Genomic DNA, 72,089 nt, shown 5'->3' with positions numbered 1-72,089 from the left:
TAGTCAACAGGAAACCCTTGACCCGGGTTTCGTGCTACTTGGCACTCGTCAGCAAGGTGTACCTGTAATCTTGAGGGAACTGGTGCTCCCTGACGGATTCGATCTCGTGTCACCCAGCTTCACAGTCAGAGACGTTACCACTGAGCTATCCGAGCCGTGACTAACCTCCTGTAGGACTGAGATGTAATCACAATTGATTGATCACTGGGTGGTGATCAATCTCATGCTTGTCTAGTCCCTATTAGTGCAGATCGAATGCTATCGATCATGTTGCAATGTGGCCACCAGTCTAGGTGACTCGACACTGCGGGCACTATGTATTGAGATTAGATGGTGGTTGGAGGTAGTCAACAGGAAACCCTGGACCCGGGTTTCGTGCTACTTGGCACTCGTCAGCAAGGTGTACCTGTAATCTTGAGGGAACTGGTGCTCCCTGACGGATTCGATCTCGTGTCACCCAGCTTCACAGTCAGAGACGTTACCACTGAGCTATCCGAGCCGTGACTAACCTCCTGTAGGACTGAGATGTAATCACAATTGATTGATCACTGGGTGGTGATCAATCTCATGCTTGTCTAGTCCCTATTAGTGCAGATCGAATGCTATCGATCATGTTGCAATGTGGCCACCAGTCTAGGTGACTCGACACTGCGGGCACTATGTATTGAGATTAGATGGTGGTTGGAGGTAGTCAACAGGAAACCCTGGACCCGGGTTTCGTGCTACTTGGCACTCGTCAGCAAGGTGTACCTGTAATCTTGAGGGAACTGGTGCTCCCTGACGGATTCGATCTCGTGTCACCCAGCTTCACAGTCAGAGACGTTACCACTGAGCTATCCGAGCCGTGACTAACCTCCTGTAGGACTGAGATGTAATCACAATTGATTGATCACTGGGTGGTGATCAATCTCATGCTTGTCTAGTCCCTATTAGTGCAGATCGAATGCTATCGATCATGTTGCAATGTGGCCACCAGTCTAGGTGACTCGACACTGCGGGCACTATGTATTGAGATTAGATGGTGGTTGGAGGTAGTCAACAGGAAACCCTGGACCCGGGTTTCGTGCTACTTGGCACTCGTCAGCAAGGTGTACCTGTAATCTTGAGGGAACTGGTGCTCCCTGACGGATTCGATCTCGTGTCACCCAGCTTCACAGTCAGAGACGTTACCACTGAGCTATCCGAGCCGTGACTAACCTCCTGTAGGACTGAGATGTAATCACAATTGATTGATCACTGGGTGGTGATCAATCTCATGCTTGTCTAGTCCCTATTAGTGCAGATCGAATGCTATCGATCATGTTGCAATGTGGCCACCAGTCTAGGTGACTCGACACTGCGGGCACTATGTATTGAGATTAGATGGTGGTTGGAGGTAGTCAACAGGAAACCCTGGACCCGGGTTTCGTGCTACTTGGCACTCGTCAGCAAGGTGTACCTGTAATCTTGAGGGAACTGGTGCTCCCTGACGGATTCGATCTCGTGTCACCCAGCTTCACAGTCAGAGACGTTACCACTGAGCTATCCGAGCCGTGACTAACCTCCTGTAGGACTGAGATGTAATCACAATTGATTGATCACTGGGTGGTGATCAATCTCATGCTTGTCTAGTCCCTATTAGTGCAGATCGAATGCTATCGATCATGTTGCAATGTGGCCACCAGTCTAGGTGACTCGACACTGCGGGCACTATGTATTGAGATTAGATGGTGGTTGGAGGTAGTCAACAGGAAACCCTGGACCCGGGTTTCGTGCTACTTGGCACTCGTCAGCAAGGTGTACCTGTAATCTTGAGGGAACTGGTGCTCCCTGACGGATTCGATCTCGTGTCACCCAGCTTCACAGTCAGAGACGTTACCACTGAGCTATCCGAGCCGTGACTAACCTCCTGTAGGACTGAGATGTAATCACAATTGATTGATCACTGGGTGGTGATCAATCTCATGCTTGTCTAGTCCCTATTAGTGCAGATCGAATGCTATCGATCATGTTGCAATGTGGCCACCAGTCTAGGTGACTCGACACTGCGGGCACTATGTATTGAGATTAGATGGTGGTTGGAGGTAGTCAACAGGAAACCCTGGACCCGGGTTTCGTGCTACTTGGCACTCGTCAGCAAGGTGTACCTGTAATCTTGAGGGAACTGGTGCTCCCTGACGGATTCGATCTCGTGTCACCCAGCTTCACAGTCAGAGACGTTACCACTGAGCTATCCGAGCCGTGACTAACCTCCTGTAGGACTGAGATGTAATCACAATTGATTGATCACTGGGTGGTGATCAATCTCATGCTTGTCTAGTCCCTATTAGTGCAGATCGAATGCTATCGATCATGTTGCAATGTGGCCACCAGTCTAGGTGACTCGACACTGCGGGCACTATGTATTGAGATTAGATGGTGGTTGGAGGTAGTCAACAGGAAACCCTGGACCCGGGTTTCTTGCTACTTGGCACTCGTCAGCAAGGTGTACCTGTAATCTTGAGGGAACTGGTGCTCCCTGGCGGATTCGATCTCGTGTCACCCAGCTTCACAGTCAGAGACGTTACCACTGAGCTATCCGAGCCGTGACTAACCTCCTGTAGGACTGAGATGTAATCACAATTGATTGATCACTGGGTGGTGATCAATCTCATGCTTGTCTAGTCCCTATTAGTGCAGATCGAATGCTATCGATCATGTTGCAATGTGGCCACCAGTCTAGGTGACTCGACACTGCGGGCACTATGTATTGAGATTAGATGGTGGTTGGAGGTAGTCAACAGGAAACCCTGGACCCGGGTTTCGTGCTACTTGGCACTCGTCAGCAAGGTGTACCTGTAATCTTGAGGGAACTGGTGCTCCCTGACGGATTCGATCTCGTGTCACCCAGCTTCACAGTCAGAGACGTTACCACTGAGCTATCCGAGCCGTGACTAACCTCCTGTAGGACTGAGATGTAATCACAATTGATTGATCACTGGGTGGTGATCAATCTCATGCTTGTCTAGTCCCTATTAGTGCAGATCGAATGCTATCGATCATGTTGCAATGTGGCCACCAGTCTAGGTGACTCGACACTGCGGGCACTATGTATTGAGATTAGATGGTGGTTGGAGGTAGTCAACAGGAAACCCTGGACCCGGGTTTCGTGCTACTTGGCACTCGTCAGCAAGGTGTACCTGTAATCTTGAGGGAACTGGTGCTCCTGACGGATTCGATCTCGTGTCACCCAGCTTCACAGTCAGAGACGTTACCACTGAGCTATCCGAGCCGTGACTAACCTCCTGTAGGACTGAGATGTAATCACAATTGATTGATCACTGGGTGGTGATCAATCTCATGCTTGTCTAGTCCCTATTAGTGCAGATCGAATGCTATCGATCATGTTGCAATGTGGCCACCAGTCTAGGTGACTCGACACTGCGGGCACTATGTATTGAGATTAGATGGTGGTTGGAGGTAGTCAACAGGAAACCCTGGACCCGGCTTTCGTGCTACTTGGCACTCGTCAGCAAGGTGTACCTGTAATCTTGAGGGAACTGGTGCTCCCTGGCGGATTCGATCTCGTGTCACCCAGCTTCACAGTCAGAGACGTTACCACTGAGCTATCCGAGCCGTGACTAACCTCCTGTAGGACTGAGATGTAATCACAATTGATTGATCACTGGGTGGTGATCAATCTCATGCTTGTCTAGTCCCTATTAGTGCAGATCGAATGCTATCGATCATGTTGCAATGTGGCCACCAGTCTAGGTGACTCGACACTGCGGGCACTATGTATTGAGATTAGATGGTGGTTGGAGGTAGTCAACAGGAAACCCTGGACCCGGGTTTCGTGCTACTTGGCACTCGTCAGCAAGGTGTACCTGTAATCTTGAGGGAACTGGTGCTCCCTGGCGGATTCGATCTCGTGTCACCCAGCTTCACAGTCAGAGACGTTACCACTGAGCTATCCGAGCCGTGACTAACCTCCTGTAGGACTGAGATGTAATCACAATTGATTGATCACTGGGTGGTGATCAATCTCATGCTTGTCTAGTCCCTATTAGTGCAGATCGAATGCTATCGATCATGTTGCAATGTGGCCACTTGTCTAGTCCTTATTAGTGCAGATCGAATGCTATCGATCATGTTGCAATGTGGCCACCAGTCTAGGTGACTCGACACTGCGGGCACTATGTATTGAGATTAGATGGTGGTTGGAGGTAGTCAACAGGAAACCCTGGACCCGGGTTTCGTGCTACTTGGCACTCGTCAGCAAGGTGTACCTGTAATCTTGAGGGAACTGGTGCTCCCTGGCGGATTCGATCTCGTGTCACCCAGCTTCACAGTCAGAGACGTTACCACTGAGCTATCCGAGCCGTGACTAACCTCCTGTAGGACTGAGATGTAATCACAATTGATTGATCACTGGGTGGTGATCAATCTCATGCTTGTCTAGTCCTTATTAGTGCAGATCGAATGCTATCGATCATGTTGCAATGTGGCCACCAGTCTAGGTGACTCGACACTGCGGGCACTATGTATTGAGATTAGATGGTGGTTGGAGGTAGTCAACAGGAAACCCTGGACCCGGGTTTCGTGCTACTTGGCACTCGTCAGCAAGGTGTACCTGTAATCTTGAGGGAACTGGTGCTCCCTGGCGGATTCGATCTCGTGTCACCCAGCTTCACAGTCAGAGACGTTACCACTGAGCTATCCGAGCCGTGACTAACCTCCTGTAGGACTGAGATGTAATCACAATTGATTGATCACTGGGTGGTGATCAATCTCATGCTTGTCTAGTCCTTATTAGTGCAGATCGAATGCTATCGATCATGTTGCAATGTGGCCACCAGTCTAGGTGACTCGACACTGCGGGCACTATGTATTGAGATTAGATGGTGGTTGGAGGTAGTCAACAGGAAACCCTGGACCCGGGTTTCGTGCTACTTGGCACTCGTCAGCAAGGTGTACCTGTAATCTTGAGGGAACTGGTGCTCCCTGGCGGATTCGATCTCGTGTCACCCAGCTTCACAGTCAGAGACGTTACCACTGAGCTATCCGAGCCGTGACTAACCTCCTGTAGGACTGAGATGTAATCACAATTGATTGATCACTGGGTGGTGATCAATCTCATGCTTGTCTAGTCCTTATTAGTGCAGATCGAATGCTATCGATCATGTTGCAATGTGGCCACCAGTCTAGGTGACTCGACACTGCGGGCACTATGTATTGAGATTAGATGGTGGTTGGAGGTAGTCAACAGGAAACCCTGGACCCGGGTTTCGTGCTACTTGGCACTCGTCAGCAAGGTGTACCTGTAATCTTGAGGGAACTGGTGCTCCCTGGCGGATTCGATCTCGTGTCACCCAGCTTCACAGTCAGAGACGTTACCACTGAGCTATCCGAGCCGTGACTAACCTCCTGTAGGACTGAGATGTAATCACAATTGATTGATCACTGGGTGGTGATCAATCTCATGCTTGTCTAGTCCTTATTAGTGCAGATCGAATGCTATCGATCATGTTGCAATGTGGCCACCAGTCTAGGTGACTCGACACTGCGGGCACTATGTATTGAGATTAGATGGTGGTTGGAGGTAGTCAACAGGAAACCCTGGACCCGGGTTTCGTGCTACTTGGCACTCGTCAGCAAGGTGTACCTGTAATCTTGAGGGAACTGGTGCTCCCTGGCGGATTCGATCTCGTGTCACCCAGCTTCACAGTCAGAGACGTTACCACTGAGCTATCCGAGCCGTGACTAACCTCCTGTAGGACTGAGATGTAATCACAATTGATTGATCACTGGGTGGTGATCAATCTCATGCTTGTCTAGTCCTTATTAGTGCAGATCGAATGCTATCGATCATGTTGCAATGTGGCCACCAGTCTAGGTGACTCGACACTGCGGGCACTATGTATTGAGATTAGATGGTGGTTGGAGGTAGTCAACAGGAAACCCTGGACCCGGGTTTCGTGCTACTTGGCACTCGTCAGCAAGGTGTACCTGTAATCTTGAGGGAACTGGTGCTCCCTGGCGGATTCGATCTCGTGTCACCCAGCTTCACAGTCAGAGACGTTACCACTGAGCTATCCGAGCCGTGACTAACCTCCTGTAGGACTGAGATGTAATCACAATTGATTGATCACTGGGTGGTGATCAATCTCATGCTTGTCTAGTCCTTATTAGTGCAGATCGAATGCTATCGATCATGTTGCAATGTGGCCACCAGTCTAGGTGACTCGACACTGCGGGCACTATGTATTGAGATTAGATGGTGGTTGGAGGTAGTCAACAGGAAACCCTGGACCCGGGTTTCGTGCTACTTGGCACTCGTCAGCAAGGTGTACCTGTAATCTTGAGGGAACTGGTGCTCCCTGGCGGATTCGATCTCGTGTCACCCAGCTTCACAGTCAGAGACGTTACCACTGAGCTATCCGAGCCGTGACTAACCTCCTGTAGGACTGAGATGTAATCACAATTGATTGATCACTGGGTGGTGATCAATCTCATGCTTGTCTAGTCCTTATTAGTGCAGATCGAATGCTATCGATCATGTTGCAATGTGGCCACCTTGGAGATTGGAAGCAGACATCAAAAGAAAGAAAATAACTTGTAAACAACTGGAAAGGGGAACGGAAAACAGAGTTTGTTAAAGAATCCTGGTGGTCTGTCTGTGCAACTTTATGAGGGATAACAGTAAATAAAGAGATAAGTAACTGATCAGTTCATTGAATACAAATTGAACTATTGATCATATAATTAAATGATCATTATTTCCCTTTACATTTTGATATTGCTTTGATCAGTGATGGGATCAGTGTTTGGTGCATAAATAAACATTTACTCACATCTTTGTATTCATCATTGTATCGATCTAAATCGGTCTTGTCCTATTGAACATGTAGCATCTAGAGGATTTTTCACTTTGTCAAGTCAAGTAATTTTTAACTAAAGAACCAATAAGAACCAGGATTTTATTAGACAACTATGTTATCGTCAACTGAAGTAAATAGGACATATTTGACTTACATTAAATGATCACCTTATTTACCAATGCATTACTCTGTGGTTAATATAAGTTCAAATTAGATAAAAGCTTCACAGGTCGTATTGATAAAGTATGAAACCAACCAATGAAATTATTAACTGTTCAATTGATCTACTGTCAGTAAGTCGAGTCTTCTATCTTTGCGTTTGTGGAAAATGATCGTCATGACTTGATAAACAATCAACATTTTAGCTTTGTTCAAATTTTATCTTTCCTATCTCATGAATTAATATTAATATGCTTTATTCGTCTTTTTTCACAACTATTATAAACACTGTCTAGTCTACCTCCTAGCACTTATATTTCTATTTTTCTGTTATAAATGATTTATTAGATTGACGGCCTGCTTGGACATCTGGGCTACTTGTTCCTGCCCTCTAGATATTTCAACAAATTATATGTTTTTGCTTGTTTTAACACATCATTATATCTATTGATCGCACAACCTATTCAGCTACAAAAATGCAATCGGAGACATTGTGGCGGCTGGAAATATGCAGCTAAAAGAATGTACATCATTCAGATGTCGTTTCCTGGACTGCCAACTTCTAACTGGCGACGACTCAATATTAGTCGTCAAGATCGATCAAGAAGTGAGAAACGGAAACTTGTTGGAATACTTGGTGCTGAGAATTCTATATTGAATCAAAAATATAATATTGAATAATGTTCATAATAATAAATAAATAAGTGGAAACTAGACAGTTTATAAGGAATTATCCAGACGCCAAGCTGATCTCTTTGTATTGAACGAATCGCTCATCAAGACAGTCGTGTGTGGACAAATTCCCATCTTATGCCACCTATTGCATCTATCAGCTTAAATATATGTGCCCAAGCACACATCGTAAGAACAGGAAGGATAGATAGTGTCCGCATCACTGAGCACGTTCTACAGAAACTTAGACTAAGAGGACAGTATGTTTTTAGCATTGTGATCTCACTCCATCTGCTTGACAGTAGCCATGGTGCTAGTATCTCAAACTCTTTCAAGATAATCAATAAACAAAACGTGAAATTTACTATAGATTGCCTAAGCAACTGTCATAAAAAGACTCAAACAAAAATGATGTATTCATAAAGATTCAGTTATCAATCTTGCTTTGCCACAGTGATCTCATTCATTGTTTGTTGCCCAATTCTTTTCGTGAAACTGATTCTTAATTCTCAATTCTTGTCTGGTCTGTACTCAATTAGTTAATTTTTTAAGAGTTGTGTAACTACAGCATTAATATATTATTTCTAAATAATTCTGTTTCTATGTTCTTTGTTGTTTATTCTAGAATATTCTTGTGTTCAACCAATAAATATTCACACTATTTGGCATATAATCATCTTTTATTGTTCTTCCATACTTATTTCTCTTTTTAATAGTCTTCATTAAAAAGAATTTTCTTTCAGTGTTATGATATAAAGTATTTAAGCCAATTTTTAATGATTAATACTATTATGTTTAGCTGTTAATCAGCTGATGAGAAATCGTGAAATATAGTAAATTCATATCATTCCGCTATAATAATAATAATTCTTGCTTTAGCCAAATTTATTCGAAGTGCAAAGTACTTCTACAAGACTGGCAGGATTCCAATCCTGTACTCACCCTGGATGGTGAGCAGATAGAAATAGTCGAGAAGTTCGTGTATCTGGGTAGCTGCATAAGTGCTGGTGGGGGTGTGAGTGATGAGATCAATGCATGTATAGTGAAAGCCAGAGCGGCTTATGCCAATCTGGGCCACCTTTGGCGCCTTCGTGATGTTAGTCTGGCTGTAAAAGGTGGGATCTACAACGCGTCGGTGAGAGCAGTTTTACTCTATGCTTGTGAAACCTGGTCTCTCCGAGTTGAGGACGTTAGACGACTCTCTGTGTTCGATCATCGCTGTCTCCGAAGGATTGCTGACATTCAGTGGAAACACCATGTTAGTAATGCAGAGGCTCGGCATCGTGTGTTCGGGCACAGAGATGATAATTCAATTGGTGTTACCATCTTGAAACACTGACTTCGGTGGCTTGGACATGTTCTACGAATGTCGTCCTAGAGAATTCCACGTCGTGCATTATTTGCCGACTCTGGGACTGGTTGGAAGAAGCGGAGAGGTGGTCAGTGCATGACATGGTGTCGTGGCATGAAAGAAAGCTGCAAAGGACTGGCTTGTGTTGGTCCTTCACGACTCCCTGGTTGGGGTCTGAGAGATGGTGCAACACAGTGGCTAGAGACGTTATCAGATATGGCTCAGAATAGAAGCCAGTGGCGATCCTGCTGTAACCTTCTTTTACTTTCTTCATAAAAAGTGGTTGTGTCTCCCTTACCTGAAAGATTTCTTTTGATTGTACCTTTGCGTTCCCTGATTACTAGCACATTACCTTACACCAATCTCTTCGTTATTGTTCTCCTTTTTTTGTTGCGCTCCTTAGCTTTTTTTTTCTTCCTTTGTATTCCTCTCGAATTTTCATTGTTTTGTGTGGCGCATATATATTGGCGCTCTCTTGTACCAATATTCATGTGTATAAATAAATAAATAAATAAATACCTCTGAATTAACTACTTTTATGAACCCGGTGTCCATCTTGTTGTGTTATTGGGGTATGGCAACCGGTTCATATATGTGCCTGGTCCTACGTTGTAGCTGACTGACTGACTGAGGGATCATGAAATAGATATTATATTGTAATTTCTAACATTATTGTTGTTTAAATTGATCATCTTTGGTGGGACTAAGAATCTGTTACTTCTAGATTTAAGCGTAATGATGAAACCTCTAGATCATTATAAATAAAAACCTGGTATATTTGTAATACCCTAATGAGTAGAAAAATTAGATATTCTAGGGTTTCGTGACTCAATGCAAGCCACTTCTTTAGAGAATAAATAATCAAATACAGGAAAATCCAAGTTTAAATAGTACAAAGAATAAAGTAAGAATATTAGGTAAGATCAAAAACAGGTCAATGCTACGTCATTCTGGCCAAGGTGATTTATAAGCGACATGTATGTGAATTTGTGTGTGTGCATGTGTGCACGGTTAGAGGTGAAAAAGATATGAGATAGCGGAGAAGATTTGTAGCTCACGTAGAAGTTGGTGCTGATGATGTCATTCTGAAGAACGACGAAAGCTCCACAACCAAACTATCCAGCTCAGAGAAGAAAACTCCATCAAAATGAAAAAAATATGACCTTTGTTGTGAGAAAGGATGAACTTTAATTTGTATGTACGAAAACAGTGTAAAGTGTGAATAATATCAGACATCGAAGTTTGAATATATAGTCCAAGTCGGATGGATAGTTAGGCCTTCTTTTCTGTTGAGAGTAGTAGGGTTAGGTCTTATGTGAAAAGCTCCAGCTACTTTCCTTTCTTTTTGTAATAGTTTGATGTTTTTTTATATCTATTTGATGATTGTTCAAAATAGCGTGAACTGCTATTGCCAATTTAATTTGAAATCTATCCAATTCTAAGGGAGTATGGGGTTGTTTTCTTTTTACACCTAAGATCTTCTTTGACTAGAGTCAAGATTTCGCGAGATGACTCTCTGATATAGAACGTATCACAATTGACAAATCCTAATTTGTAGACACAGTTCTGTGTTAACATAAAAGTAATTTTTTCTTTTGTAGCAAACTAAAGTAATTTGAAAGGTATTTGTTGTTTTGTAATACACATTGATTCTGTGTTGGTTTAAAATTCTTTGTAGTTTTTCTGTTGTGCCATGGCGGTAGGGTGAAATTGCAGTACCAATCCATGGTTTTGATGGAGTTTCGTTCTCTGAGCTGGATGGTTCAGTCGTGGAGCTTTCATCGTTCTTCTGAACGACATCTCTACCATACTAATCCATAGTATTTCAGTCGAGTTACTATTAAGCAACGAAACGTTTTGTTTTAATGAACTGATAATCTTCATAAGGAAATTATTATATTTTAAGACGTTAATTACATGCCTTCGTACATTTTGTTTGTCCTCTTCAGATGTGATAATCTTGTTAGCATTTCTAAAAATGATTTAGGGCCACAGAGATTTTTAGTTATAACATTCTACCTAATGCCCACTTTATTCGAAGTTTTCCAGTCAAACATTGATAATGATACCTACTTTAGATCATTAGCTCAGTATCCAGTTATCCAGATTGTTATCTTGGGTTAATTTATAGTATGACAAGGCGATTATTTAGTGTCGCTCTTGATGACTATCTCTTTCCTCACATGACTATACTATGCTGATTTAGTGGAATTAATGGGAACACTAAAGACATTTTTAGGGAGAAAAACTCTTTCTTTCAGTGGTATAATTTATCAAAGCTATAAGAATAGCAATTATAGTATCTATTTATTATTATCTTTATTCAACGTTGTATTTTTGGGAATAATATAGAACTCTTACCACAAAGTATTTCAGCGAGTTCCCGTTTCTTAATTTTTGGTTGATCCGTATGATAAATATTGAGTAATCTCCAGTTAGATGTTAACAATTCAGAAATCGACATTTGAATAATATTCATTTTTTAAAATGCATAATGTCATCCATCATGATGTCTCTGATTGCGAATCTTTATAGCTTTTACAATGAAAGGTCGGAACCTTTTCACAAATGCATCTGAATAGGTTATACAATTAATCCACACAATGATCTATAAAAATAAACAATAAAACAGGAAACTTGTTGAAATATTGGTGAGACGATAATTTATGGACAACCTTTGAGAGACGCTAGACTGACCTTGAGAGTGTTTACCTAATAACTAGGACCAAATGAGGGTTATAAACCAGTCTGAGGAATTAGAATTATGATTTACAGTTGATGATTAAAGTTAAGAATTAGATCTAGAGTTTTCATCACGAACTGATATCAGCTATAATGCCAAGACTCTATCTATTCAAATGGATGAGTGAACTTCACACCAAAATCCATGACCTGTTGTCTTGTATCGGATTGATTTGTCCATAAATTATAGTCTCGCCGAAATATCTAGATACCATTCACAGGTGGCAACCCCGCCTGGAGTCCCCCTGGAGCTACTGCCTGTCCCAAGCCCGGATAAAGGTGCAGGGTTGAGCATGAAGTTAGCGACCTCATCCCGTAGAAAAACTAACTCGCTAAACAAACGCTAACCAGAAAAAATTATTCACAGGTCCTTTCAGGTATCAGTAGATAGAATAGTAAAAAAAACATTGTTGGATGCCAGCTCAGTGGTCTAGTTGGTTAAGCGCCTGGCACAAGACTGATAGGTCCTGCGTTCGAATCTCCCGGAGTGCGGGATCGTGGATGCGCGCTGCTGATGAGTCCCATACTAAGACGAAACGGCCGTACAGTGCTTGCAGGTTTTCCATGTTGGTCTGGCTTCAATTGACTCGTGATTTCAATCCGTGAAATTTCTTAAATCCCCACTAAACCTCTTCTGAGAATAAGATTACTTCATGATGTATTCTATTTTAATAAGTAATTACAACAACCATAATAAATGATTCATGACACATTGAATAAACCAATATAATAACATTTTTTTGCAACCAATTGTGTGAATTATGTGAATAACATTATAAATTTCTTATCAATAACAATCTATGATGATTGAGATACATTTAAATATCAAAAACAAATTTGTTTTATGTTTTTCTTCTTTGTTTTTTTTCTTTTCCATAAAACAGCATAGTAACAATCAATGAATGTGGAGGAACTAAAGGATACAAATTTTTTTTTCTTTTTTCTTTGGAATATTTAATTGGATAAAATTATTCTCTTTTTATTTGTTTCTCTTTTTTTTTAATGATAAAAATAATCATCATAATATACTGAATAAATAATCAATATAGTTACTAAGTGAAATATACATTGCAAAAAATATTATTACCTAATTAAAAATGAATGAACAACGTATTCATAATAATGAAACGTATAGAGTAAGTTAATTATTCGATATGTAATTGTTTTATTTTATATAAAATGTAATAATGATTTTATATGTCACGTTACTGGTTGCTATGATAATATTTTCAAATTGTAATCTTCTACATATTGACAGATTTCAACCATATTGTTTCATATATTCCCTTGATGAAAGAAACCCTTTTTTAAATGTTGTGAAATAAAGTGTCAATTTGTCTAATCACTTTGTTTACTTTAAATGTTACACATAGATGTATTAATTTATATGATATCAAATGTTTAATAGTTATGATTTTGTGTGGAGCGTACACTATGTAGATACTGTTTACTAATAGAGTAAATCTATAATTATTTTCCATAATGATCTAAGTATAGACCACAACTGCAAGAGAAAGTATGGGAGAGATATCATTGTGTAATTTATTACATGGAACATATGTAAATTATTATTAATAAGGTAAACAGAACAGTCAAAATGGTTACTTACTTACTTACTTACTTACTTACTAACTTACTTACTTGCTTACTTACTTACTTACTTTACTTACTTATGTCTGTTACCACTCGTGAAGGAGCATAGGCCGCTCCCCGGCACTCTCCATTCAACTCTATCATGGGCAATCCTTTCCACTTCTTTCCAGTTGCTATTCATTCTTTTCATATCTGCTTCCAATTTTCAACGTATTATGTTCTTTGGCCTTCTTCTTTTCTGTTTCCCTTCAGGATTCAAAGTTAGTGCTTGGCTCGTGATGTAGTATGATGATTTCCATAATGTATGTTCTATCCACTTCCAACATCTTTTCCTGATTTCCTCCTCATTTGGAAGATGGTTTATTCTCACATACAGTAGGCTGTTGCTGATGGTATCCGGCCAACGGTACTAGATATGTAAAACTTGACTAAACCGTTGTTTAATTGAAATTCTAAATCAATATGAATAAGACAACCACTGAAAACTTGGAAACATGTAACAGCTGTTTCAATACATATTATTGATTAAGAAGAACGTTTGTAAATGTTACTAGTCGATAAAAGATTTCGAAAAATTTATCAATGAGCAATATTTCCATGGTGGTTTAGCTTCAATCGACTCATGATCTCAACTATTGAAATTAATAAAATCTCCACAAAACCCCTTCTGATACTAATCAACATATGCTCACTAGTGACTGGCTTCAAGATGTATGTCCTGGAGTTCTAGAGAGAATCAGTGACCAGTGGAGTTCAACCGGGTCATTTGTGAGACAGTAACTCATTGAAGACAATGATGGATGTGTCACTTGATCGCGTGGATTAGTCGAAGTTAGATGTTATCACTGTTGATTGCAAGCTCAGTGGTCTAGTGGTCAAGTGCTCGCGCATGAGACTAGTAGTTCCGGGCTTCGAATCCCGCGAGGCTGGGTCATGGATGCGTACTACTGAGGAGTCCCACAATAGGATGAAACGTCTGTCTATTGCCTCCAGGTTTTCCATAGTGGTCTAGCTCATGATCTCAACCATTGAAATATTAAAATAACCACTAAAAAATATCTGGTAAACTAAAATCACTTCATGCTTACATAATTTCATGCCAAAGATAGTAGTTCTTACATTTGATGTTAAAATCACTTATCCGAAATTTCATTAAAGCAGAAATACTTTCAAAATTCTAGTATCAAATGATTAGCTTTCAAAGGACCTTCAAATATTCAATAAAAAAATATTTATTTGTATATACAGATATAGACTTTCTTGAAATGATAGAATTACTTCTTTATCCAGTTAATAATTAATTACAATGCATCTTGCTAACTTATTCTAATGTAAGCAAGTGATAGTGTGAAAATTTAGTATATAAATTTAAATTTTTGGGATTTGTGAAGATCTTAGTATTTTAAGTTTTATTCACTAGTCCATCATTAAAAATCTAGAAGCACTGGACAGCCTTTTTGTCCTACTATGTAACTTCTTAGTAATGCGCATCCACGACCCTACATGTGGGACTTGAACCCTGTTTGATCACCTGAGTGAACGCTTAACATCTAGACCATTGTGCCAGCATACAACAGTGTTAATGTTTAACTTCAATCGACCGATAATTTTGTGATCCATGATCACAGGCGAGATCAAATGTCTTGGGTTCGAGTCCCGCGTACAGAAGGAGTTAAATACTTGGACAAAAAAGGGCGTACAATATTCTCAGGTTTTCAATGGTGGTCTAGCTTAGACTAACTCATGAATTCAATTTTGATAGGTATTAAAGTTAAAATAAACATATACTTTTCATTTGGAATGAATAGCAGATTTTTCTATCGCGTAAGCACCTACCTAATAAATTCGACATTTATTACAAATCATAGAGAAAAATATCAGTTGTTTAATGATTTGTCATTTGAAAACACTTAATAATAACTTTTACAACAGAGACTCATGTTCGTTAGATGTTTTCAAAATTACAATATTTAAAATCATAATCACTGTGGGTGTGCTATGAGTAATAAATGTATTCTTATCATGTTGTAACCGAATTGAATCTACTCTCTGTGAATAAATATAGAAACAGTGAGGGGTTTTGTGGATATTATAGTAATTTTTAACAGTTTAATTCATGAGTCAATTGAAGCTAGACTACTATGGAAAACATGAAAGCAATGGACGGTCGTTTCGTCCTATTTTGGGAGTCCTCAGCAATGCGCATCCACAGAGACATCTGTCAAAAGTTATTGGATATAACTTAATGGTTTGTTAATAAATTATAAATAGGGTAATTGTGAATTCTGAGTAACAATCATGATTAAGCTGAAGGGGCTTTATGGAGATTTATTTAATTTGTAAGTTGCATACCTCATAGATGGATCTTAGTTGGGTGGCTACTGAAAGTCAAAGAGCAGTCGTTGTTTTTATTTGTATGAGAACCGTTGGTTGAAATCAGAACTGTACCAATCTTGATCAACTCAGTGGACCTGACGGTTCATGTTCCACCAAATTAATTAAATGTCCTGGAGTTAGTCCTTCGTTGAGTGATATGTGCTCACTGCCAACCCACTCCAAATTAAGGTCAAAAAGCTACCTAGTACCCTCCAGTTTTCAGTGATATCTCACCTTAGTTCAATATGTGACACATGCAGCTTTCAACTAACTATGCTTATAAAGTCAGTTTGATTTAACTGCTACATACCTGTAAAGAGAGTACATTTTAGAAGAAAAATCATAAGTGATTTTCGACCAAGATATTTTTTAGTTATGTATGGATATATATGGATAAGACATTATATTTCTCTAATAATAAAATATAATTATCAGTGTAGGGTTGTGTAATTATTAAGTTTTTAATTGAGATCATGAACTGACTGATGTTAGACCACCATTGAAAATCTGGAAGCACTGGAAACTAGCTCACTAGTGACTAACTTCGTGAAGGAATTCTCGGAATTATAATGAGAAGCCGTAACCAGTGGAGCTAATCCGTGTCGAGTACAGACATGTATATACCTCAGTACAATTGGAGGTGGTCGCATAATTTCGTTGATTGGTTGAGGTTTGACATTAACACCATTGTGTGCCAGCTCAGTTATCTAGAGGCTAAGCGTTCGCGCGCGAGACCGAAGGTCCTGGGTTCGGATCTTGCGAGGTGGGATCGTAGATGCGCACTGCTAAGGAGTCCCACAATAGAACGAAACAACCGTCCATTGCTTCCAGGTTTTCTATGATGGTCTAACTTCAATTGACTCATGATCTTAACTATTGAAAATATAATTGTCAATGATTATTATTTTATTGTATATTAGGTGGTTATGGATAATTTCTTTTGTCAATAAATGAGCAGTAAATAAACAATAAACAATAATAATAAATAGAATAAATTAGTTCGTAAATAAACTGAATGTCAATTTTCTTTTATTTATGAATCATGTGGATAGGTGTTAACATTAACGTTTGATTTACATGTGATCACCCCAAGCTTACATTCGATACGAATGAATCTATCTACATGTTCGAATATATATATACTCAGCATGTTTCATATGAAAACAGTATACATTAGTGTAAATAGTTTCTAAGAAACGAATAGTAAAAAGGAGGATTTTCAATGAGTTTCCTTTGCATAGTCGTTTGTTACTCTTAAATTTTAAGTTGTCATTTATTATTATTACTACCCAGTTGGTTTGATTTTAGGTAATAACTAATAAAAATTAATATTGTTTAAGTGATTACTGCAATTAGAAGTTATCAAGTTTATGATAATGTAGTTAAGAAATAAGTTGACTTTCTAATCAGACTCACATGGAACACTAACTGATCTTTAGTTCATTGATAAATTAGTGAATCTTGGTCGATTAAAGTGGTTGGGACAAACTCAGTTACAATTCAATCACTCAATAAATAATGATTACTGATGTGATAGTAGGTTGAAAGGAAATTAGAGATAACTAAATCAAGACTCAATATTAGTTCATAAAATCATTGATTGGTTTATTGGGACATTGAAGTGAAGGAATGCTAACTGATTGTCATTTGCTAGATTATTGTGATCAGCGGTTTTAGATGTTGTGGCTTATAGTCGGTCACTGTGAAGAAGATGAATTCACTCTTCTCTGTTATAGACCAATACTTCTCGTTTCATGAACTTATCCTTTCTTTTTCAAATCATATTATCAATACCCATTCTTTTCCACTTCTACAGATTCAGATCATTTTTTACCTTCTTTTCTTGTTTTGCTTTCTGTTTTGTAAAACAAACATGTTGAAATGTATCGTGCTGAGAATCTTATAGTGTACCGAAATATAACATTGAATAAAGCCATTAATAATAATATTGATGATAATGATATATTTACAACTTCTACTGTTCTGGTATTGGTCTTCATAATTTTATTTCTGTGAACTTATGTGATATGATGACTTGGATTGAAGCACAAATGTGCCAGGTTCTAGGTTCCTTATGACATACTGCCTGAGGCATCCAAATATATATATATATATATATATATATATATATATATATATATATATATATACGTTTACTATGAGATAATATATTTGGAAGAAAACATGTCATCAATCAAGGAAAGGTAAACTTACTTCTTATCAAAAAATCACACGAATGAACATGACGTATACTGAATATAAGAAATACAATAAATTTTAAGATACTAACATGAAACACTCATTCATAAAACTACAGTTTATAGGTTCCAACGCAAGAACCGAACTCGGGAACTTCATTTGAAGTTGTGGATGATTAAAGCTGAAGAGTGTCATGCTGGGATGAAAAAACTGTCTAGTGGTTCTTGGTTTTCAACGTCCACCTAAATAAGCTGTTTGTAATGTGAATTAAAGATCTTCACATACTCCATAAATAGATAAATCATAACTTACTTAAGCAACCATGATTGTTAAGAATGCCACTTTAGAAATGAAATGAAAAAATGTTATAAATGGCTTCTAATTATTGAGTTGTGACTCGAAGTTATTGTAACTGTCATTAATGTTGACTCCAAATGACCATTTCTCATTTGAAATTGAATTTCATGTATGAAACCCTCTTGTATACAAATGTAGACTGAATTGATAAAGAAAATACTTTACGTTCAACATGCTTCAAACTGTGAAGCTTGTCATCTATCGATAATGGATAAAATTCAGTTCTTATTGAATACCTAAAGCATTCATTAGGGCTTTTCTTAGTTTGTAAATCAGAGGACAATGATTGTGTCTTTAAAAAAAGATTTAGGCTAACTCATTTGTGTGATAATTTTGAGGATTAAGTTAAGTAGATTGAGTATTATTTCAAATATTGCTTTCGAGGGTTTTAATATAGTCATATGTCGCCTTGAAACGAGGTCAAATTATCTCGTTTTCGCATGCTTTTATGGATATTGTTAAATGATATTATAGGCCACATTTGATTATGGAGACACCAGTGTGTTCATATTTAATATAAACAAGTGTTAAGTTATATTTCATATACGAACGGAATGTTATAATAAGCTTATCAAAAGATGACGTAAATTCCAGTAACTAAAAGTCAGTTAGTCATTCAGCTATAACGTAAGATCAGGCACATAAATGCACCGGTTGAAGTTGCCAGACCTCATTAGCATAACAACATGAACACTAAATTCATAAAAGTAGTTATTTCAATGGTAGTAATATATAAAAGATTGTGTATAAGGATATAATACAGGAAGAAAGAAAGGTATAAAGTAATTATAATCTCACGGTTTAATGAGAAGACAAAGAGTGTATACACTTGCTCCATTGTGATTAATTCTGATCTATCCCACCCATAGTTAGTAACTGGAAACAGAAAAGAAATATTTTAAAAGTCTTACCATGAATCACAACAATCTTTTCTCAATTTAATACACTGGAATATAATTTTAAGCTTAATATTTATGACAGCCAAATTGACTATTCAATTGTTCATTGTATTTCCAAGTAAATTTTGCATAAACTAATTATAAAGTTACTCTCCTGATCACTGCATTTAATTTCATGGACTTTTTAATCAAACAAATAGATCATTGAGTAAGTTATTTTCAGACGTCAAAATGGTACTGTTGTAATCTCGTTGACTTACGAATATGTTCAACAGAAAAGTTACAGCGATGTCATATGACCCAAGTTAAGAATACAAAAGCTGGTATCATCAAATGAAGGTTTTCATTCATGACTTCTTTAACCGAAATACATTCGTTTATTTATTCATTTCATCCATACTTCGTGACTGACTAATAGCTGTCACACATATGGGAAATACACAATACTTCAACTCTTCACATGGCATACCATACTAAACAAAGTCCACAATAAAATTAATCCAGAGAATATTATCCTGAATAAATGTCACGGCGAAATAAGATCAGTATAATAATGAATATACTATCACATGGATAAACAGAACAAATACTACACTTAACAGTCATTACACTGTGGTATCACCGTTTTACTTCATTCTAACAGATATCATATAGATGAAAAATCCTTCAAGAAATTTCTTGATGTATCGGTACTTTTAGTATTATCATTTGTTCACAAACATACTAGCGTAGCGGACAAGAACACCAGGGGGGTCAATCGAATGTACTTAACACAGAATTACAGGACTGGTTAATAAAATCTAACAATCATAAAGTAAATGCTTAATTTGCAAACTGTCCACCAATTGCCTCAAAATGACTAAGACTTCATTGTTCTTGCATTTTCATACAAATTGCATTCTGTTCCCATTCTTTACCGTTCGACCCTCTTGTCTCACTGCTGCTAGACCTTCTGTTCACGACTAACACTATATACTACTTATGTCAATATAAGTAGCACACACCACATTAGTACTATTCAAATTACTTCTGCTCAATGAAATGCTAAAACGGAATGGATTATTACAAATGAATGAATAATTATTGCTGGGTATTTTTTTAAAACATAATCTTTTGTAAATAAGGCTATAAGATACAATTTTTATTGACCTATCTTCTGTATAGTGTTAATAACAGAACGATCAAGACTGATTAGATGAATTATTAATCCATTACATTATTAAGTAGTAGTATGTCCATCTAGGTTTTTAGTTGATGGAATATCATGTTACTCAGACTGGTGTTTAAATTACAGAAGTGATCAGCACTAAGATCTAGATAAACGTAACCTTGTTTAAATAATCTAATAAAGTTAATCTTTCAATTCTATAGGAAATCTATATCTTCCAATGTGATATTGGGTGATAGAGTAGTAGTCTGTAGTAAAATCCTGGCGGGAAGTTAGTTTATTCATTTGATTCAAAAATGTTTACTTTTCAATGCTGAGTTATTATTCAAGGGTTTTAAAGTAAAATGAGTTGTTAGTGATTACTTGCTATCGATAGGCCGACGATCAGCATTCTCCAACCCACACTGTCCTGGGCCTTCTTTTTTAATTTCATCCAATTCTTGTTCATTTTTCTCATGTTTATCTCCATTTCCCGGCGTAATGTGTTCTTTGGTTTTCCTCTTTTCCTTTCACCTTCAGGATTAAATCATCATCTTTATCTAAATGAGTCTAAATACAATTTTGTTGAGACACATTATCTATCTTTCTATCATTTAATGTTTAAAGCCAATGGAATAAAGTAATTTTAATGTGTTTCTAAGCTGAGTATTAAGGATTCTGTAATATCCATACTTCAAATGACCGCCTTTTCTGTATGTAATTAACATAAATACAGAATGAGCTACAAAATATAGGTTAATAAGGCAATATACCACATGGAAAAACTAAACTGTAATGACAAGTAACCAGTATTATAGTAGATGAATATAAATGTTTAAATACAACTAATTGCTTGAACTGATACGGATTAGTTGTTTGCTTATTATGATATATACGACGCGAAATCCTGGTGAAAGGTTATCGATAGATGGAAAAAATAGCCAATTAATATTGTCTCATACAAAAGTAGAATAAACTTGTGTATTGAATAAATGACACGAAATTCAGCATGAAAATATGACACTTAATACTCAAACGGATGTTAGATATTAATTTAATAGGTCACATAAGCTTAAGAAATAAAAAATAATAAAGGGAGGACAATAAAATTTAGATAATAAGATGAAATGAGTTGATAGATGGTTGGATTTAATTTACAGGGAATAATGAAAGTAGTTTTCGTGCTGTTTGTTACTTATCAGCAAGGCGCACCAGTTATCTTGACTGAAATGATACTTCCTGGAGGATTCGATCCTGTTTTACCCAGCTTTCCAGTCTGGGATGTTACCATTTAGATATTTATAATTAATTGATCAGTCTGTAATGAACAATCTCATGTTTGTCCAGGTTTTTTCTGTTAACTAATAATACATGTTAAAAATGAGGTTATATATAGAATTGGTTGATGTCATAAGTAGTAACTAAGAGATAAATTGAAAAACAATTTTCTAACAAATTGGTGATTATATAGATATACTTCGTGACTAAACATAAGTCAATTAAATCTGTATTCACATTACAATAAAACACAATATTAAATTATAAATACTGGTAATCAGGAAAATGGAATAAAAAGTATTTTCAGTATGACTTACGTCTATTGTTCCTCAAGGAGAGGTAAAGGCCGCCCATCACCACTCTCCATCCAAATATGTCCTTCACTTTCCTTTCCAGTATTTCCCAGTCGCTATTCATTCTTTTCATGTATAATTCCAATTCCCGATGTAGTATGTGCTTCGGTCTTCTTCCTTCCCTTTACCCATCAGAATTACATGTTAGTGTTTGCTTCATGATGCAGTTTGATGATTTCCTCAATATGTGTCCTATCCACTTCCAACATATTTTCCTAATATTCTCTTCATACAGAAGTTGGTTTGTTCTCTCCCACAGTCGGCTGATTGTGATGGGATTAGGCCAACGGATATTGAGTATGTTGTGTAGACAATTGTTTATAAATACTTGTACTGTTTTGATGATGCATGTGTTAATTCTTGAAGTTTCAACTGTATACATTAGAACTGTGTTGACGTTCGTATTGAAGATTGAGAATTTGATATTGGCGTGCAGACAGTTGTTTTGAGTTCCATATGTTCTTTAATTGCAGGAATGCTGTTGTTGCTTTTTCCGTTGTCGTAGGTCTTCCACGTATTTCTGCTTGTCAGCTCTAATGCTCTTCTTCACTTGTTTGTTTGCTTCAATGTACTCAGTTCGCACCTTGAATTTCTCTGTGCTTGTTCTACTGTTTTTGATTGTTATCTTCTTGTCCTTCTTTTCTTGAATCTTGTCCAGGGTCTCAATAGAGATCCACTCCTTATTATGACACATCTTGCGCCCCAGCACCTCCTGACACGAAGTTAATGCTTCTTTGAGTAGATCCTGTAAGGCTTGGAGCCTGTTCGGAGTTATCTTGAAATGGTTTTGTTAGTATCTTGTAGAAAGGCTGTATTAAACGATTGTACTGATGTGTTCCCAGCTGTCCAGTGTCTCGTTAGCTTCAGTTTCACCTTTGCCACAACGAGGTGATGGTCTGAAGTTATGTCATCTCTTCTCTTTTTTCTCACGTCTTCCATTGTCCTTCGGATTTTTTTACTGATGCAAATATGATCGATCTGGTTCTCTGTGGTGTGATCCGATGAGACCCATGTAGCTTTGTTTATGCGTTTGTATGAGGATATTGTGTCTTCTACAGCCAAGTTGTTGAATGCACATATATTTGCAAATCTCTCCACATTTTCGTTTCTCTCTCCCAGTCCATGTTGTTCCATTTTATCTTCATATCCGGTGTTGTCCATTCCGACTTTGATATTTAGATCTCCAATCAGAATTGTCAGGTCCTTTCCTGAGCACTTTGCCGTGATCGATTGCAGTCTCTCATAAAATTAATCTTTATCGTCGTCATTTCTATCATTGGTGGGTGCACAACACTGGATGACATTCACTGTGATTCCCTCTTTCTTTCTTTTGAAGGATGATTTGATGATTATGAATACATGAGATTCCCATCTCATCAGTGTTTTTCGTGCTTCTATAGATAGCATCAGTGCAACTCGTTGTGTGTGTGGAACATTTTCTTTTTTGTGACCAGAGCACTATACCATCTCTCCCGAATCCAATGTCTTCTGTCCATCTTGCGTTCAATGGGTTTCGTGAATTTCGAGAACCACCAAGTTGTATCTCCTCATTTTCGCTGCTATTTGGCTGGTCTTTCCGTTCTCCCACGTTGTCTGAAAATTCCATATACTTATATCAATTGTTGTTGTGGTTGGTAGAAGTGGCATCGGCCATATGACTTCTGAATAATCTCGGCTTTTATCATGAGGTGTCATAATTCTTCCTTCAACTCCCAGGGCAAAGTTGAAATGGTTTAATTTATTTATTCTGGTTAGTGTCTTTGTAGAAAAGTTCTTTTCTGAGGGGTGGGGTTGTCGACTCTATGCTCAACCCTCCTCCTTTACCCGGGATTGGGGCCGTCAGTAACTCTAGAAGAGCTAAGTATGCGAGTAAGCATGTTTAAAATCGTTTGAGATTGTTAACACAGATACCCGAAACACATGTCTGTCGTCTCAAATGTCTAATAAATTATCCACCAAACTAGTGAGTCCAGATATGCACTAATTTTTTCAATCGGTAGGTGAGTATTAGTGAGATCTTTCAACTTGATATTCAGGTCTTCTATGTCGTATACTGTTAAATTATCGGAGTTACAGACATACTAACAAGAGTATTTATAAGAATTATGAATATTGTTATGTACATATTATATTTTCCCAGCAGTATATGTATTTTCTGATTGAGATCATGAATCGACAAATGTTAAACCACCACTAAAAACCTGAAAGCACTTGATGGCCGTTTCGTCCTAGTATGGGACTCCTCGGCAGTGTGCAACAACGGTCTCACACATTTGATTCTAACCCAGGACCTCCGGTCTCGCGCACGAACGCTTATGCATAAGAATAATGCACAAGTCATTTGACTGTTAATTTTTATTACTGGAACAAGAATTCAATGTGGAAATATACTTTCAAGTGGGATTTTATTGATTTAAAAGTTTACATGTTATAAGCAGTTGTCAGAAATGGACAGATATTGATTTCAATACTATTAAAAATAAATGGACACAAACCTCTGAACTAAACATTCTACTTTTGCTATATTCCGATGAGAATAATGAATGGTAACTTTTGGGATCCATTTATAAACCAATATTATACATATATTTTTATCATATAATCGTTAAGTAACTAAACTATGCATATTCGTGTCCCTCTTATTATGAGATATATTTTGACCTACGATCTATTATTATACCATTTACCATTCTTGAGTTACTCCCAGTTTATCAATTACTATCTCCCACACTCACAGCCACTTTTGGCTAAATCCTGTACAAATGTTATTTTCCATTTTATTGGTACTATGTGGTCTGTTTGGTTGGTATATAAACCCAGTACGTTTGAAATAAATGATTCATATCACAGAAGCTGAGAATAGTATTCTGGATTTAGCAGGCAGGGCTAGGCAGGAAGCAGGATTCCTAAGGCCTCTAGACTGCTCGTACTTGTTTTATGCGTCATTGGTTCAGTCGATAATTCACTGCTCTCTAATTGTTGGTATGATTACGTGATACATTAAGAGGACACAGGGTACACGAGTTTATAACAACTTTGTAACACAATGTTTCATATAATACTTTTATGATAGAATGTCATTTCATAGAATTTCATTTATAAATAATGTGAATTCATATACTACTGAATAATAGAAATCTATTACTGAATATAAATCAAAATTGATGTTAACCTTTTCTTCTTTCCTTTTCTTTTCTTTCTTAAATATCTTTTAACAGATACTTATTTATACAGACTTAGCTCAAGGTACTGAAGTAACACAAATTTATACAATAAATTCTAAAGATACTGTGAAAGATGTTATTAAACAAATATTGGCTAGAAATCATTTAAGCTTAAAAGATCCAAATTTATTTTATCTAACCTATAGACGTCAAACAAATAACGATCATCATAATAATAATAAACATATCAAATCTAAGCAACAAGGATTTCATAGTAATTTATATGAAGCAATGGAAGTTAATACATTCAATACATCAGGTATTTGGTCATTAAATCAAAATTCAAAAGGTAAGTAATATATTGATTATTATCATTGTTACTTACTTACTTACGCCTGTTACTCCTAATGGATCATAGGCCGACGACCAACATTCTCCAACACACTCTGTCCTGGGCTTTCTTTTCTAGTTCCATCCAATTCTTGTTCATTCTTCTCATGTTTGTCTCCATTTCTCAGAGTATTGTGTTCTTTGGTCTTCCTCTCCTCCTTCACCTCCTTACACCTTGAAGATTCCATGTGAGGGCTTGCCTTGTAATGCAGTCGGGTGCTTTCCTCAATGCGTGTTCTATCCACTTCCAGTGCTTCTTCCTAATTTCTTCCTCCGTTGGGATCTGGTTTGTTCTTTCCCACAGTATGTTGTTGCTGATAATGCCTGGCCAACGGATCCGAAGTATTTTGCGTAGACAACTGTTAATAAACACTTGTATCTTGTGGATGATGGCTTTCGTAGTTCTCCAGGTTTCCGCTTCATACAGTAGAACTGTTTTGACATTTGTATTGGAAATTCTGACTTTGGTGTTAGCAGTTGACAATTATTTTGAGTTCCAGATGTTCTTCAGTTGTAATTATATTGCTCTTGCCTTGTCGATCCGTGCCTTCACATCTGCATCAGATCCATTGTGCTCATGAATGACGCTGCTGAGATATGTAAATGATTTTACATCTTGCAAATCTACTCCGTCAATTGTGATTGGATTGGTGCATGCTGTGTTGTATCGGAGAATCCTGCTTTTCCCTTTGTGTGTATTGAGACCTACTGCTGCTGAGGCTGCTGCTACACTTGTCGTCTTCTCCTGCATTCGTTGTTGCGATCGCGATAGATCATCTGCGAAGTCTAGACCGTCCAACTGCATCCTAGATGTCCACTGTATCCCGTGCTTTCCTTCAGATGTTGACGTCTTCATGATGCAGTCGATCACCAGTAGAAAGAGGAAGGGTAGGAGTAAGCAACCTTGACTGACACCGGTCTTCACTTCGAACGACTTTGTCAACTGTCCTCCATGCACGATTTTGCAGTGTAATCCATCATAAGAATTCTGTATGATATTGACTATCTTCTGAGGCACGCCGTAGTGTCGAAGAAGTTTCCATAGCGTTGCTCTGTCCACGCTATCAAATGCTTTTTCGTAGTCAATGAAGTTGATGTAGATTGTTGAATTTCATTCAAACTCTAACATTGTTACCTACATTATTATTATTCTTGTTACTATGTAACATTACTTAGGGAGATTTTTTGTTTCATTAGTAATTCTATAGACTTAATTTTTTATAAGTAGAATGTAAAAGTTTGTCAATATTGTAATAATGAATTTTTTATAAGAACTTTCGACAAGATTATAATTTATGGACGAAACAATCAGGTATAAGTTAACAGGTCTCGGATTTTGGTGCGAAGTCCATTCACCCATCCATTTGGCTAAATAGAGTTTTGGCATTATAGCTGATATCAGTTCGTGATGAAAACTCTAAATGTAATTTCTAACCCTAACCATCAATTGTAAATCGTAATTCTAATTCCTCAGACTGGTTTATAACCCTCATTTGATCCTAATTATTAGGTGAGGACTCTCAAGGTCTGTTTGGCGTCGCTCAGAGTTCGTTCATAAAGTATAGTTTCATCGAACTTCCATCTAAATTTGTTTGAATAGTTTCACAGTATTTAGGCGCCAATTTGATATGAGATATTAAAGCACAAGGATCAGATTATTGAGGTGAAACGTTGGGTTTACTTCAACTTCATTCAATGAGATTTTACAAATACATTCTTCATCTTTAATGAATTTTTTACTTTTAGATCAGAAAACAGAATCTTTTCAATATTATTTGATAACTTAATTGTTCATAACTTAAGTGTAGATTAGAAAGAAGAGTAGAAAAAAAACTTTTTTATGCATTCAAATTTACATGGGTAATACACTTAGATCCCAGTGGATATTATACGTCAACCACTGTCATCTAAAAAAGTTATAGTCTATACAGTGACATCTGTAAGGCAACATGTAAATAGTTCACCTATGATTCTGTTTACAGAAATAATTGAATTTAATAATATCACATATGTATAAATGTTATGTTGATCATAGATGGAAATATCTGTTCATAGGTTAGAGTAGTTAAAAAATTTATAATCTGGTTCATTACTATACAAAAATCAACAGGATATAAAACAGTTTAATAGCAATATCTATTCATGAATGAAGTTCATAAATTAATAGTTGAGTTCATGAGTCAATTGAAGCTAGACTACTATGGAAAACCTGAAAACACTGGACGGCCGATTCGTCCTATTGTGGGACAACTCAGCAGTGCGCATTCAGGATCACATTTAGTCTCTCGCGCAAGCTCTTAACGACTGAGCCGGCATCCAAGAATGTTAATGTCTAACTTCAACCAATTCACGGAACTGCGTCACCGTCCACCATTGTATTCAGTGAGTTACCATATCATAACAGACACGGTTAAACTCCACTAGTCAGGGCTTCTCACTAGGACTGTAGGAAATACCACTTGAAGCCAGTCACTAGTGAGCACACGATGGTTATTATCGGAACGGGTTTTCCATAGTAGTCTAGCTTTAATTAACTCATCAACCCAACTATTAAATTGCTGTAATCTCTGCAAAAAACCCTTCTGATAGGATCATAATTGTTGGATAATTTAAAGCAACTAAATAAGAAATTATAGAGCTAACTTTCATGTCAATTAGTACTCGTCAATTGAAAAAAGGCTAATGCTAAGTCTTATCAATTTGATTCCAGATTACATACATTCATGTCTGATGCTGCTGACTTCCTTTGGAGATCTTATGTTTAACAGAGAGTACTATCATGTTAGTCGTTTGAAAATGTAATCAAAAGAGATCAACCTCAAATAAAGACAGTTTATTCTAGCTTCCGGACAAGACAGTTTATCCCTTGTTCTCAAGCTACATTTTGATCTTGTTAATTATTTGCTTATCAACCTTGACTATTTTTATATGAGCGTATGTGTGTACAATTCTTATCTCATTCATCATATGTCTGTAACTTATTTTTGTCTGACTATAAATATCGATTAACGCTTGATTAAATAGAGTTGACTCACATGACTTCTCCACCGCGCGTCGTTTCGCTTCGTTCCTCTGATTGTCTGTTCAGACCAATGATTGTACAAAATATACGTATTCTAGAATCCATTGTCGTATTTAACATATTAAATAGTGTTATACACTAACACGAGTTAAGTCGATAATTATATACGAGGATAGGCAACATGTATACTTCAATAACATTCATACAATATAAATGGATTTAGATTTCGGGCCACTAAAGTTTAAAGTAGTATAACCATTTACTATCTAACAAAAAAACAGCTTTAATATAGTGGTTGGAGGTAATCAATAGGAAACTCTGTATCAAAGTTTAGTGCTATTTGCCACTCGTCACCACTGTGTACCTGTAATCTTAAAGGAACTGATGCTCTCTGATGGATTCGATCTCGTATCACCCAGCTTCACAGTCAGCAACGTTACCACTGAGATATCACGGCCGCGACTGATCTCCTGTAAGACAGAGATATTATTCACAACTGATTGATCACTGGGTTATGGGTGAGCAATGTCATCTGTGTCAACTCCTTCCTAATGATCGATAGCAATCGATTTACACTTAGAAAGATCGGACACACATAATATTGCTCACCCACCACCCCGTGATCAATCCACTGTAAAAAAAACCCAATTTTTTTTGTTCCAAAAAGTGCAGTGATTAGATTTATTCTTGAAATAAGAATTTCTCTGATCAATAAATAGTTAAAATTAAAAAAATTGTTTTCTAAAGAAACACCAATAAATCACACAAATACTTTCAGTGTTTAATTTAGATTTACTCAAGTTTGTGTTTGCTTCAACCGTTTGTCTGTTTGTTTGGTTGGTTTTCTAAATTCCTCACAAATAGTTTATTATAAAAATGGTATTTGATAAATGAATTACAAGTAGAGAATGCCTATCAATACATAAATTTAAAAAAATGATAATCAACCTTATTATGACATAACAAAAGTGTTATGTTTAAGTTTGTTTGACAGAAGAATCAATTCTTTTGGCAAAAAAAGAGAAAACAAAAAGAAAGAAGATTCAAGAAGAAAAAGGCATTTTACTATTCACCCAATGTAACAGTGTGAATTATTTATTTGAATAGGTATGCTAATAATAATAATAATAATAATAATAATAGTGGTAATAATAATAGCACACAAGTTACTTTAATAGATAGATAAACACACAGACCAGTCAGTAGATAGATAGACAGACAGTCAGATAGGTGCTCAATTCGAATAAGGTGACAATGTTGATGAACTGATTTTTATGAATTTTCTTTCTAAAAACAAACTTTATAATGAAAATCTTTAAGAAAATAATTGAGTACTGAGAATTTTATTAAAATAAACTATGAGTGGAATGTTTTATTGATGAATATAAAACTGAGAATAAATCCATGTAAAAATTCTTTCCTGAAGTAATACATAGCAATTACTTAAGTCAGTTACCTCACATGGGAGAGTATAGACCGCTCATCACCACTCTCCATCCAAATATGTCCTTCACTTTCCTTTCCAGTATTTCCCAGTCGCTATTCATTCTTTTCATGTATAATTCCAATTCCCGATGTAGTATGTGCTTCGGTCTTCTTCCTTCCCTTTACCCATCAGAATTACATGTTAGTGTTTGCTTCATGATGCAGTTTGATGATTTCCTCAATATGTGTCCTATCCACTTCCAACATATTTTCCTAATATTCTCTTCATACAGAAGTTGGTTTGTTCTCTCCCACAGTCGGCTGATTGTGATGGGATTAGGCCAACGGATATTGAGTATGTTGTGTAGACAATTGTTTATAAATACTTGTACTGTTTTGATGATGCATGTGTTAATTCTTGAAGTTTCAACTGTATACATTAGAACTGTGTTGACGTTCGTATTGAAGATTGAGAATTTGATATTGGCGTGCAGACAGTTGTTTTGAGTTCCATATGTTCTTTAATTGTAGGAATACCGTCCTTGTTTTTTCAATCTTTGATTTCACATCGGACCCCGATTTTCCGTTTTCCTCGATGATACTGTCCATGGACTCAAATGTTTCCACCTCTTCCATAGCTTTTTCATGGAGTGTGATTGGGTTGGTGCTTTATGTGTTGTATTTCAGGAATTGATTTTCGTTTATGTATGCTAAGGTCTACTGCTGTAGAGACTGCTGTTGTGTGTATGCTACTTTTATTGACAGATATAAATTGTATGTAGCAGCAGTAGGACTGAAATGCCTGCCAGATGAAGATTGAAATGTAGAGAACAGGAACAAAATCAGAGACGAATGGAAATAACAACAGAATTAGAAGAATCATGGAGTAAATAATAACGCAATGAAGCTTTGCAAGTGATGTATTTAATGTATTATTTTCATATTTTGTTAAGCAATTGTAACTGTGAAGTGGATGCCTTCATGATCGAGTCGACTACCGAAACGAAAATCAAAAGCTGAAGTAAACAGCCTTGTCCGACACTGGCCTTTACTAGGAATGCACCTGTCAGCTGTTCTTCAAGCAGGACTTTGCAGTGTAGTCCATTATTTGAATTCCGTATGATGTTGACAATCTTCTCAGGTACACCATAGTATCGAAAGGCACACAAACAGAGAGAGTCAATAAATAAGATAATTATCTGAAGTAAATTATGCAAAGGAAAGTGTTTTAACTGTTGACAACTAGAAAGATCTAAGAAGGAGCTTTTTCCAAGATTACGAAATCTTAAATAATACTACTGGTCGGTCAAACATGATTGACAAGTGATCTAGTACAAACGAGCTTTTTAAACCTAGCAGTTATGTCACACTAGTGCAGTGAAGTGAAATTATCAAAATATTTATCAAATAAATCCGGATCATAATAACGCTATCATAGTAGATAATAATAGTCAACATAATAGTTCATCAAAGACAGTGTGATTACGAAAGAACAAGTGAAAAGAAATCAGTTGTGAATGAATATTGAAAGAGTATATGCATCTCTACCACTAATTCCGGTTCCAGTGTTAGTTAAGCATACATAACGTATCTCCAAGCTATCGCAAATAATGAAGATTCTTAACTGACATTCTATCTTCACGTAATGATGTAAGTTTAAACTTAAGATTTTACACTCGCTTATTCAATAGTACACATGAATCATGACATCGATCACTATTTAGTTGTTAATTGATTGTAAACTTTTATTACTGAAATCGCAAGTGATATCAATAAAGCTATTATCACTTTAACCTATATATAGAACTTAAATTTAATGGTTGAATTCATGAGTCAATTGAAGCTAGACCATCATGGAAAACCTGGAAGCACTGGAAGGCCGTTTCATCCTATTGTGTGACTCTTCAGCAGTGGGTATCCATGATCCCGCCCCGAAAGTTTCGAATTCAGGACCCATCAGTTTCGCGCGCGAGCGCTTAACCTCTAGACCACTGAACCAACTGGCATCCAACAGTGTTAATGTCTTACTCCAACCAATCCACAAATTCAGAGTTACACATCTTTATAAATGATACCACTGATTTGTTTTCTACAAATAGATTGTAACTCATAAGAAATTGCTTGATTACATGATTTTACTCATTAACTAATAAGTTAAACAAACTATAGTTCAAAGAAATATGAAAATATCATAGACTAACTATATTAAATTATGCATTTGTTTTATTTATATTGCCGCCTATTTTCATTTTAGATATCGATGTCACATTATACAGTGATGCAATTTTATCCAGAACATTAGATTTAACCAAAGATAACAGGTAAATATTAATATAGAAAAAGAAAACTACAAATTTTTCTTCAATTATAAACACAGTTTTTGTGTGTGTGTGTGTGTGTATTTTTCACAATTTTATTTAAAAAAGAAAACTGGTTAGCTGGTCCTACCCCCCTCTGTCATGTTATCATTATTATTATTTTCATCAGTAAATAAATCTCCACATAACCCCTTCTGATCATAACCATCTGCTCACAAGTGACTGACTTCAAGAGATACTGCTAGAGTTCTAGTGAGAAGCCGTTACGAGTGGAGTTCAACCAGGTCTATTGTGAGATATCAGCTCAATGAAGACAATGGTGTACGGTGGCGCAACTTCGTGGATTGGTTGAAGTTAGACATTAACACCGTTGGATGCCGGCCGGCTCAATGGCTTGGTTCGTTAGGCGCCTGGAGCGAGACTGATATGTCCTGGGTTTGAATCCCGTGGCTGGGATCGTGTATGCGCACTTCTGAGTAGTCCCATACTAGGACGAAACGGCCATCCAGTGCCTCCAGTTTTTCCATGGTGGTCTAGCTTCAATTGACTCATGATTTCAAACAGTGAAATAGATCTTTAACAAGATTAAATTAGTTGATAACATAAAATTAACTATTGTCATATTTTCTATTTTCAATCATCAAACTGTATTGTAGCATCTAATCTAAATGGTTTAACTTTGTTTAACACTGATTAGCTAGTTCATTTAGCATTTGAGTTCTATAAAACTTCATGTATTTCAGTATAATCGTTTAAAGATTCCCATCATATTAAGAGACTAATATGGTGAACGAAGAATATTGTTTTCGATAAATTCACTTCAGGCTCTACAATTCATATATCTAAATGAATAATCCGAAAAATGAACAGGTTAAGGGCAAAGTACATCTTTTAAAGCATGTGAATTTAAGATCTATTTGGTTAAGCGCCTGACGCGAGACTGATGGGTCCTGGGTTCGAATCTCGCGAGGCGGGGTCGTGGATCCGCACTGCTGGGGAGTCCCGTAATAGGACGAAACAGCCGTCCAGTGATTCCAGGTTTTCCATGGTGGTCTAGCTTCAATTGACTCATGATCTCAACTGTTGAAATTACTACAATCTTCACAAAACCCCTTCTGATATGAATTTAGGATTGTCAAACAAAACAGAATAAAATTGTTCATGTTGATATGACTCACATAGAATGTTAACTTGAATTATATGTTAAGTGAAAATTTAAGATCTATGATCAGAATAAATATGGGTCAGATAGGGTGAGGGAAACAATAGTGCAATAACAATTCGATCAAATGTTTAGTGGAAGATTAAATTGTGTAAAAAACTATTAGCAAGACATAATAAGGTGGTATGAATGAGAAGTAAATGAATCATGTATTGGGAAGATTAATAATGATGTTTAACCAGTAGTAATAATAACAATAATAATACAAAGATTTGTAAATAAAGATAACAGAGAAAATTACAATTGACTACGAAAGTTCGTAAGCACAGTAGTCAAATGAGGTCATTCAATAGCCAAGATTATTATTGATTAATTGGCCTTGAGGTTGGCCAAGGGATAAGGAGCAGTTGAAGATATTTCTTTTGCAAGTAGAGCTACGGTTTCTTCATCCGGATGACTAGTGCTTCAGCCGTTTGAAGGACTTTAAGTTTGACAAGCTTTGACAGAAAATTACTGACCTTATATATATTTCAAAAGGATTGATTTATACTGGCACTATAACGAGTTTGTAATAAATGGGCCAATATCAGTCTATTCACTTTCTTCAGCAAACCTTTGCTTAGCCACACTGATTGTAATATTCATGGATTCGAATTGAAATCTCTATGAGGATATTCATTGTCTTAAAGTCAAAAAAATATAACTTGCTTAGCTTAAAACCTACTTTTAATATTTTGTATCAGCATTAACATTTAAATATTGTGCTTGAACGAATAGACAACATCAAATCAAATCTTACTCCTAAATCGATTCATCTTTTACCTCATTAATATTAATGATCACTGCCTAATGTTCATCTGTTTGTTTGAATATTATTGTATCCTGTTTAACTTAATCATTCTCAGCTTCATTATGATTCATTAAATATTTCATTTAAAGTCATTATCATCAATCTATTTGGAATGTAGATTAATCTAAGTAACATGTAAATTGTTGTCATAATGAACAATGGAACAATTGAAATGTAGATTGTTTACTAAATAATTAAATGATGATATGAAATATAAACGCGGTAAACATTAGTAATTAAAAGTGTTTGTATCTATGCATATGATTATGCAATATATAATATGTCTACCAATATGATGATAAATGAAAACCGGTGAAATAAGTGAATTCTTAGCATTTTTAACATTATATAATTACACAATAAAACAAAATGTTATTTTAATAGTTTGTTATCATGAGTCATTTGAATCTAGACTACTATGAGAAACGTGGAAACACTAGACAGACGTTTCGTCCTAATGTGAGACTCCTTAGAAGTGTGCATCTACGATCCTGCTTTGCGAGATTCGAACCGAGGACCTGTCGGTCTCGCTTACGAGCACTTAACCTCTAGATCATTGAGCTGGCATCCAACCCTTTCTGATATAAAACAAAATTTATTTATTGAATGAAATACATTTTACATTGTGACAATTGATAATAATGTAAATTAAACGAAATTTACTTCATATATGCAAATCTATCGAATGAATGTTGTTGATAATAAGCATCAACTAGTAGAAGACATACAAGAAATTGATTTATGGTGAATGATCATGGTTTGACTTTGATAATTAAAACTTTAAGTTGTTAATTACTGAATGTAAATCATAATTCTGTGTTTTTCTTTATTAGAAAGACGTTGGTAATTTTTTTTGCCTACTAGGAATATATTACATTTGATTAGCTGGGTTTCTGTTTATAACTTAAGAGTGATGTGACCGAATAATTAGTTAATTGTTTATATATGCATTTAAATATTTAAGTTTAGGCTAGGGATATTCCAATCGAGATGTTTGGTTTAGGTATTTTTGACCTACCGTAGAATTGAACGAGTACTGGCACTCGCTCAATTTTAAGGTAAGTCGAAAATATGTTAGTAACAGTTTACAATAAAAAGACTATGTAAATATGTTTGTAAACAGTCAAGTGGAAAAAATTATTCGCGATACGTAACACAATGTAACAATCATTTCTGATTTGAAAGTGTTTCTCCTTAAAACTTTGAAGCAAAATTATGATATACAAAATATCAGATGATAATAGAGCTAAGGTGCTACTTGGGGCGGTCTGGTGAGGGGAGATGATGTCGAGTGGAGTGCTCTGGAGTGGTGGCGTTGGTTACAACGGGTGCTGCCGACGGTGAGGAGCGGTGGGAAGTGCGGCTGCTGGACGGGCATTGGATGTAGATGGCTCAGCAGGTCGCTAGAACGCAGATGTTGAACACGCTGTGTGCCGTGTGGCCGCAGACTCGTAGCACAGACTGCAGAAACAAAGAAAGTGGCACAGTGAGCAAAATCACTGCAAGAACGACTGGTTTAAAGGGAGGACGAGTGTGGTGTGTGCTATTTATATCGACATATATAGTATATAACTCCAATAAGGAATAGAATTTCCGGGAGCAGAAAATTGAGGAGGAAAGAGCGAGAACAGAAAACAATTGGTATGGAAATGCAAGAACAATGAAGTCTGGGACGATTGACTGACATTTTGCAAATGAAGTATTTACTGTACGGTTCTTACATTTTACTAAGACATTCTGTACTTTGTGTTTAAATACATTCAACCATCCCCACTTGTGTTCTCGTTCAATACATTAGTAGTGGGCTGTTAAACTATTTACTGCAAATTATATTTTAGATACCTGAAAATTAACTTTTCTATGACTGTATTTTTCATAGTGTAGCCAACCTCATTTAAACACAATTGACTGGTGGCCACATTGCAACATGATCGATAGCATTCGATCTGCACTAATAAGGACTAGACAAGCATGACATTGATCACCACCCAGTGATCAATCAATTGTGATTACATCGCAGTCCTACAGGAGGTTAGTCACGGCTCGGATAGCTCAGTGGTAACGTCTCTGACTGTGAAGCTGGGTGATACGAGATCGAATCCGTCAGGGAGCACCAGTTCCCTCAAGATTACAGATACACCTTGCTGACGAGTGCCAAGTAGCACGAAACCCGGGTCCAGGGTTTCCTGTTGACTACCTCCAACCACCATCTAAACCTCATTTAAAGTTAGAACATGTTTAATGTTCATTTTCGCTGACATAATAACACCATATTTTCAAACAAATTTTGTTACTTGATTCCAGGATTTCGACGTGTTATTGTTTCATTGAATTGAAATCCTAAAATTTATTCAGTTCACACGATATTTCCCTGTCAACTGTATACTAAGTATCCTAAACTTCGATTTGAGTAAAATCGATTGACTTAATTGCTTAGTGATTCAGATGTAACAATCTTCGTGTTGTTCTTGGTAATATCGTAAAATGTAATACATATTTTTATATCCCGACGAGAATTATGAATGGTATCTCTTGAGAACTATTTATGGATCAATACGATACATATATTTTTTTGTGTGGTTATTAAGTAGCTAAACTATTCATATTCGTGTTCCTCTTATTATAAGCTTTATTTCAACCTATGAACTATTATTATACTATTTAATGTTCTTGAATTATGCCCAGTCTATTAATTACAGTCTCCCACATTCACAGCCACTTTTGGCTAAATCCTGTATAAATGTTATTTTCATTTTATGGTACTATGTGGTTTGTTTGGTTGATTTATAAACCCCTGTATACTGAGTTTGGTGTTCTGAACTTAACAGGCAGGGCTAGGCAGGAAGATAGGACTAATATAAACTCTTGACTGCTCATACAGGTTTTACGCGTCATTGGTCCAGTTGATAAATCACTGTTCTCTTAATTAGCGGTATCATTACATTATATAATAATAGGGCACAAGGCCACAAGTTATAACACATATTATTGATGATTTTATGTTTTCTAGGCTGAAAGCGCTTTTTATTTATGAAGCTTTCACTGTTATTATGAATTCAATCATTAGTGTCTAGATTAAGTGTATTTCTGAGACAATGTATTTAACCAATTTTGGATTGATTCATTTTGTTCATCTTATTTGTGATTTGTTATTGAAGTGAGTCTTGTTTACTACATTCACTTTCGCATCGTTATTAATTGTTTTATTCAGTTGACCTTTGACAGTATGGTACATTAATGTTTGTCATAGACTTTATCTACAACAATGTCTGTATAACAGACTTTTAAAGTTGTAGTGACCCACTTTTATCAAGAGAACGCGATTGATTTAGTGGAAACAATCACTATTATAACCAATTTTGCCAGTGATTATTTTACTGTGTTCGTTTGTTTAACTGTGCTAAAGACAGCCATATTACTCCTCCATGACTTTTCCACGGATTGTGACCTCGTACGTTCGTACTCTTGCCCGCTGATTCCACTTGTCCTCCCGTTGGCACGATCTCGGTATTCGTTCGATACCACGAGATCGCCAACGAAATAAACTTGGTTACGCCCTATCTTCGCCTTCTGATTTGTTTGGTACGCGTTTCCCTGTAGTGGTGCCCATAGTCAACCTCGACTCGACACCACGCTACAAAGTCTTGCTAGTAACTATTTTATTATTAGTACATTTGTAAATTTAAACATTAACATCACAACTTCTATAGTTGGTTTAGATAGAGGATATCTAATTATATCTGTATGTGCTTTCAAATATGTTGTTTCTAAAGATCTTTGAAATTTGTAAAATGTAATGGATGGTTTGTGTTTTAAGAAATGTAATTCGTTGCTGGTTATTTGTAATATACTATCTTTATTACGCCTTCTTTCTATAAAGGCTTGAAATCACGGTCAAAAACTATTTCGTTATTGTTCAGTAGTAGACTTATGGTGTTATCAAGATACTGTACTACAGAATCTATAGCGAGTTGAAATTCATCTATATATTGTAGATTCTGACGATTCAACTTCAGTCATGAAACGACTTCATTAATTATCATTTGGCAGATCTTTGGTTTTCTTAATCCAATACTCGATGTATATAGCTGTTGATGTGAACATTTATCGTTTTACCATTTATTACCCATTACTTTTAAGAGTTTCTACTCTTGAATGCTCTGTTTAGAGTGACTTTATTTCGGTATGGTAGGAAATGCAGCAAAGTGACAATGTTCTTGCTGACCACTTCTATTTAAAAAAATTAAACAAGCAAATCAAGAGAACTATCAGTAAAATGGTTAAAGACGAAAATGTTATATAATAAGATAAGCGTTAAATATTATCCTGTGAACTTGTTCTTCATCAATTCTAAGCCAAACCAGATTTGAACAGACCAAACAATCCATTAAGACTAATATGCCTATTGTGTGCTACTTCAATCTGTCTTGTTTAATAAACTATGTATAATACTATTCGGCTAAATAGAATATGTGATCACTCCCCAAGTCGTTCAAAACATTTCTGATACAGGATAATAATGAAAATAAAGTTTCCGAAATTGTCTTTATACACTTATCTAATATAATATATGCTAATATGGATATCCTGCTTCTCATGTTTTACAAAGAAGATGATGGTGATCCTAAGACACGCTTTCAATAAAGCATACATGATGACTTTTACACTTGTAATTATCATTACTAACGTTTGACTTGATAGTTTCAAATAAACTGTTTATTGGATAGATTGTAAATCATCAAAATAATAATCTATTTGTGATATCCTATCGAGTAGAAAATTAAACTTCTGACATTTCGTCCCATATTGTCAATCACTTCTTCAGCCGAACTGAATTAATACAAGTTTTATTCTTGAAGAAACAACTTTCACGAAAACTTTAAGTATCAGAATTTTAATTAACTCATGATCTCAACTGTTGAAATTACTACAATCTCCACAAAACCCCTTCTGATATTAATTTCCTATTCATTGGGATATTACAAACTTATTTATATTTTTAACGATTACATTTAGTTACAAAATATACAAGTAAAAATATAAGTAAACAACACCAAGTGAAAATATTTTCACCCCATTGCACAAGTAAGTGGCTATCAGGACTCAGTAACTAAGTGAAGAACGTGATGGGGTTTGAAGCGAACGGTATTGAGTTCGAGTCTCAGATTGAACATGAACTCTGAGATGCAGGTACATCCAGCTGACGAGTCCCGAATAAGACAAAACGCTCGTCCTGTATTCCACTGCTAGCCACCATCCATCTTTGTTTATAAACCTTATGATTTAAGGCAATAGCGAGGTAGGCCGCGAAGGATTCACATATACTAACAAGAGACTGATCAATCGCAGTCCTCAAAATCAATGGGAAGTTACAAGTAAAGAACACCAAGATTTGTGTAGTAAGAATTATTTATAAATAAATATTTTGCAATCTAATCATTTATCACTACAAATATTTATACTATGATATTATTATATTTTATGAAGGTTAACTCTTCATATGCAAACTGGTGGAGTTCTGAAAATCTATGATAGCTGTTTCTCAAATCCCGTAAGTTCTTAGATGATACAGCAAACAGTGACACATTTGTACATTGTTTATTGCTGGAAAGTTGGAATAAATTTGAATTTCTTTTTCTTTTATGTATTAATACCTAATCTTGTTTCGAAAAAGCTAGTTAAAGTATGGCTACTACTTTAAATGGCTTGACATCTTAGTGTAATTAGGCCAGACCAGTAGAATGTTTTAGATAACTGAGTGAAAACATCACTAACCATAACATTGTGTAACATGTGTGTAACAACCAAAAGTTGGAACTTAGAAAATGTTCCAAACCAAATAAACTGAGTTTTTTTCTGTATAGAGTATGAAGCTAATTTGTATTCCTCATAGTTAACGATTATGGTACAATACAATTTTGTGCGTGAATGTTTGTGATACTGCTCAGTATATATCAGATTGTATCAAAAGTGCAAAATATTTCATTCATGTCACTTTGTCGCTATGCAATTCAAAGGTTTCTGTGGTGTAAAATGATGTATTATGCAGAGAAATATCATTATAGAAAACAACTATTTGTGAATCAACAAGTATATTTCCAACAAAACTAGGTCGGCGTTTCTTCTGCAAGAATCGAATCGGGCAACGATATGTTCAGCGAACAGCTTAATAGAAATAAACAGTTGCTTCATAATGCAAATTTAAGTTTAGTCAAACAAACCTTATTGTCAACAATTCAGCTATAGAAAAATGGAATATTAAACTGTGATAATTAGAAGTATTTGAATTATAGTAGAAACTAAGAATTCCAGAAATAACGCAATTGGATCAAGAAGTACAAGATAAGCACGAACGAATGTACTGTATTTGGAATTCTAAATCAAGCATTCAGCAAGTACAAAGGAATCATTAGTTCATTCAAACACCACATAAACGCAAATCTTAGCGAAAGTCAAGCAGTAAAGGTTTATGAATGAAAAAGATTGTGAAATATATAATCCAGCTAGGCAATTCCTCAAGAAAGCTTAACGTATACAGAAAGAGAGAAAAACTCATGGAAAAATAGCAATACTATCAAAAAGGACACATTAGAGGTATTTTCAAAGCACTTATTCTGTCGTAATAACTTACTTACTTACGCCTGTTACTCCTCGTGAAGGAGCATAGGCCGCTCACCAGCATTCTCCATCCAACCCTGTCCTGGGCAATCCTTTCTAGCTTCGTCCAGTTGTAATTCATCGTTTTCATATCTGCTTCTATTATCCGACGTAATGTGTTCTTTGGCCTTCCTCTTTTTCGCTTCCCTTCAGGGTTCCAAGTGAGGGCTTGTCTCGTGATGCAGTTTGATGATTTGCGTAATGTATGTCCTATCCATTTCCATCGTCTTTTCCTAATTTCCTCTTCAGCTGGAAGTTGGTTTGTTCTCTCCCACAGAAGGCTATTGCTGATGGTATCCGGCCAATGGATGTTGAGTATCTTGCGTAGACAGTTATTTATAAATACTTGTACTTTCTTGATTGTGGTTGTTGTAGTTCTCCAAGTTTCAGCTCCATACAGTAGAACTGCCTTGACGTTCGTATTGAAGATTCTTACTTTGATATTGGTTGAAAGTTGTTTTGAGTTCCATATGTTCTTCAATTGTAGGAATGCGACCCTTGCTTTGCCGATCCTCGCTTTTACGTCTGCATCTGAACCTCCTTGTTCATCGATGATGCTTCCCAGGTATGTGAAGGACTCTACATCTTCCAGAGTTTCGCCATCAAGAGTGATTGGATTGCTGTTCTCCGCCTTGAATTTGAGGACCTTGGTTTTCCCTTTGTGTATGCTGACGCCTACTGATGCAGAGACTGCTGCTACACTGGCTGTCTTCATCTGCATCTGTTCGTGTGTACGTGATAGGAGGGCTAGGTCATATGCGAAGTCCAAATCGTCTAATTGATTCTGAGCTGTCCATTGTATTCCGTGTTTTCCTTCAGATGTTGAGGTCTTCATAATCCAGTCGACCACCAGAAGAAAGAGGAAGGGAGAGAGCAAACAGCGTTGTCTGACTCCAGTCCTTACTTGGAATGCATCTGTCAGCTGTCCTCCATGCACTACTTTGCACTGTAGTCCGTCGTATGAGTTCCGGATAATATTGACAATCTTCTCAGGAACTCCGTAGTGTCGAAGAAGTTTCCATAATGTCCTCCTATCTACACTGTCGAATGCCTTTTCATAATCAATGAAGTTGATGTATAGTGATGAGTTCCACTCAACTGATTGTTCGACGATGATCCGTAGTGTTGCAATTTGGTCTGTGCACGACCGATCCTTACGGAATCCAGCTTGTTGATCTCGAAGTTGGGCGTCTACTGCATCCTTCATCCGGTTCAGCAACACCCTGTTGAAGACTTTCCCTGGTATTGACAGTAGTGTAATGCCTCTGTAGTTTTCACATTTGCTCAGATCTCCTTTCTTTGGAATCTTGACGAGGTGTCCTTCTCTCCAGTCCATCGGCACTTGTTCCTCCTCCCAAATCTTTTTGAATAGAAGGTAGAGCATGCTTGTGGTTGCTTCGATGTCTGATTTCAGTGCTTCAGCTGGTATGTTGTCGGGTCCTGCTGCTTTCCCGTTCTTGATTTGTCTGACGGCCATTCTAATTTCTTCCGTCGTTGGTGGGTTGACATCTATAGGAAGATCTATGTGTGCTGCTTCCATGTCCGGTGGATTCATTGGAGCCGGCCTATTCAGGAGTTCCTCGAAGTATTCTACCCATCTGTTACGCTGTTGTTGAATTTCGGTGATTTTCCTGCCTTCTTTGTCCTTGACCGGCCTCTCTGGTTTACTGTATTTCCCTGCTAGTTTCTTCGTTGTATCGTGAAGCTGTTTCATATTTCCTTCTCTAGCAGCTTTTTCTGCCGTCGTTGCTAGTTCTTCCACGTATTTCTTCTTGTCGGCTCTAATGCTCCTCTTCACTTGTTTGTTTGCTTCTATGTATTCAGCTTGTGCTTGGACTTTCTCTGTTCGTGTTCGGCTGTTGTTAATTGCTGCCTTCTTGTTCTTCCTTTCTTTGATCTTGTCCAGTGTTTCTGTAGAGATCCACTCCTTATGATGGTATTTCTTTAGACCCAGAACCTCTTGACACGTTGAAGTTAATGCCTCCTTGATGCCTTTCCAGTTGTCCTCCATAGTAGTTTCTTCTTCTTTCAGTAGATCTTGTAAGGCTTGGAACCTGTTGTTGAGAGCTATCTTGAATTCATTGAGTTTGTCAGTATCTCGAAGGAAGGCTGTATTGAACCTTTGTATCGCTGTTTGTCCACTTGTCCAGTTCTTCTTTAGCTTCAGTTTCAAATTGGCTACAACTAGGTGGTGATCTGAAGCTACGTCAGCACCTCTCCTGGTTCTCACATCTTCCATTGTCCTTCGGAATTTTTTGTTGATGCAGATATGATCTATTTGGTTCTCTGTAGTGTGGTCCGGTGAGATCCATGTAGCCTTGTGTATACGCTTGTGTGGAAATATTGTGCCTCCTATGACCAATTTGTTGAATGTACATAGATTTGCAAATCTTTCTCCATTTTCGTTTCTTTCTCCCAGTCCATGTCGTCCCATAATATCTTTATATCCGGTGTTGTCTATTCCGACTTTGGCATTTAGATCTCCCGTCAGAATGGTGAGGTCCTTCTTTGGGCACTTCTCTATGATTGATTCCAGCCTCTCGTAGAATTGATCTTTAATGTCGTCGTTGCTATCATCGGTGGGTGCATAACATTGGATAATATTCATTAAAATCCCCTCCTTCTTTGTTTTGAATGATGCTTTGATGATTCTGGATCCGTGAGATTCCCATCCTACAAGTGCATTTCGTGCTACTTTGGACAGCATAAGAGCGACTCCCTGAGTGTGTGGAGCATTGTCCTCTTCGTGACCGGAGTATAGCAGCATCTCTCCCGTAGCTAGCCTTTTCTGTCCAGCTTGGGTCCAGTGGGTTTCGCTGATTCCCAGTACTGCTAAGTTGTATCTCCTCATTTCCATTGATATTTGACTGGTCTTCCCGGTTTCCCACATTGTTCGAACGTTCCATGTACCTATAAAAATTGTTGCTCTGGTTGTTAGAAGGGGCATCGGCCTCGTGGCTTCCGAAGGAACTTGGCTTTCACCATGAAGCGTCATAATTCTTCTAACTGAAGACCTTCTAACTCCCAGGGCAGAGTTAAAATGGTTTGGATTATTTTCTCTGGTAAGCGTTTTTTTAGCGAGTTAGTTTTCTAAGGGATGGGGACGCTAACCCCATGCCCAACCCTCCTCCTTTACCCGGGCTTGGGACCGGCAGCAACCCTATAAGAGCTACAGGCGGAGTTCTGTCGTAATAAGCATAGAATTAAAAGGACTTTTAATAGTTGAGATAATGAGTCAGTTGGAGCTAGACCATCATGGAAAACCTGGAGGCACTAGACGGCTGTTTCGTCCTATTGTGGGACTCCTCAGCGGTGGGTATCCACGATCCCGCCTCACGAGATTAAAACCCAGGATCTACTGGTCTCGCACGCAAACGTTTAACCTCTAGACCACTGGGCCAGCCGGAATCCAACGGTGATAACGTCTAACTTCAACTAATCCATGAAACTCATCCACCATTCCTGGAACTCTAGTGAGAAGCCGTGACCAGTGCAGTCCACCGGGTCTGCTGTGAGATAATAACTCACTGAAGACAATGCTGTAGCATTAAAGTGATAATTTCATTATTATTGTAGTGTAAATTTTGTCATTCTTTACTATCCCTGAAGTTTTTGACAATCTGTTTACTATTTTCAGTGTAAATTCTGGGTTTTTGAATTAAAGTAGTTGCAACTTGAGTAGCTTGGCTTGTTAACAACTTCATGACGGATTTAAGAAATACGCTTCTTTAGTGTTTAAGAATGTTATTTTCACATTCCATAACGATCTCTTTCACAAATTGAATTTAACTGCAACATTTTCAGTCTTCAATAAGATTATCGTACTTAGCAATTTCAGTCAATGTACCTTTCATCCAATGAGTATTCGTTTTTTAAGAGAATTTGATTTCAAGCAGCTAGATTTTCCCTTAACTGGTTCCAATGAATTTATCCAGTGTGGCATATTCAATAATATCAGATGGAAGACATAAATACTAATAGAGAAGTTAGAGATTGTAGCAAGATGTTTATGGAAAATAACAATCGACATATTAGTATTCGCCCACTAAATGAATAGATTTTCAACACGGAACACAGTTTAGATATAAAATTCTGCTGATAACACCAAGCCATCCATGACAATGTAGTAAACTTTATTTGATTTACACTTATGCATATCTATCAAAAACAACTAAATACACAGTTATTAGTCTGAGTACTATATTTCTACGAACTGGATATCAATAATGTAGTGGTTTAATGGTTGAACCACACAATATTCCGACCTACAGGATAGATTACTTAAATGTTTTTTCACAGAAATGATAAGAAAATTGGGCGAGACTCTAATTTATAGACGACCTTTGAACGAATCTTAAATGACCTTGAAAAATATCAGCCAATCAGCAAACAGTCAGTATAGAGTAAAAATATGTTATACAAAACCAAGAAAATTAAGTGGATACACTTCTTATACGTGGTTCAAAAACTTGTCAAGGTTAGAAAGAGGTTCGGAGGTTCTAAAATCGTAGTGCATACAGTAGAGGAAATCATCCATATGGCTACAGAATAGTAGGTCTCTGGAACCATGATTAGGTCGCAGAAACTCTCACAGCCTCGACCACATAGCTTTAATATTGTTTATGTGCACTCCGGTTGTTAAATACACATAATTCCACATGCGGATAACGACATGATGCACATAACTAAGCCTATGTAGGAGCCTGTACGCTCTCCAAACATCCGTATATATTGTAGTACCTGGTCGCGGACAGTATTACTGGTGCTTTTACTATCCAGTTCACAATAATTGTTGTAATTTGCCTTAGTTAGGAATTATATATGGGGTTTTCATCACGAACTGACGTCAACTATAATGCCAGAAATTTATTTAGTCAAATGGATGAAAGGCTTTCGCGTTAAAATCTGAGATCTATTATCTTATACCTGATTGATTCGTCCACAAATTATAGTCTCGCCGTTTTATTCGTTGTAGCCGCTCAATTATCAGGTTTTGTACAAAGTTCCCTGTGAACCGATCGTACGTTAGCATTAAGCACTGAAGTTGGCGCTGTGACCTTGAAATCTCTCAAACGCTTCTGATTGGCTCGTCCATAAATTAGACTGTCGTCTGTTAAAAAAATGAATATGAACAATTCTCAATTGAATCGAAATCAATAATCATTGGAATATTAATTGTTGTTTAGATTTATCGTTTTCGTTAGTTATAATTTGATACTATATGTAATTCTTTTTTTAAAATTATTAATCAAGGCTTCAATTCGACAATTTCATATTGCAAAGACAACATGCAGTGAAGAGTTGATTGATTTAATATTGACTGTTACTTGTTCAAGTGATCCAGTCACAGATTATTGTCTTGTAGAAGAGGGTATAAATGAAGAAGGTGATTTGTTATTATTAGTTTTTTAATTCTGTATTTATACCTGTTTATTTATAGAATAATTAGTATATTCAAAGATGTTAAACTGGTAAATTAGAAGAAATAATGAGAACTAACTGACGCTATGAATTTGGAATATTGAATACCAATTTAACATTCTAAAGACACACTGTAAGCAATGATACCAGAAAGTTGATTGCTTCTTTATCTCACAGATCATCTAACAGTTCAGAAACTTTAAAAGTAATGTTTACTTTAGGAATAAATCAAGTTGATTTAATGTCGAGCGAATTGAGGATACTTGAAATCACTAAAGATATTTTCATGTATTAATAAACAAATTATCACATACGCCTGCCAAACTAAAAGTATAATTAGGTTGATACAGAAAGCAATGCTGCATGTAAAGAGCAAAGGTATAAGGCTAAATTGTTTGGAATGATGTAGTTAATAAATTGTTATGGGGGTTTATTTACCAAAAATATTACAACATTGTGAGGTAGCAATTGGAAAATATTAATTCTTAATAATAAGACAAGAACATACTGCTGTTGTATGAACAGTTTACTTCAGGTCATTTTTAATGCCATAACAGAGTCATCTAGATCTAGAGAAGGAAAACGAAAACACAAAGTGCAGGACAACAACAGCAGAAATTACAGTGATAGGTTTTTTTTTGTTTCGCAAGTGCTAAGTTGTTTAGTGATCTACTGTTGTTACTTACTTACTTACGCCTGTTACATTCAATGGAGCATAGGCTGCCGAACGACACTCTGTCCCACTCTGTCTTACTTTCTAGGTCTATCCAACTTTTGTTCATTCTTTTCATGTCTGTCTCCATTTCCCAAAGTAATGTTTTCTCTGGTCTTCCTCTTCTCCTTGGGCCTTGGGGATCCCAAGTGAGGGCTTGCCTTGTGATTCAGTTCGATGCTTTCCTCAATATGTGTATTATCCACTTCCAACGCTTTTTCTTGGAATCTGGTTTGTTCCAATCTACCGATGTAGATGGAAACTTTAATTTTACACGTGTAAAAAATCGTCAAGAAGACAAGTTTGATGAGCATGATTATTAAAAAAAACGATAATAATACATTGATTTTCCCTGTAATTTCTCCTATGATATGGGATTTGTTCATAGGTGTTTAGTTTAAGTCAACGTTTTCAAAAAAAGTCAAGTACAAGCTTATTGCATCTGGATTTGTAGTTTAAAGTACTATTTCATTTGCCGTTATATTATTTAATCAGAGCTTGTAAATACATACCTCGTGATTATCAATATGGATCAGTAAACGCCTGAAGACGTACATAGCTCTTTTCATCAAAAATCTAAGAATGTTACAAGTATTGCATATATACTCGTAATACATGCAGTTTGTCGAGGCCCTTAGGACAATGTTGTCAAAAGGGCTCTCCACTTTAGTAGCCCGTGGATCTGATTCCAAGAAGATCGTAATGAATGTTTGTTATCGCCCATCCTCGTATATAATCATCGACTTAAATCAAGTTAGTCAATAACGAAATTGAATGAGTCGAATAAACGAGAATGAACTTCGGAATACATATATTTTTGTATATAAAACGAATGGAATAGAGAGAAGGGAAACGATCCAGAGTGGAGATGGCTGGTAAGCCAACTTCCCCTTTAACCAAGCGTTAATCAATATTTATAGTTATACAAAAGTAAGTTACAGATATGTGATGAGTAACGGGATAAGAAATGTACACACACCTACGCACTTATATAAAAACAGTCAAGATAGATAAGCGAATAATTAACAAAGTCAGAATGTGACTCAAGTAGAATGAATGAAATGGGCTGTCCGAAAGCTAGACTAAGGTATATGGGCTTAACATAATAACCGACACGACAAGTTCACCATAAAATAACTGTAGGAAAACAATCAATGCAGTTCAGTTTTCTGATTTTATAACAATTCATTAAAGCTTTATTACAGGTTTTATCTTATCAGAATGTTATTTAAGGGCATTCAAATAGTTATCATTTCATTCGGAATTTCCTTTTCTTATACTAGAAGTTTAAATTTAATCAATCAACTCAGTGTTTTTCAGTTGCCTTGGTGATTCACATAATTTTAAAATAAATACGATTATTTATATTATAATAAACGTGAATACAGGTGGGGGACAACCGATTGTATTTGAACACAAAATTACAGAGTTCTTTAGTCAAATATGAAAACTATAAGTTCAATACTTCATTTACAAATCCTCTACCAATTGTCCCAAATGACATCGTACCTTCATTATCATAATAATTACTCTCTGTTCCTGTTCTCTTTGATTCGTTCTTACCAATATTCTTCTGCCAGGCATTTGATTTTAGATTGTCATTGCATACTACTTATTTCGATATAAGTAGCATACATCATAATATGAGAACATTTTAATTATTATATAAAAACGTTTATAATTGATACATTAATGTCAGCAACTTGAAAGTTTCACATTGAATTAATATCTGATTATTGTATTATGGTTTTAGGTAGAATACTACGTCCCAAAGATTATCCTTTATTGATTGTTCAAAATAGTCAATCATTAGGTGTATTAGTTTTACGTAAGAAACAAGATGCTTTATTAATGAATAAACGACGTTCAGTTTGGGTGAGTTATTTTAATTAACAGTAATAGTAAGCAATATACAAACTGTCAGTAAATAGTGTAAGTGTAGTGAACCAGAACGCGAGTGGAGACAATCGAATGCAATGGGCAGGAAATTACAGAGCATGTCAATAAAATCTGAGTAACATATAGTAAATCGTTAATTTGAGAAATATCAGTCCATCGTCTCAAACTTCACTGTTCCTTTGCAAATATCAGTCGATTGTCTCAGATTTTATTGTTCATGCATTTTCATACCAATTGTGTTCCGTTTCCGTTCTTTCCTTATCGATCTTCTGCTGAAATACATTCTATACCTGGCCACCGTTATATACTACTTATATGGATATAAGTAACCCACACCACATAGGAATTATTGAACTCTCTTCTCATGAAAACAATTATTTAATTGTATTGTCATCCAAAAAAGATACATATTGTTCATAATGCGTGTGATCTTTTGACAAAAAGTTATTTATCAAAGATTAGTTCCAAGTTTTAGTTTCCAATAAGACATTTAAGCCAGGTTAATTAATCTGGTTTTCGCTAAGTAATTTGCTTTAGCAGTTTTCAGTCTCACATTCTTAAATGTAATAATTAAAAGACTTGGTTCACAAATAGAAAAACTATACTGATTTTATTTTTACACTGGTTGTCAGAAATGGGATCAGCTTCATGAAGAACCTTGGCTTTCACTGAGTTATGACTTAAGTATATGAAGACTACTCAACTCCTGAGGCAGAGTTTTAAAAAGTTTAAATGATGTTCTATTGTTTACTTTCTTTAGACAAGATTTTGTTTACTGAATATTCTTGATGACCCCATGTTGAACACTACTCGTTAACCTGGGTTTGAAATTAACAGTAACCATAGAAAAGTTTCAAGCGAATTTTATGAAGCAAAGCTCATAGTATATTCATCTGTGAATCCTATCTTACTAAGAAGCAAAAACAATATTGTTTTTAATCGGTCGATTACCTTTAAAGTGAGGCTATTTAGTTTACGTGTTAGTAAACTTATTTATTTAAGAATCATGCAGATAATCATTCAGAATCTCCGGGCCTAGGTTGCATGATATTAGTCGTCAACAATTCTTACTATGATCCATGAGTAAAATGGCTCTCACTAGAATTCGAGCTAGTATTCACCCAGTTTCATTGGATGAGACGTTATCACGTGGCTCTTGGGGCAGTGATCGATCATTTATAAAATTGAGATCTTTACATTAACTGATCACTGAACAGTAAGCGGTGAACATTTATAAATTTATTTCATAAAGTGGTAATAAAATGTATAAACTCAAGCGGATTGATTAATTTTCAACCTATATTTTCTATATGGAGTATATCTCCATCTGATAGTCCTTTACGGTTGCATCATATAACAACTTTATAGTTATCTTATAATCAATAACATTTCATTATTGATTTTATTAACTATGAATATTAATGCTCAGAGACAGGAATTTCTGAGATGGTGGAGAAGATTTGTAGCTCAGGTGGATGATTTTGATGGAGTTTTGTTCTCTGAGCTGGATGGTTTGGTCGTGGAGCTTTCATCGTTCTTCTGAACGACATCATCAGCACAAACTTCAGATAGAAGTGAAGTGTTCGAATTTCTCCATATGTGTTTCACAGCTTGTTCTGTGCACCTCGATGTTGATTGGTTCTTGTTGACCTTAAATTTATCATTGTTTACTTCTTTGTTTTGGTTGTGTCTCCCATTGGTTTGATTTTTGTTCCCATATTTATGCATGGTTTTCCTGATTGGTTGATAAATTGGATTGATTTCAATATGTTTGTTGATTGCTGATTGACCTGAGTGCCAGGCTTCTAGAAATTCTCTGGTGTTTTTGGAGTTTCCTCTGTCTAGCATTTTTGGATATATTGATCACTAGAACGGATACAGGAAAGCTGGAAACTCAAGTATATAGGAAACCAACCCATACAGATCAAATTCTCAACTACAACAGCAACAACCCAAGGGCTCACAAAATCAACTGCGTACACACATTGTTCAAGAGGGCGAGGACACACTGCAGCACACTGGCAGCACGAAGAAATGAAGAGAAATACCTGAAGGACATATTTCAAAAGAACGGCTACCCAATCAACTTTATCAAAAAGCACCAACGGTACACAGCATCACAACCCAAGTCAGGCACAAAAATCAGTAAAAGGATCACCCTACCGTACATACAAGGAATATCAGAAACTGCAACGAGACTGCTGAAAACCTTCGGGATAAGTGTGGCACACAAACCAACAAAATCACTACAATCAATCTTATGCAAACCAAAAGATGAAATAACAAAGGAGAACAAATCAAACATTATCTACAAAATAAACTGTACCAACTGCGACAAACACTACATCGGACAAAGCGGACGTCCCCTCCACCTACGCCTACATGAACATCAATTAGCAGTCAAACGCCATGATATTTCTTCACTTATTTCAATACACGTGGATAACTACGGACACTCATTCGATTGGGAAAATGTAGAAATCTTAGACAGAGGAAACTCCAAAAACACCAGAGAATTTCTAGAAGCCTGGCACTCAGGTCAATCAGCAATCAACAAACATATTGAAATCAATCCAATTTATCAACCAATCAGGAAAACCATGCATAAATATGGGAACAAAAATCAAACCAATGGGAGACACAACCAAAACAAAGAAGTAAACAATGATAAATTTAAGGTCAACAAGAACCAATCAACATCGAGGTGCACAGAACAAGCTGTGAAACACATATGGAGAAATTCGAACACTTCACTTCTATCTGAAGTTTGTGCTGATGATGTCGTTCAGAAGAACGATGAAAGCTCCACGACCAAACCATCCAGCTCAGAGAACAAAACTCCATCAAAATAGGAATTTCTCTTTCATTTGTTTTTTTCTCTTCTTCAATAGATGAATAAAACCAAACCATATTTTCGACGTTCAATACGTGATAAAGTAAGTGATTATTTAAAAAAGAGTTAACGTTTGAAATATTCATTTGATCATTGTTTTCACTTCCTTAATTGGTTTTGAGAATATATGTTCATTGAAAATACTGGAAACGTTGAACAGCTGGTGGTGGTCAGTATTATATATAATCTTTAAACTTTGTATACAGTTCATTTTGATAACCGTCACTAGATAAAGACCCCAACGGTGTATTAAACAAAGTCGTTAAACTTAAGAAGAGATCCACTTGTTATATCGCGATAAGCATAGTGAATGGTAACTTTTGGGATCCATTTATGGGCCATTACTATGAGTATATTTTTATCGTATAATTGTTATGTAACTAAACTGTTCATATTCATGTCGTTCTTATTGTAAGCTTTGATTTCACCCATAAACTATTACTATACGATTTACCGTTCTTGAGTTATGACCTGTCTATTAATTACTATCTCCCTCATTCACAGCCACTTTTGGCCAAATATTGTACAAATGTTATTTTCTATTTCATGGTACGTTGTGGTCGGTTTGATTGGTATATAAACCCCGTATGTTTGAAATATAATGATTCATACTGCAGAAGCTGAGATTGGTGTTCTGGACTCAACTGGCTGTGCTAGACAGGGGGTCAGGGCCAATCAGGACTCTAGGTCTCCCGCACGTGTTTTATGCGTCACTGGTTCAATCGACAATTCGCTGCTCTCTGATTGGCAATACCGTTGCGTTATCCAATAAACAGGGCACACAAACTCACAAGTTATAACACTATCTCAACTTAAATTCTTTTGATTACATCTAGAGAACTATTTTAAAAGTATCATCAATTTACTGAAATTCAATTATCCATATTTTTTCGTTCTGCATAGCGTACGATACACCGTATACTGAGTAAATTTTAATTAATACTAGGAGTTTTGTGGATATTATAGTAATTCCGGTGGTTGAGATCATGAGTCAGTTGAAGCTAGACCACTATGGAAAACCTGTAAGCACTGGACGGCCGTTTAGCCCTATTGTGGGACTCCTCAGCAGTGCCGGCTCAGTGGTCTAGTGGTTAGTCGCTCGCACGAGACTGATATGTTCTGGGTTTGAGTCTCGCGATGCAGGACCGTGGACGCGCACTGCTGAGGAGTCCCATACTTGGACGAAACTTCCGTCCGGTGCTTGCAGGTTCTTCATGGTGGTCTAGCTTCAACTGACTCATGATTTCAACCATTTAAATTTTAATTACCGAAATGTACCATATTTTTCAGAATAAATTACCTTAGTACTCATTAGTAATATGAATCAAAGGATCAAACTGTTTGGTATGGAACAAGTCTAGTGGTCATTATACTCGAAATATATAGCTTAGCTCCATAAAGCCAGGAAATGATTGTGGGAGCTTTGAATACACGTTTGTTTGTTTTTTTATCCATGATATTGTAAGTCATTTTCTCCCAAAGAGTAGGAATTATTCCCTTCCTGAATAGTCTCTCATGTAGAGTATACATTGAAACCATCATTTTCGAGACACTTTTTATATTGTTTTACAAAATAATCAAGACTTGAAAATGTGCCATACTACGTTGAATAACAACAGTTACAGTTACAACAAAGAGTAATTAGTTATATTCCAAAGTTCCTTTAAGCAAATATACTTTCAATATTTTTCGAATTAATTAACAAAAATTGTAATAATCCTTTGTAAAACTTTATTTTACTATTTATTGAACTCGTTTGGAGAACTATTGAAAATTAAAGACAATGAATAGGTAATCCATCAGTCCTCACTCATCACCGTACATGCAACCACTTTCAGGACCGTCAAATCTTCAAACGGGTTTGATATATATATCATTGAAGTTATCTTAGATTATTCACTTACAGTTTAAATAACTAGTGGCGATTTAGACATGCAATCTCAATGGAAGGAAAAAAAACTATGGATTCTTCAAAGTCTTAACAAAGGAAAACAAAACTAACAGATGATATTGGATAGCGATCATGATATGTCACATATTGACTGTAGTTAAGAATGTACGCAACTGAATCCCAACTTAGTGATATGAAAAAGTACACTTAATGTAAAATTTTATACTTTGTAAGCTTAATCCCCTTCATGATCGTTTTCTTGTAAACAAAAGAGAAGAAGCTGTTTAGAACGAAACAGCTCACTAATGTTATCTAGTTACCATTGATTTTTCAGTAAATTTGACTTATCTTAAAAATTTACTTACTCCTGTTAATCCTCATGGAAGAGCATATGCCGCCCACCAGCTCTCCCCATCAAACCCTGTCCTAGGCAATTCTTTCCAGCTCTTCCCAGTTGTTATTCATTCTTTTCATATTTGTTTCTATTTCTCGACGTAATGTGTTCTTTGACTTTCCTCTTTTCTGCTTCCCTTCAGGATTCCAAGTTAGGGCTTGCCTCGTGACGCAGTTTGGTGATTTGCGTAATTTATGTCTTATCCATTTCCATCGTCTTTCTCTAATTTCCTCTTCAGATGGAAGCTGGTTTGTTCTCTCCCAGAGAAGGCTGTTGCTGATGATATCCAGCCAATGGATGTTGAGTATCTTGCGTAGACAACTATTTATAAATACTTGTACCTTCTTGATGATGGTTGTGGTAGTTTTCCAATTTTCAACTCCGTACAGTAAAAATCTTAAAAAAGATTTGTAAAATTAGTATCGAAGTAAAATAACTGCAATTCGTTATAACTGTCTTATTTATCTATGAATACTATTCCCTTTAAAATTTATAATGTAAATGATTATTTAATTTTTTTCTATTTGTTTATTCATCCTAATTGTAAGAGTTCACGTACACCATCACCAGTGAAACAGACACTTACACAACGCTTAAATCCCTTCCCATGTATTTTCAAAGGATTATCGAGAAGTCGAATACTTGAAAATATTTCTTGTGAAACACTTCCGTCATTTGATAAAACTGAATTCATTGAATCTGAATGTCAGACAAATCAAGTAAATGGTAATGAATTTATAGACGATAAACGTTCCCGACCAAATTCAACAAAGCCATTATCATTTAGATATATGAATGATTTAGACAGTGAAGATAAATTTGAAATTTTCAGTCCATCAAATAATAATAATGGTTTTGATCATTTAGGATATAATAATCAAACGTTACCGTTGTACAATAGACCATATACTATTCGCTCTACATCAAATAATGATCATATTGCTTCAGAATGGTCATTAGCACCATCTGAAACACATCATATCATGAAAGTCACTTCAACTACTCCACCCTTACCACCGAAATCAACAAATTCTCGAGGAAGATATTATAATGGAATACAACATAAGCAGTATAATTTTTATCATCCATGTTTTTATGAAAAACAATCCAATGAACCACATCGTCAAAATCCATCGGTTACAGAAGCTAATAAAATTTGCAAACCAGAAAGGAGTGCATCACCGATTTTAGCTTTCGATGCAAACCGTATATGTGAAAGTAGACAAAGTGCAGTTAGATTTCAAGAAAATACAAACACTTCTGGTATTTGGACAAAAGAAAATGAATGTTCTCTGGAAGACACTACAAGCACAGCACAAACTAATGGGTATAAACCTAAAGTATTTATTGACAGAGCTCAATCCAGTGATTCTGTACAAACGTTCACTCCAGCTGATTGGGATGATAAGACGACAAGTCATGAGAAAGTAACAGATTCGGCGAATGTAGGTACAACGTATGATAATGGTTGTAGCAATACAATCACCGAATATGATGTGCCTCCTGACAATAGTGTTGACTGGAAGCACTCTATTCCATTACCTATTCTGTATGATTCGTATTCAAAGCAAAAATGCTCAGATAAACCAAACAATGACCACTGTATCAATCGAAGACCACCAAGTGACATAAATTCAACACAGACCAGTGAAAAGAAGCCACAGATTCAACAAAAGAAAAATCAAAGAGGAGATAGATCAGAAGAAAATAAACACGGACATGATATTCAAGCACATATTGATTTCTGTACAAAAACAAATGGTGATTATGTAAGTATTAATTGGTAATTAATTTACGAGTTTACATGAGCACAAAGGATATTTTCAATTAAAAAGAAGTGCTATGTAGAAGTGATTTCAGACATTATGAAAAAAACATGTGATGCTGGCTCAATATCGCAGCTTTAATGAAGTAAAAGCATAAACCATGGTATGTAAATCCAATGAACTTAAGATTAAGCTGTTGTCACGTAACCAGGTCTTGGGTTCTGTTCTTGATGAAGTCGTGAGTAGATATTAGCAGTAATTAGATCGCGTAAATTAATCATCTATATACTAACATGTGGTAAAGAAGTGTTTGAATAGCCATACGTTTTTATTTTCTCGGGACTTTTGTCTAAATCTGAGCAAATAGCTCCGAAATAACCGTGTAAAGGTAGAAAATTTATCATTACGAGAACAGATAAAAAGAACAATATTGCTATTATAAACACCCTCGGTTATAAAATTAGAGCAAAGGAACCAGGAAAAATCAAGGAAACAAAACGTAGAGTCACACTGAAATCATTTATGGCTGAAACAAGTAAAATACTACATTCTATAAAATCTAAACTAAGGCTTTCAATATAATTCTCCCTTGATCTAAATATTTGCGGCTCTTGTAAGTTTCTGTGGTCTAACAAAAATCTATCAAACGAATTTGTCACTTAAACTTGTAGTTGATTATATAAGTTTATGAATGTATGATCTATGAAATGCCTAAACCGTATATTTAAATCAGTTGAAGAACAATTAAAATTCGCATTCAATAATTCAAGTGAACTCAAAGACACTATTACTTCTATCTTTGTAAAAGATGAAGGAATAATGGCAGGTCTGGATATTTTTTCTTTATTCACACTTGTTTCTGTAAAGAAATAGTTAGATACGATACATAATTCCTTAAAGTCTGGCATTGATTTAGGTCAGAGATGATTGTTAGATCTCTGTGATATTACAAGTCCTCTGGGATCGTGCCTAAATCCCTCTCAATCCAGATTTCTAGGAGACCCATAAGTATAGAACGAAGATGTAATTATAAGATCACCAGTCTTCTGGATTTTTATTAATTGATGAATAGTATTACTAACATTGTTAAATTATCTTATTGAGTTCATTTTCTCAACCAACTGATTACTATTGATCCGATTGCAATGTGCCAGGATCACAAACGTTTTCATCTGATTATACAAACTACAAAAGATGATTACCATTTAGTGTGATAGGCTGGGTTTAAAGATCTGTTCTGATTCTTTCCAATCATGTTAAATCATGATAAGTGTATGATGATGTTAAGTTGCTTAGTCTAATTTGTCCTATTACAAGTTTGGTAGATAGACCTAAATCATTTATTAATTTATAGGTTTCAGTGACAAGGTTAGACTTAATGCTTTCAAATATATTGAGCATTGGGTAGAAAGTTAATAATATATAGATTTTTTGGTGAGACTATGATTTACGGACGACCTGTGAGCGACGCTGAAGTGATCTTCAGAATGTTCACCTAATAACAAGACCAAATGAGGGTTATAAACCAGTGTGAGGAATTAGAGTTGATAATTAGGGTGAGAATTACATTTAGAGTTTTCATCACGAGCTGACATCAGCAATGTAAGCAATGATGGGTAGTGGCTAGCAGTGGAATCCAGGACTCGCGTTTCGTCCTATTTGGGACTCGCCAGCTGGATGACATCAGCAATAATGCTAAAACTCTATTTAGCCAAATGGGTGGGTGACTTTCGCACCAAAATCCAAGACGTGTTATCTTATACCTAATTGGTTCGACCATAAATTATAGTCTCGCCAAAAAATATAATTGTTATCATTTATTAATTATTAAAAAGCACAATTCTAACAACTGCTCATTAACAAACTACTATAAAATTTATCACTGCAGAGTTGTGGAGGTTGTTAAGTTTTTGATTGCGATCATGAATTGATTGATGTTAGACCACCATCGAAAGCCTGAAAGCACTGTAAAACCTTTTTGTTCAACTATTGGACTTCACAACAGTGCACATGTACAATCCTGCTAGCGGGACTCGAACCCAGAACCTTCGGTCTCGTGAGCAAACGCCTAACCTCTAGACCACTGAGCAGGCATCAAACGGTGTTTTCAAATGTCTATTTTCAACCAATTCACGAAATCACTCGACCATCTTCCATTTCACTAAAGAAAATACCTATCTCTAACTAACATGAATTAACTCCACTAGTCAGGGCATTTTATTAGAAATCCTGGAATTCTATCACTAAGCTAGTGAAGATGTATTGTTGCTTGTTTGATAAATCTCTGTCTGTTGTAAAACATCTTCATTCAAAAGTCTAAAAAAAAAGTTCCAAAAAACTTTACTATTTGTTTTACTATTAATAAGTAATTAGAAAACAATAATACTGTGTTTGAATTAATTTTTGTTTTCATTTGGATATGTAGGATGAATCGCTCAATGGTTTTCTTCCTCCTATGAAATCTGATTTAGATCAAATGAAATTACAAAATTCTTATACTCAAGTGAACATACCACCTAAATTAACTCTAAATAGTTATATTACTAACAATTCACTAAAATTACGAGGAATGACAAGTTTCGGTAAATGTTTTGTGTTTTTGTTTTATATTTCTAGTAAAGTCTAAACATTTTTATTTAGTTTTACACAGTTTCCCTAAACTCTATATGGATATTCATTATTTTTATTCTGATATATAATTACTTGAACCTGTAATAAGTTTCATTTCAACAGGTATATTAGCCATATATATACATATACAACACAATATGCAGCTGGTGATCGAATGGAACATGAAGACATCAACATTTGGGGAGAAGCGTGGGATACAGAGGACATCTAGGATACAGCTGGACGATCTAGACTTCACAGATGATCCGAAAAAACAAATGCAGGAGGAAAAGACCTGTGTAGCAGCAGCCTCAGCAGCAGTAGGTCTCAATATACACAGAGGGTAAAGCAAGATTCTCCGATACAACACAGCATCCAACAATCAAATCACACCTGAAGGAGCAGATTTGGAAGATGTACAAACCTGTATATATCTGAGCAGCATCACTGATGAACATGGTGGATCTGATACAGATGTGAAGGCACGGATCGACAAGGCAAGAGCAGCATATCCAAAATTGAAGAATATCTGGAACTCAAAATAATTGTCAACTACCAACACCATGGTCAGAATTTTCAATACGGAAGTTAAGAATGTTCTACTGTATGAGGCGGAAACTGGGAGAACTACGAAAGCCATCATCCGGAAAATACAATTGTTTACCAACAGCTGTCTACGTAAAATACTTCGGATCCGTTGGCCAAACACTATCTGCAACAACTTATCATAGGAGGGAAAAAATCAGATCTCAGTGGAGGACGAAATCATGAAGAAGCACTGGAAGTGGATAGGACACACATTGAGGAAAGTACCTAACCGCATTACAAGGCAAATCCTCACATGGAATCGTCAAGGCCAAAGGAGGAGAAGGAGGAGAGGAAGACGAAAGAACACATTACTTTGAGAAATGGAGACAGACATGAGAATAATGAACAATCATTGGACAAAACTAGAAAGTAAGGCCCAAGACAGAGTGGGTTGTAGTTTCGGTCGGCAGCCTGTGCTCCATTGGGAGTAGCAGGCGTCAGTAATATCAGAGTGGGAGTTGGACACTGAAAGTTTGTTTGAAACCAGACTACAGTGTAAAGGTGGATGCTTCATTTCGGTAAACAAATTTGTCGATCCATAACCGAAGTTTAGTCATACCAATATATTGCAGTTATGTATAGTGTTTGTCTTTTTGTCATTCTATGATGAGGTCTTATATTTCAACAAAGATTACTTAAGCAAATGTTAACTTAAAGATAGTTCGTATTCTTTTTTGGAAACCAAAGTCTGTGTATTTTCGTCAAAATAATAATAATAACAATATTAATAATAATAATGGTTTCGTTCAATATTACATATTAAGTACAATGTGGATTCCTCAGTACACAATATTTCAACATGTTTCTCTCACTCTTCTTACATAACAAAGAAAACATTCGATAGCTGTTTACATAGACACGCTATACGAACAAATCAATTATCAAGGATTCCAGAAGATAAGAATCTATACAACTGTTATTAAACAATATGTTTAAGCTTTTGATTAGGTCAGCTATTGCAACTTGTTAGTCTTACAGTATATTTCCTATATAAGGTATTGTGAAGCTTTTACACCTTTACTTGCGTATATGAACTCTTATGTATTGGCACCCGGTTCTACTAGACGATGATATATAAAGAGAAAGATGAGAATGAAGTGGATGATTAGTATCTTATATAATAATACTTGACAAAAGTTTGAGAAATTTTAAATGTCTATCCATAATCATATTTAAAATGATATTGAAATATTTGTAGTGTCGGTTATTATGTTAAGCCCATATACCTTAGTCTAGCTTTCGGACAGCCCATTTCATTCATTCTACTTGAGTCACATTCTGACTTTGTTAATTATTCGCTTATCTATCTTGACTGTTTTTATATAAGTGCGTAGGTGTGTGTACATTTCTTATCCCGTTACTCATCACATATCTGTAACTTACTTTTGTATAACTATAAATATTGATTAACGCTTGGTTAAAGGGGAAGTTGGCTTACCAGCCATCTCCACTCTGGATCGTTTCCCTTCTCTCTATTCCATTCGTTTTATATACAAAAATATATGTATTCCGAAGTTCATTCTCGTTTATTCGACTCATTCAATTTCGTTATTGACTAACTTGATTTAAGTCGATGATTATATACGAGGATTGGCGATAACAAACATTCATTACGATCTTCTTGGAGTCAGATCTCGGGCCACTAAAGTGGAGAGCCCGTCAACAAACGTCGTCCGATCTAAACGAGGACGATATTACGGGCCCCACTAAATATTCATCATATATATTTACTGAATGTCTTTAGCGCTCTCTACAATATAGAATAATGAGAAAACAGTAAGGAACAATAAGTTATATAAAATAATTTACAAACCTTAAATGTAGATATTGTGTAATGCCGAAAACATGTGGCCTAATTGTGTAATAAGTCAGACAGAAAAATTCCTTCGACATGAATTAAAAAAATACGAGGAGATCATGAGAGACCAGAGGAAAAACTTAGATCAAAACAAATAACCTTTATGATTAGATTAATCACAGAATCTTCAGTGATATAAATGTCATAGAATTTCAAACACAAAACATTAAAAATCATAAAAAGCATCATACATGTTGAACAAATCATTTGGATATTATAACTCAATAGCTCAGTGGAAAACTATATAGTATTTGAAGTGTTAGAGACAATCAATCCATCTATAAGTGAGGAGATCAACAACGGGGTAGAGGGTTTAATAAATTGGTTGAAGTACGTTTCCTTGATGCTGTCCTTACTATATTTTAAAGTTTGTCATGTAATGTTATGATACTTAAAATGTAATTTCACATAATATAGTCTTATTACAAAAGAATGTCATCATTTATTACATAATGAGTTTAATTGTTAAATACACGATTGATTATTTATCTTATTTGTTCTTCTTTTATATTCCAGAAACAATTACTACAAGTCAAAGCTGTGAAGATTTTAGCCTTTATAGACATCAAATCATGTCGAATGGTCAGAATAATTTACAAAATGAAAGTTATAGTTCAACATCTCATTTAAGTGTTCCAACACCTTTTCACGATTCAGATGTGAGTGTTTCAATGGTATCCAAAGAAAATATGCTTACATTAGCTACTGAATTGCCAATACAATCAAATGAATTTAAACAGTATGAAACTCATTTAGACTTTTCACCGAATACATCCGTGCATAATAATCATAGTAATGATAGTAATAATAATATTAGTAATAATAATACTAATAAATCGTCGACTTTGTTTCAGCAGCATCCAGCTTCACAAGTACACAAATTATTCACCTATAATTTTGAAGCTATAGGTAATCGTGTTAATAGTCAGTCCTCTTTGGAACTTACCAGGGTAGAAAATGGAAAAAAGGCAACTTTAAACAACTCAACACATTTAAAGCATAAGAAAAAATCATCGCATTCAAAGAAACATGATAGAGCAAGTATACTTGTACATGGTTGTAAAAAAACAAATGCTTCATCTTCAGATATAGGAACTGTTGAGTCTTATCCTTCATTATTCGATGTATTACATCATTGTGATATATACCGAGTTATATTAGATCCAAATCTCCCAAGTCTAAGTGATCAACTTGGTTTACGTCTATGTTTAACTAAATTTCCATTGGACGATGTACAAAGGGCTGATACTCTACAAAAGTTGCAAAATAATCAAATATTTAACATAAAAAGCTCAGATGGAAGTGTTGAGACGATGAACTCTATGAATAGTCTAAAAGGTCCAAAACCACATAATGGATCTCGCAATAATGGTACTTTTAAACCAATAGAGATGAAACACTCAAATATGGCCTTTGATGTAGTGACTATTGAAAGTATTGAACCGGATTCACCAGCAAGTTTTGAAGGTAGTTTAGCTCCTGGTCATATAATTTTAGAAGTTGATGGTAAAGATTTGCTTCATCCAAAATGTCTTAAAGATGGATATGGAAATAAATTGAATATTCTTACTATTGCACAAAATCAACTTCGAGCTGCACGTCAAGCAGCTTTAAATGGTGAAATTCCACCAATACGTATAACTGCAGCACAATATCATAATAACTTTGGTTTGGCTAACACAGTAAGTAATCTGGAACGTATTAGTTTATCTATTCGTCATAAAAATGGATTAAATGGAAATATGCACATATCTACAAATTATACTACATTTGATAAACTACAAAGGAGTAATGGTGTTGTACGTGTGAGTTATTTCTTTTAAAATTTATTTTGTAAGATATTATTGAGTATTTGCTAATAAATGATTCTTACAATGATGGTTGAATATCTTCAGACTATTTGATGACAGTATATATATATATATATATATATATATATATATATATATGTGCCAGCTGATCATTAAGCTGGGGACAATTAAGTACTAAATACTACTGAAACTACAGAATAGAGTAGCAAAATTGTAATCAGAGTTTATCAGTTCTCTTTATTGATATTGAGCAAGAAATTTGAGTCAGTCTGTATTCTTACATCTGTATCTCAAAGTGATCGACATGATTCAACTTTTGTCAAAAGTTCTCGGATATGGTATGTATATGGTACAAATTTATCTTTAAAAAAAAACTAATCGTTAGTATTTCACTGTGTCTGACTTTCATTACCATGTAGAATGGTTTCGGTTTCCATACAGTCTGCTCTTCTCATCATATTTAGGTTATGGTAAATAGTGGAGTCCAAAGCGCCCATTTCCTTCTACTCGAGACAAGTCATCTGGATGTATCTGCATCTTACTGTCGAAAAAAACACTAAAACTCAAATTCATTGTCTATTTCTTCAAACACCAACTTATGACACAAGGCTATGTCAATGTGGTCTTAAGATGTACACATGGTAACTTAGACTGGTCAGTTGCAGTCCTGAATATCGATAATGCTAAATTATCAGATCCTACTAATATCTTCATATCCACCGAATAAGCTGGTGGAATATCCTGATTTATCAGCTACATTTTATAATGTTTTATGTCAGATAGTGCTATTGAACCCTCCTAGACCTATATATTTAGCTTCACGAGAGGCGGTAAATTTAATAATGCACGTGGAAATCGCGACAACTAAACACAAACTGGTATGGAATAATGCAAGAATAGATCCTAAGATAACAGATGAATAGTTGTTATTATATAAAAAAAGATAAAGCAAGAAAGATTGTCTGAATGCATATTAACATAGATTAATAGTCACATTCTTAGTAAAGTGGTATGAGTATCACATGACATCAATTAATCAGTAAATTAAGTATGTAAACACGCCGTCATTATATTAAACTACCATTGCCGGCAAATGCGGTTAATTTATTGATTACTGTTATCTTCCGATGTGAATTCATTCCCTATTTTATTGATAAACATTCATTGACTAGAGATATTTAAAATACTTAACAGATACTGAACGCTCGACTAGCTTTTGCCAACTTGCATCATCTATGGCTAACGTACGTATGTACGTAAGAAGTTCTATGTAGTTGCTAACTAACTATTATGAATAAACTATAAGTTGTTAACAAATAAAAGGAAATATATTTTATGTAATATTGCTTACTTACTTACGCCTGTTACTCCTCGTGAAGGAGCATAGGCCGCTCACCGGCATACTCCATCCAACCCTGTCCTGAACAATCCTTTCCAGCTCCTTCCAGTCACTATTCATCTTTTCCATATCTGTTTATATTTCCCGACGTAATGTGTTCTTTGGCTTTCCTCTTTTCCGCTTCCCTTCATGATTCCAAGTTAGCGCTTGCCTCGTGATATAGTTTGATAATTTGCATCATGTATATGCTATCCATTTCCATCGTCTTTTCCTAATTTCTTCAGTTGGAATCTAATTTGTTCTCTCCCAGTTATGTCATATATTATTTATTTTAAAATTTTTAATTCTAGGAAAATAATCAACAATATGATACAGATTTTGATCAAATGAATGAAACTAGTCAATCATTTAAAACATCAGATCCAAGTGAAATTTATAGTAAATGTAATTCAGAATTAACTAATTCTGGTGAAGATTTAATTGAAACATTAAAAAATCAATTAATCTGGTTTTCACGTAATCAACAAATGAATTCAAGTCAATCACCATTTGATCCAAGATGTTTAGATAATTAAATCAATATAGTTACCAATGAATTGATGTTTGTTAAATTGTCTTATTTATTTATTTATTCATTCATTCATAAATTTGGAATGTTCTATAAATATTTAGTGACTTTGTTTCATGTTAATCAATTAATCATCACATGGCATCAAATATTGACCGAATTGGACTTTTTCTTCCCAATTCTCTAATTGTCTTAGATTTTATTGTAATTTGTGTATATTCTGTACGTTTTTTGTTTTGTTTTTTCGTTTCGAACTGACAATCTAAACAACTTTCATAGAATACATATTTTATTTTCATCAGTAGAAGCTAACAATGGCACTTCGCTCTATTTACGATTAGTCAGTTTGATTTACCTGGATCTCATGTGTTGATGTTCATGTTTGGATATGAAAGATTGATAATAATACGGTCCGTTATGTCGATAATGCGATCATTCGAACCATACCAATAAGATCTTAAATAAAGTAGTCATTTTCCAGAAACAACTTGATTCAGTCATTAAACGTTTTGATGCATTAGGTTGCATATAAATAAATCATCAGGATATTACATTTACATGGGTGCGATCTGTAGTGGCTTAGCTTCGTGTTAATCACTCACCTTGATAACCGTCATAGTATAAACTCCAATGTTGTTTGAAATCAGAAGTCAATAAGAAGCGGCGACTGCAGTTTATTAGAGGATAGTACAAATCATAAAGCTACAAGTGTAGTAAACAGAACAAAATTACGGGACTTGTTAATAAAATCTAACAATCAAATAGTAAATACGTAATCTGCAAAATGTCCATTAATTGTCTCATAATGACTCAGACTTCATTGTTCTTGCATTTTCATACAAATTGCATCCTGTTTTCATTCTTTCCTGTTCGATCCTCTTGTCTCTCTGCCGCCAGACCTTCTGTTCACGAGTAACGTCATATACTACTTATGTCAATATAAGTAGCATACACCGCATAAGCACATTAAACGAATTTGAAGCAGAGAGGCGAATAAGTATCCTTGTCTAAAATCTCATTTTAGTTTACTATTCATTACGGATTTTAATCTTTCAAATGTGTACTTTCGTGGTAGGTTTTTTTGTAAATAATGTTCTTAATTGCATGCGAAGATCAAAATACGTATTCTTTACATGAAATTACACATAGAGCTCATCAATATATACTAACAAGTGAGAATGCAAGAACTATAATGTACTATAAAATGATTTAACACCAAACACAATGGATCTTCATTTTCCACTTCATCTTATCCGAAAGCGATCATACTACAAAATCAACTTGAATGATATTACTCAGGATTGGGAATAAAACCATGTGCTCACTAGTGACTAGCTTCGTAAGGGAATTCTCGAAGAAGCCTTGACCAGTGGAGCTAATCCGTGTCAGGGTAGAGACAGGTATCTGTCTCAGTACAATAGGAGATGGTTGCGCGATTTCGTGGATTGGTTGAGGTTAGTCTGTCAGTTACTACCTCCCATATTAACAGTCACCTTTGACTAAATCTTGTACAAATTTATTTTTCTATTTTATGGTACTATGTGATCTGTTCGGTTGGTATATAAACCCAGTATGAATTAATTTCGCGCTAAAATTGGTTCGTCCATAAATTATAGTCTCGCCTCATAATTCTTAATGTTACTGCCATAAAGATGTGTGAAATCGGTTGTTAGCTAAAAGAAGCTTCAGTAATATGAATTTAAGTCAAACAACAATAAAAGCCAATCAGTTGATAGTCATGTTGGTATGTCGAAAAAAATAAAAAAGATTTTCTGAATTTTATTGAGTTTCATTTAATCAGATTATAATACAAGAGAGTAGCTGTATTGGTCTAGTCCGAATATTGATTAATTCTCCTAGATTGTCTATCTAGTATCAACCGCATCTAGCCGACCGATAACACGAGAATAATGAAAAAAATACCTGTGATTCAGAATCTAGATCCTTCACATTTACCGGCATATAGAAAATTTAAAAAAAAGTACAATTCAAATTTATAAATCATTCGTACAAGAAAACAGAGTGAAATACTGACCACATTTTAACATACTTAAAAAAATTACGCAACTGGTAGACCTCACCGTTAGTGTAAGAGAAGTGACTAATATGTTGGTAGTAAATTAACAATAACTTAAGAAAGGTGCATGATATAATTACAGTTTATGCATCACAGAAAAGCTTAAAATCAGGATACAAAATCACACTAGTTTAATTGTATAATAATGAAAATACAAACAATAACTTTAAGTAAAACAGTCCAGTGAGATATTGGAGAAAATTTGTAGCTCATGCGGATGATTTTGATAGAGTTTTGTTCTCTGAGCTGGATGATTTGGTTATGGAGCTTTCATCACTCTTTTGGACGACATCATTAGTACACTTCACCACTGTCTGAATTTTGTATTGATGATATCGTTCAGAAGAGTGATGAAAGCTTCACGACCAAACGATACAGCTCAGAGAACATAACTCCATCAAACATAGTTCAGTGAGTTCAACATTGCTTTAAATTTATTCCATTATGACCAATATACATAGATGAGATATAAACGTTTGAACATAAATAATACATGAAATAAGTATGGAGTAAAAGTAAATTCAAACTCATGAATCAAATAAAACCATCAAATGATAATATTTAATGGATTAAATAACACTTGGTGACAATAATTTTATTCAGCTTGCACAATAATAGATCACCAGGTTATTTTCAACATTACAGTTGTAGAACAAACTGTCAAATATTATCAGTATAGTGGTTGTGGAGATTGTTAAGTTTTTGATTGAGATCATGGACCGACTGATGTTAGACCACCATTGAAAACCTAGAAGCACTGGACAGCCGTTTCGTCCTACTATGGGAACCCTCAGCAGTGCACACCCACGGTCCCGCTCGCGGGATTCGAACCTAGGGCGTTCAGTCTCGCGCGCGAATGCTTAACCTATTGGACCACTGAGCTGGCATACAATGGTGTTATTGTCTAACCTCAATCAATCCACGAAATTGCGCGACCATCTTCCATTGTACTGAGGTAGACACCTGTTTCTACCCGACACGGATTAGACATTAACACCATTGGATGCCGGCCCAGTAGTCCAGTAGGTTAAGCGTTGGCGCGCGAGACTGAAAACCTTGGGTTCGAATCCCGCGAGCGGGACCGTGGGTGTGCACTGCTGAGAAGTCCCATAATAGGACGAAACGGCCGTCCAGTGCTTTCAGGTTTTCAATGATGATCTAACATCAATAGGTTCTTGATCTCTATCAAATATTATTTTACAGTCGGAACTAATTCCCATGATTGATGAAATTGAATATTACGCTTTAGAAACAAGTTCATATAACACACTGGATCTATTCAATGATTGCAAGAGAGAAAGTTAATTGAAATAGAACAAACGTCTTTTCCTTCTATTGCACACTTCTTTTACACGTAACAGTCTGTGTCTGATATTAACGTTGGTGTGAGAAGCAAAATTAAAATCATTAAGTCAGTTAATCATGCCTGAACATGTGAACATGAAATGGATTGAGACATTTTTCTGTCATACTGTTATAACTTGTGGGTTTTCGCCCCTACCAATACATATAATGTAATGATAGTGCCAATTAAGAGAACAGTGTGTTATCGACCGGACCGATGACGCGTAAAACCCGTACGAGCAGTCTAGAGTCTTTAGCGATGGTGCTTCCTGCCTAGCCCTACCTGTTATGTCCAGAATATCGAACCCAACTTCTGCGATATAAATCGCATATTTCAAACATACTGGGTTTATATACCAACCGAAAAGACCACATGGTACCATAAAATAGTAAATAACATTTGTACAAGATTTAGACAAAGGTGGATGTGAATATGGGAGGTAGTAACTGACAGACTGGCCATAACTCAAGAATGGTAAATGGTATAGTAATAGTTCATAGGTCAAAATAAAGCTTATGATAAACGAACGCGAATATGAAAAGTTTAGTCATTTTCACAATTATACGATAAAAGTATATGTATAGTATTAATCCAGAACTACATTCTAACAGTTACCATTCTCTATTCTAATCGGGATATAACACATACTTAGATTTTTATTTATAATCAGCTTTCAGACTGCAATATCAAACTGATCTTGTAAAACAACTAGACAATTAAGATTTTTCTTTTGTTTTGTGGCTGTCATTTTCAAAGTATTTTTGTAATTAGCAAAGAAGTTGGGATGTTAATGAAATCTTTAGTATTAATGAGTCCCATGAAAATAGAACATTTTATCAGTAAACGTTTTGTGGAGACTATAGAATCTCCATAGTTTTCAAATCACGATTTAATTTTATATAAACCACTACTGAAAACTAACAAACAGTGGGCCTCTGTTACATCTTTCTGTGGAATTCTTCAATATCGTACATTCACGAACCCCCTTCCACAAAGAATCGAACTTTGAATCTTCGGGAGAATGAGTTGACATTTAACCTGCAGATCTATGAGCTGAGATCCAGCTCTGTCAATATCTAAACACAAACAATTCATGACATTGTGAGACCATTTTCTATTAACTGTGGTGGATTAACATTCAAAAGTCTTCATAAAACCGATTATTGTTCAGTTATTTCACTCAATAGTACTAAATTTCAGTTTAGTTCTTTCTTAATTTCTTAATTAAAGTCTTCATATTACACGTCTTGAGAATACATTAATAGTACACAGAATATGTCTCTTATATTGAAATTATTAAGTATACACTTCAGTTGCTGAAAATTCTCTTTATTCATGTCCTTATGATATAAATAAAGTGCAAATTCAGTTTACTACATATTATAGAAATTGGATTTTTTTTTAAGAATATCGTTTCGCTCCTTCTAAAAGTGTGCCATACTCAAATCTCATTATGTGCTAAAAGTACTATGTATATTATCATTTCAATGAGCACTTTTTGTTACAAAATAGATATATACAAATTATTAGGACATTGCGTCGTAGAATCAAGATTATATGCTCTGTGAATACGATGAAACAAAGGCGTTATACATAACCCTGAAGGAAAGTGGATATCCTGAGAAATTTATAAATAAAAACATAGCCAATAAAAGACAGCATAGAGAATGCCCAACTGTAATTAAAATGCCTCTGTATATACGCTTACAATTCAGAGGCGATGCACCGAGTGAAGTGCTAAGACATAAGTTAAGCAGATCAATTCAAAGGACTTTTAATGAGGGTAAACTACAACTAATGTTCTCCACACGACCAATAATCACTCCGAGGTTGAAAGATAAATTACCTAGACTAGCCACCTCCCTCTGTATTTATCAGTTCAACTGCTCCTGTGGAGCAAGTTATATTGACAGATGTTCTAGGAATTTGTACATTCGGGCTCGTGAGCACCTCCCCGTGTGGTTAAACAAAGGTGTAGTCAAAACAGTTAACAGCTCCATCTCAGACTATCTAGTTCAAACAGGACATACAGCCAACATGGAGCAATCTTTTGCAATAGTCTATCGTGTTAACAACAGTCTACCTAATTCCGTCACACTGCGAATCTTACAGATGGCTGAAGCAATTGCTATTCGGATCAAAAAGCAAGAGCTTTGCATCCAAAAGAAGTATGTTCAGCCACTCCTTTTACCCTGGCCAACTAGTTAATAATCAACCTTATAATATGATGACGTAATTTGATTAATGTTCATTTTATGTCACAATTGATTGATCACTGAGTGGCGATCAATGTCATGCGTGTCTAGTCCTTATTAGTGCAGATCGAATGTTATCGATCATTTATGTCCCAAACTTATCTTATTACTATTACTATTATCTTTACCACTGTGATTATCACGTTTATCATTATCATTATTATTATTATTATTATTATTATTATTATTATTATTATTATTATTATTACACTTGATAAACTTTTTGAGAAATCTATTAAGCATCCAACCTTATCTACTACATCTGACCTAATTCATATTATTCTACATATTATGTAATTTCCGATTTTTATTCCATTAGTTTCTCTCTCACCCCATGTTGACCATATTTATTCTGATCATTTATCGCACAATTTGATTTCACTTATAAACTGATTCAAGTGAACACTTTATATTAAACAACCTCAACATTAAGGATCTGAATTGATTTTATATGACAAACAACAATTCTTGATTCACTTATCACAATTCTGCTTTAAATCTAGCCAATGTCATAGATTATTCATTTGGATGTGAGATAATTGTAGAACCTAATGTGAAATTCATCGAAAAGAATATTCTTCGTTCATATGAATTGTGTTTTGATACAAATCATTTACTATGGAAATTCATTTCACTGAATTGTGTTCATTTACATAAACAATGAATCAAGATCAAATCGTTAATTATCCAATCCAATTCGATAACTAATTTCCAAAAAATATTTTTGACTACTAGTATAGGGGTTGTGGAGATGATTAAGTTTTTGATTGAGATCATGAACCGATTGATGTTAGACCATCACAATTGAAAACCTGGAAGCACTGATGATCTAACGTCAATCGGTTCATGATCTCAATCAAAACTTAATAATCTCCACAACCCCTATACTAGTAATCAACGTGTGCCCACTAGTGACTAGCTTCGTGAGGGACTTCTCGGAGTTCTAGTGAGAAGCCGTGACCAGTGGAGCTAATCCTTGTCGGGTAGAGACAGGTATATACCTCAGTACAACGGAAGTTGGTCGCGCAATTTCGTGGATTGGTTGATGTTAGAAACTATCATCAATGGATGCCGGCTCAGTGGTCCAGTAGGTTAAGCGTTCGTGCGCGAGACCGAAGGCCCTGGGTCCGAATCCCGCTCGCGGGATCGTGGATGCGCACTGCTGAGGAGTCCCACAATGGGACGAAACGGCCGTCCAGTGCTTCCAGGTTTTCAATTGTGATGGTCTAACATCATTCGGTTCATGATCTCAATCAAAAATATTTTTGAGTCATATTGTACATTTAGTGAGGATTCATCAATGATTTCATTCTTTTTTTATGGGAACCTATTACCTTTTTGCTCTTTCCTCTGGCTAGAGTTTGAGTACAATTTGTTGATAAGTGCTTATCGGTACGAAATATATACTAAAGAGTTTCTCTAGCATTCTTTCAGAAATCTAATATTGAATAAAAATGCACTATTATTCATGGCCAATTGTTTTAATGACCATATCGTAAACATAATAGAAGAGTTTCGATTAAAAAGCATTTTGTAGGTTCTCATGCTAAAGTAAAATAACAATTTAACGCTATTGTAGTGGATGCTACTCACAAAGATGTTTGTGAATAGTATGTATCGGAATGTAACGTCGAAGTTACAGTAAATGTCGGACAGAATTAAAAATTTTAGTGCATCAAAAACATGGCATTGTAAGAACAGTTAGTGGT

The 72,089-nt window shown here is 35.8% G+C and overlaps 1 protein-coding gene across 1 annotated transcript; it reads left to right on the top strand.

Annotated features, from left to right (window-relative positions):
- The first annotated feature begins 12,785 nt into the window (after positions 1–12,785).
- MS3_00002317 (uncharacterized protein) lies at positions 12,786–65,330 on the top strand. The gene is made up of 11 exons (XM_051209894.1): positions 12,786–12,899; positions 25,184–25,478; positions 32,221–32,287; positions 39,784–39,847; positions 46,207–46,339; positions 48,840–48,961; positions 51,877–51,921; positions 54,712–55,932; positions 58,355–58,511; positions 61,502–62,790; positions 64,486–65,330. Exons 1-11 carry the CDS (start codon positions 12,861–12,863, stop codon positions 64,708–64,710), a joined length of 3,657 nt encoding a protein of 1,218 aa, XP_051075366.1. The 5' UTR covers positions 12,786–12,860; the 3' UTR covers positions 64,711–65,330.
- Positions 65,331–72,089: the final 6,759 nt, after the last annotated feature.

This window comes from Schistosoma haematobium, chromosome 1 (assembly GCF_000699445.3).
Source record: "Schistosoma haematobium chromosome 1, whole genome shotgun sequence".
Classification (NCBI taxonomy): domain Eukaryota; kingdom Metazoa; phylum Platyhelminthes; class Trematoda; order Strigeidida; family Schistosomatidae; genus Schistosoma; species Schistosoma haematobium.
Note: the sequence above shows the minus strand (reverse complement) of the source record. Positions and strands in the feature narration are given on the sequence as shown.

Coding starts and splice junctions, on each gene's coding strand:
- MS3_00002317 (XM_051209894.1), top strand. CDS start 12,861: ATGAATGAACAACGTATTCATAATAATGAAACGTATAGA. Junction 48,962..51,876: donor ATAAACGACGTTCAGTTTGG/GTGAGTTATTTT, acceptor CTTCTTCAATAG/ATGAATAAAACCAAACCATA. Junction 55,933..58,354: donor CAAAAACAAATGGTGATTAT/GTAAGTATTAAT, acceptor TTGGATATGTAG/GATGAATCGCTCAATGGTTT.